Source organism: Eschrichtius robustus, chromosome 13 (genome assembly GCF_028021215.1).
Source record: "Eschrichtius robustus isolate mEscRob2 chromosome 13, mEscRob2.pri, whole genome shotgun sequence".
Classification (NCBI taxonomy): domain Eukaryota; kingdom Metazoa; phylum Chordata; class Mammalia; order Artiodactyla; family Eschrichtiidae; genus Eschrichtius; species Eschrichtius robustus.
Genome location: NC_090836.1, coordinates 46,120,678 through 46,192,766, shown reverse-complemented (window position 1 = coordinate 46,192,766; position 72,089 = coordinate 46,120,678). Strand labels below are relative to the sequence as shown.

The 72,089-nt window shown below is 39.5% G+C and overlaps 1 protein-coding gene across 1 annotated transcript; it reads left to right on the top strand.

Moving 5' to 3' along the window:
- Positions 1-17,461: 17,461 nt before the first annotated feature.
- Positions 17,462-49,292, top strand: TESPA1 (thymocyte expressed, positive selection associated 1). Its single transcript, XM_068561262.1, has 10 exons — positions 17,462-17,624; positions 18,547-18,589; positions 25,158-25,207; positions 25,970-26,023; positions 26,769-26,805; positions 27,079-27,177; positions 31,738-31,946; positions 33,518-34,299; positions 35,431-35,524; positions 49,075-49,292. Exons 1-10 carry the CDS (start codon positions 17,462-17,464, stop codon positions 49,278-49,280), a joined length of 1,737 nt encoding a protein of 578 aa, XP_068417363.1. The 3' UTR covers positions 49,281-49,292.
- Positions 49,293-72,089: the final 22,797 nt, after the last annotated feature.

Sequence of the window (72,089 nt, the reverse complement as noted above, 5' to 3'; positions counted from 1 at the left end):
TGTTTTCCCCCCTCAGCCCCCCATATCCTCTCCTCCCTCCTCAGAAGAAGGAGGGACGAGCTATAATTAGAAAAATCTTCTGACTGAAAGTCAAAAAGGTTAGTTTTGTCACTAGCTGTGTGAGCAATATCTTCCTCTATAAAATAAGACAAATGGCATCTGCTCCTTATTGCCCACCATGCTGGGAGGAAAATGCATGTTAAGAATCTGGTTGTATCAGTTACTGAGACAATGACAAGTGTTGCTCTTAGTATGGCCATCACAATGAGTGGAGCAGAAGTGACACAGGTTTCATAATCAGACAGACCAGGGATGAAATCCTGGCCTTCTACTGAGACTGCTGGAACTCATTTTCTTCATCTGTACATTAGGAATAATAATGCCTGCCTTGAAGGGTGGCTGTGAGATTTAAGTGAGTAGATGCATAGTGAAACATCTAGAAGAGAGGTAGGGGGATAGTGAGAGCTTAAGAAATGTTTGTCCTCTCCCAGATTCTAATGGCCCCCAAATCCAGCCCAGAGCTGTAGGCTCCTGCAGTTACCACTGTGCTGGTTGTGCCTTGCACAGGGCTGTCTGCCCAAGCGAGCAAATACAACCAAGGTGGGTGCTCTGAGATCAGGCAGCATTGACCTGGAAGAAGGGTATTTTTTCCCCCTGTAATCTATCAAGGTTGTCATGTGCTAGACTCAAGGTTAAAAGGTTTCTTGAAGCAGGTTAGGACTCCAATACCAGAGTTCTAGGCAGAAGAAGGACAACGTACAGGAGTTAAAGATAGTAAAATCACTCTCTCTCTCTCACACACGCACATACGCACACACCACACACAACGCGTAATGCACAGACACAGCTCCCAGAATATTTCTAAACATGGTTCTAATTATATCCTACCCTACTCCATATATTTTTGATATATTTTTGACTCTCCACCTTAAGAAAATATAATACTAAAACTAGTAAGTGAAAGTTGAAAGTTTGATAAGGAATAGGATGTTTACATACTTTCAAAATATTTAAAAGCACTTATTAATTAAATAGGAAAATTATAACTTTACAATAAAAGACAAAACAAAAGGAGAATACTGCCTCGTGTTACCAATAATGGGAAAATTTATGCCATGTGCTTCCTGATGTGATGCACTGAGAAGGATGTTACGTCACTTACATCATCCTGACCCATGAAAGTTGTCTAACCCAAAGTTAATCACAAGCAACTGCAAAAAAACCAACTTGGGGGACGCTCTACAGGACAGAAGGACTATACTCTTCCCAAATGTCAAGGTCATGAGAGAGAAATGGAAGTTGAAGAGCAGTTCCAGACAAAAGGAGATGAAAGAGACGTGAAATCTATGTGCCGTGTGTGATTCTGCACATTATGGGGGAAGAAATGAAATTTGAATAAGATCTGTATTAGATAATAGTATTGTATCACTGTCAGATTTCCTGATTTTGATCATTGTACTAGACGTGTAAAAATCAGTAGCTTTGTTTTTAGGTAAAGGGTAAAGGGGCATAACATCTGCAAAGTATTCTCACAGGGTTCAGAAAAAAAAAGAGACTGTGTGATAAAGAAAAATATTAACCGTTGCCAGTCAGGGTGACAGATGTCCTGGAGTTCTCTTTATTCTTCTTACTCTTCCATAAGTTCGAAATTATTACAAAAGAAAAATTTACAAAATAAAACAAAGTTCAAACCCTGAACCATGACATCCAAGGATTTCTTAGATCTAGCCTCAAACTGTCTTAACAATTTTATGTTCCTCTCGTTCTTTGTCATACAACTCACCTTGCGCTACTTGAGTTTTCCCAAACATAACCTGTATTTTCCACCTTGGTACTTAATGCTCACTCAGATCTGCCAGCATAACCTTCATTTTTTTCCTCAACCTTTTGAAATCCTATTGAACTTTGACCTAAATAAAAATCTACCCAGTCTGAAGAAGAAACCCTCATTTACCCACTTTAGCCCCTAAATCCAGCCGATCTCCTGGGTTAATTCATCCTTTTGGGTTAGGTCAACCTTCTGAGCTGTGGGCTAGCTGCTGAACCTAGTAAGTAACAACCGGAACTCAGAGAATTGGTATAGGCTGCCACCTGGTGGTCTTTAGGGAAAAAATTATTTGAAGAATTCATCTGTGAGTACAGAGGTTTGCGGGATGGGAAACGTCAGGACACACAGATTCTGCTTAAAGTCTCATTTAATTCATCTGTGGGTTATCAAATCCACTCTACAGAAGTGGATTTTGAAGACTAGAGTTAATATACATTCATTGTTTTTCCCAGAGTATTTACTCAACAAATGGTAACTAGTATTATTAGAAACGGAAACTATTATACTGGAAAGAACCTTAAAGACCATTTATTTGTATCTGATCATTTTGTAGTGAAGAATCCTGAAATCCAGGAGAGATGCAGAGCAAAGCCTAAAGGACAGGCTTTTGGACTCCTCACTCTTTTACCAAATGTAGGTCAAAAGAAACAAGTTCATCCTGAGTGCAGCAAAAATGGTAGTATGTGATTGTAGAACACTTTGGTTTAAATCTCATTCTCACCCACCGTCTCATTTACTCCTACCTTCTAAGGTGGGCCCGGCCAGCTGCTAGGTCCGGGCTGGTAAGGGCAGGAGGGGCTCCAGAGGAGGGAACTGCTTCTCCAGGGAAGGAGGAGGGCAGTTGTGACAGGAGCAGGTGCCTGCGAAAGATGAGATGTTTCCTCCAAGAGGTCGGTTCGAGCAACTCGTCTTTCAAAACTGGGGTGGTTACGCTCCAGTTTTACTTTCTCTTGTGTGTGAATCACTTCCTTTCAGATTTTCTCTCTGTGCTTCTCCCTGGTTCGGCTTCTCTTCTTTCTTCTCCTCACTTCTTCCTCTTTGTTTCTCTCTAACCCTAACAAAGAGAACTCTCCTTGGAGCCGAGACTCCTGCCCAGACCAAGCGCTGGGGTGGATGCTACACGATCTCCCTCTCTGCAGCTCTCCCTCTGATCAGAGGCTGACGGTTATCCCACTTCCTCTGATTAACTGACACAACGCGGATGAAGCATTTTGACATCTTTCCAGCAATCCTGGTGTGTTGTTCTACCCCCGTCACTGGTGCTGCCCCACACCCTCCCGTGCCTGCCTGCCCACTCCGCCCACCGGGTCTCTGGTCCACTGTGTCTGGGGAGAGCAGTCTCGCTTTGGGGGAATGGACTCAGGGCTTCAGAGCTTCCCTTCCGTAGAGATGAGCGAAGGACGTAGGCTTAGAAAAGAGCCCCCCGCTTCCTCCAATCTGTTTAACTCCTGCCCCGTCCTCACCGGAACCCAAGTTCTTGTGTTCTGCCTCTAAACCCTAACCCCACACTCAAACCCTACATTTTTTCCCTTATACTAAATCTACAGCAGCCTCCAAATTCTACCTGCTGTTGTGACTTTTCATGCCTATCCTTTTAAGGTTTTAGAGTGCTGGACCTAAAGACCCCAGCTTAAAATGTTTCCCAAATCCGTGAGGTCACTAGCCTGCTGGCATTTGCTCCATAGTTTCTCGAAGGTTCAACCCACCTTAAATGCTCTTTCACCCAAACATTTTGATTGCATTTCAGTCATCCCCCTCGTTCGTTTCCTACCACCAGTTTTACCATTGCTGTGAGTGTTGACTTTGTACCAGGTTCCTGGTAGAGAGAGGAACCCTCCTAGAAGCCCTCTTTTCTTCTAGGTAGGGAGACCAAGCTGAAAATTATTCCACATTTCTCATTCCTTAAGTCCACAGGGCTGTCCTAGCCCCCAAAGTCCTCTGACTCCCATCCTGTGAAATCCCCAGATCCCTCGTCCTCCACTGCACTTACACTCACATCCTGTGGACCCCAGGCTCTGTCCTCCTCAAAGGGGTTGTAAAACACTGAGCTGACTACGTGAATCACACTTGAGACCCCAGTGCAATTAAACAACGTGCTTCTAAATTAAACAGCCTTGATCAGATGAAAGCTAGGACATAGGCTTACCAGATAGTCAAACAATCTGTGTTCAGATCATCTGAGTATGATAAAGACAGGAACATCATTATTTAATCTAGAGAAGGCAGAACTGAAATGGCTGTAGTGGAGGACAACTTCCCCATAAGTAATTTTCTTGGGATGCTTCTCCAAAAAAAACAAAACAAAACAAAAAGACTAAGACATTTGGGAAATAGAAACTCCTAAGAGAGTCAAAATTCATATCAGCTTATTAAAAGCTTCGAGAAGTTGTGCCTTAAAGACTCAGGTTTTTCTTTTGTTAACCCTGTATTTTCCCAAATAATTTGATCACACAAGAGAGTAAGCCCTCTAGGAGATAGCATTTCATATTGTCTCTCTTTGTATCCCCCTGGATCTAGCTTATCTCTGGAACTTAGAAGGTACCCAATTAAATACAATTTAAATAGAATTGTCATTTCAGATCGCTACAGGAATACCTTCTGCAGAGGCCTGTGACATATCTTTAGTTCTGCTGGACTTACAACTAGGGAAGAGATAGCAAAAAACAGAATTAAGAACTTTCCTGCAATTAAGTTGAGTGATTCAGGGGAACGGGTGCGATAGAAAAGTTAGCAAGTCGCATTTCTTGGAATCCTGTACTCACAGAGCACAGAAGCAGAGAAAAGGACAAGATGATCTCAGAGGACATCTTCTGGTGTGGAGAAAGTTCAGAAAACTTTCAACCTCTTGACGAGTTGAACCCTCACCTTCTCCCCTAGGGTTCCATCCACGCCCTCGCCCCACTTTTGAGCCTTTGGCACAGGAAGGAGACAAACTCACTCAAACTCCCACATTGGTAATTTGAAGAGACAGACTCAGTAGAAAATGACTGTTTGCAAACCCGAGGGTGTGGAGAAGAGAAAGCTGAGAACTGAAATGGAAGCATGTCGCTTGCATCTGGGCCTGGGCAGGGGGGCCCAGCTGCTCGGCCCAGAGCAGCGGCTGTGAGCAGCAGCTTCTCCATCCTGGGACGGCCTCGCTGGGCAGCTGTCCTGGCTCTGCCCCAGGTCTGGCTGGGCAGCCTGCCAACTAGCTCTCAATTCTATAGCTTCAGAACTCATGCCCAGCCCCAGCTCATCTGTTTGATGACACCTCAGTACTCAGAAACTGTTCTTACTTGTCAGTGTTATCAGGTTACATGTCTGGAGGATAACATCATTCAAAAGCAATTTTTACTTAGCTTTGCAAAGGCCAACAGGTTGTTTTTCTTTTTCCCTAACGCATTCTCTCTTATCTTCCTAGTGGTTTCTTACCAAAGATCCGTCACTTAATATTTTCGTTTCCCGTAATAAACCACACGTGGGTACATCAAAGAAGAGAAAAACAGTGTATGTACGTATTATAGGTTTCTAGAACCAAGAGAATCTTAGAAAATATTCCTCTGTTTGTCAGAAGAGGAAACTGATAGCCAGGGAAATTAAGTAATTGTCATATAGCTAGTGTTAAAGCCAGATGGCTTTTTTACTCCCAGTTCAGTGTTTTTACTAAATATCATAAAGCACTGAGGGAGGCCACCCTAAAATGACAAGCTGGCCATGTGATAAAGTGTTGAACTGAAGAATTGCATGGGCAGCAGAGAGCTAACTCAACATCTCAGATGGCTTAAGGGTTTTTATTTTTAACCAGGGAAAAAAAATGAACAAAATCTCCTAAAAACCTCCTGAAATCCTGAACTGCATCTAGCAGAAAAAGGACAATTGGTCAAGGTTTCAGGAAGCCTGTGGAATATACGATCAGAGAACTTGACAGTGTCAACTGAGGCCCTTAACGTTATTAAAGGACAGAGGAAGAGTAGCTGAGAGAGAAATACTCTACAGCTGAGGAAGAAGACAAACATAGAAGAATATTCTGGCCTTCTTTGTCCTCCTGGGAATCATATAGCCTTCATCCTAATCTTCCAGCAACAGCTTATAAAGAAGCAAACATTTCTTTAACAAACAAAGTCTCTAGAAATTTCCTTGTGAAATGGCTTCTTTAATCAGTAAGGTCACTTTGATGGATACGGGGATATAGCATTTCAATTTATAGATAAATTGAAAACGTTGTATTAAAGAGCCTTAAGAAAATAGCCGCAATTTGTTGAGCATTTGCCGTGAGTTAAGCCCTGGACTAAATACTCTACATTCCTTTTTTCCTAGAGCTTTGCAACCAGTCCTTTAAGAAGATTATGGCCGGGACAGTCATTCCTGTTGCTGACCAGTCCTGTGCCTTCAGAGACGTTCAGCATCTTTGGTCCTCAGGCACTAAATACCAGCAGCAGCTTCCTATCACTCTAAAAATTAAAATGCGCTATAGAGGTGGTACTTTCCCTGTCCCCAGCATGTTGAAAATAACTGTTAAGGAAATTAATGAATTTCAGAAACTTAAGGTTAAAAATAATTTTAAGAGTTCCATTAGTTAGTTTTTGTAGTTAATTTGTACAGAAAAAAATAATGTTAAAGAGACCAAGGGAGTGCTAGCATTGGCTTTTTTCCTTGTTGATTTTGAGTTAATTCTCAGAAAAGCACATGTTTAGCACCTGCTATGTACTGGGAAAATATGTTAGACATTTTTATCCCTACATATAAATGAATGTATTGTGTGTGTCTCTGTGTATTAGAGAGAGACATCAAGAATTATTATTTTAATACTACTTATCTTTGAAGAAAATAATGTTTAGAGAACCTAATTTGCTGAGCAGAAATTTTATTTAGGCTTCTTTCCACGATACTATAACTATATTGTGAATATCCAATGAAGTTGTCCTACTGGCAATTGGAAATGGAATTTGGGAACATGGTAAAAAGAGATCCAGCTGTAGTTATAGCCATAAATTTGGGGGGGAAAAAAGAATGAATATGCGAAAGTCAGTCACAGTTAGCACATCAGAGGTGTGTCTTGTACAATAAATATTATGATAAATATTTATAAGTAAATGACACAGGAAAGGAAACAGAATTAGGACCAGGAAAGAAAGATAGGAAATAACTTGAATGGTGCAACATCAAAGAAGAAAAAGTATTAGGAAATATTGGAGAGATAAGGAGAGGTATCGTCAAGGATGCTGAATGCTGGTCCGAGGTGAAAGTGATAGAGGAATGGGAAAAAAATTCTAGAGTCTAGTAAGTCTTCTTGGAACTGAAAGCCAATAAATTGAAGACATCTCCAGGGTGTGACAGATTTTGGAAAATCTTTGGAAAGCAATCATTTATTTAAAAAAAGAAATACTTTGAACTGGTTTGAGCATGAAAACAAAACATTAAGAAGTCAACACAGAGAAACAGTTGCTTACAATGGTGCAGTATTTGAAAACAAGCTTCTGGGGAATTTACCAGAGTGTGAAAGAGTTACCAAAACAGATCCACTCTGGCTTAGAGCCCTCTCAAGTGTGTGATGGGGCTGTAAGCATCTTCTCTGAGATAAATGTGAGATAATTTTTGGGAGACAGCCTTACCATTTTTAGACACCTCTCCTCCTGGAGACAGACGCTTTATGTGAGGCAGTGGGGTTATCTGAGGCAGGTATATGGTTAGAAGACTTTCCTATACACACATCCTTAAACGAGCTGTGCCTTCCCCTTAACAGGAAAAGATCTCCTGTTGTCTTGCAAAGACCACGGCAGCTCTGTGATGGGATGGGCTCCCTAGTGGTGAGCTCTGGGGACCGCAGATATTTTGTTCTACAGTCAGTCTGCCGAGCTAAAGAGCAGAGGATGTGGCCAGGGTAGGAGGAGGGGACTGTACATATGTGAGCGTATGTGTGTGTGTGTTTTCTCATTTCCGCTTCCCCTTTCAAGCTGGCAACAGCATTTTAATGAAGACAAAGATACAATATGCAATATGATACCTTCTCCCTGTCCTCACCTCCATCCCACCCGGGAAGGGCTGTGCCCAGCTCTGAGAACTGCTTTGCCTCAAACTCAGCTCTTTACCAGCGAACAGGTGAGTACAACTTCCACCTCAATTTTAAGACTGTACTGATTTAGGATGGTGCCAGGAGATAGGAGGAAACAAGTCAGAGAAAACTCAGGCTGCGAAGAAAATGGAAATGTCAGGAGAAAAGCTCCCACATCCCTGACTTCAACCTTAAAAAATACATCACTGCGCCTCTTGGAACAAGGTCTCTTTATTTTTTTTTTCCTTCCTATTATCAGAGAGGTACTCTTGCTAGGGTCACAGAGCATGGGTTCCTTTGACGGCCTGAATTAATATTTAGGAATTTTTCATCCTTCTCACCTGAGAAGTTCCTCTCTGTGTCTTGCTGTCCTCACTTTTGCTTCATTTCAGTCTGATTCTAACTTGGGAAAGCTCTCAAGGAGAAAAGTTTCTTAGCTTCATCTGGGTCCCATTCTAGCATCCATAACTCTGACTCTCAGGGATACCTAGCCAGAATTAATTTTGCTTTTTGTGGGTATGACCACTTTCTTCAAAAGCTGTAGAAGAAAGTTGCTGAGGAGATAACTATAGCAACATATACTAGGGTGAAAGGGGAGGGAGAATTTATACAACTGGACGACACCGGGCCAAATTTACTGGAAGGCTCAACATCAATAACCACCTGTCAGGTTTGGTGTTCAAGCCGTACATCTCAGAGATGGATCGATGAATATATTGACCACTTAATGACCTGTGTAATCCAGAGGAGGGATGGGGTCTGCTCCTCCAACACACCTGGTCTCAGTGGTAGCCAGGCTGAGCATGTCACCACCTGCATGAGTTTGGGGGAAGGTAGAGGAGTGGAAAGATCCTCTACGCTGGGGTTTTCCCATGCCCTGCTTGCTACTGAACCCACCATTGGGTGGAGGAGCAGAGTTGCGTCCCCAGTGTAGAACAAGGACAAGATGAAAGAGCCCCCCAGAATTGATAAGACCCCAAGTGTTTGGAAGAGATCATCAGTGACTCTGTCTACCACAAATAGCCCTAAATAGAGAGGCAAGGGAACTTTCTAGACAGTACACAGCAGTGCCCAGGATAGGAGGTTGGAGGTTGCAGACTTTCGACTTGTGTGTCCAATCTTCAGTTATTAGGCTTGAGTGATTAGAGCTAAAGATCTGGTCTAATTTTCCTGTAACTTGGAACATTATTAGGAATAAGGTAAGACAGGTTTATTATCTACCTCTACTGAGAATATCAGAGATAACAAGCTAAAGCTATCACAAGAGAGATAGAAAGAGATCTTAGAAATGATTTTTTCTTCACGTGCACCCCAAGGAGTTTAGAAACTCTTTACACCCATACTAAAGACACTTTCTCATAACTCCTTTGCTCTACTGAAATTTAGATGGAGTCCTGTGATTAAGCATAATGTAGTAGCCGTGGAGACCCAATACCATCATTTGGTTAATGATTCATATTCTGTTAGAAAATGGAGAGGAAGTTTTGTCCCAGACCAGGTCATGATTCACATAGTAAGAGGAAATGATCAGACATCTATCTCCACTTGATAACTGCCAACTGTTCTGTTTACAGCCTAAAGGACAAGACAAAGGTGGGTATTCCAGTACCCACAGTACTGTGTGCCTGGCCCACACACGGGCCTACTGCAAAAAGGCTTAAACACAGATTTTGAGAAGAAGAAAAGAGGGTGTAGATATTGTGAAAGAAAAAGAGGGAAGAATAAACATGAGTATCTGAGGGACAGAGCTTCATTACCAAGGAAATGAGACTGAAGAATTAAAGATAGGAATTCACAGAACTAACTCAATGATCGAGAAGTCTGCTTATTCTCACTCCTGTTTCTAGACTGAACTACCTGTAAACCAGTCCAGGCAAACTGATATCTCTTATTCTTGATGCCTTGATGATAGCCCATCCAGATGAAAGGATCTAGTGTCTCCCAACACGGACAGCACGTGATCCCTTTTTTCCAAACGTACAACTTTAATATTTCCTGTAGGAGTTTACAAGGCTCCCATAAAACTCTTCCACATCGTGGAGGTAGAAGTAAGTAAGAAAGAGGAGAGAAAAAGAGGCTGTAGATGGTCTTTTTTCGGGATTTATTCAGCTAAACTTATTTGTGGGAGGGAGGGGATGAAAAGAGAGAGGAAACGAGTTACAAAAGTGAATGGGCATTTTTCTTGGTATTATTTATCAAATAGCATCCCTCTTTTCTCCTCAAATCAATTGAACTGCTGCCTTAGACCACAAGAAGTCTCAGGATGCAAAAATGCTGCACTCAGGGTAATTTTTGTTCTGATGGTCTTCCAAATGGCAGTGACATGGGAGAGGGTTAGAGATGAGCAAGGGTCACAGATGAGCATTGCCTATCATCTGTGAAGGAGTGTGAGAGCCTGTTGCAGGGGTTGGGGGTATGGAGAATGGGGGTTAGTCAACCTGGCTTGAGGTGGCGTTTGTCCTCGTTGAAAACCGAGAAACTGGCTGTCCTGGGATTTCCCACAACCCCTTGCAAGGGTGGTGATGTCTATCTTGGCTGTGACTGCAGAAAAGATGCATAAGTTGCGGAAGGTCTTACAGGCCTCATCATGGAAACTCCGTTTCCTTTTTCTCTCCTCCCACGCTTGTTTTCACTCTCAGTCCCAATTCACAGGCAGTGCTGGGGTATAGGCACAGTACAGCCAGAAGAGAAGAGAGGTCTGTCTGATACACGTCCCGGGAGGAGGCCCAGCGTGCTCAAGAGAAACCTAAGGTTGGGTCTTGGAAACCAAGAGTGAGGAGGAAGGCTGTGTGATATAAAGGAAGAAAGCACACACCTGGGACTCAGAACTTGTGTGTGTCCTGTTGATAACAGTTAACATTCTATGTGACTTCAGATAAGCCTCTCTCTCTCTTTCTGCCTCTGTCTCTCTCTCTGTGTCAGTTTCCTTCACTGCAAAATGAGCGATCAGGATTAGATGATCTCTCTGATCGCTTTGGGCGTTAAGTAAGAACAGAGGACCTATTTACTGCTTATTTTTTATCTCTTCTTAACAGCGTCATCCTTCTTTCACCATGTGGATTTGATGCACACTTCTGTACCCTGCTGCCCACTCCTTCTCCTTCCTTCTTTCCTTATTCCTGAAAATGTTCCAACTTTAGTGAATGGCTTAGACTGAGGGGAAATTAATAACAATAATAACTATATTTATTAAGCACCTCCTTTATACATCAGGGACTTAGTATGCATTATCTGATTTTTGATTTTTAAACCCCAATAACCCAACAAGTTTTGTACACTATGTTTTACGTTATGTACACTATGTTTATTTGAAGAAACTCAGGTTTAGAGGGGATAAGGAATTTCACTGAGGACACATATGCAGTAAGTAGACAGAACTGTGATTTCAGACAAGCTTTACTCCGATTGCACAGCCCCACACTCTTTCTCCAGTTTTCCTCCTCAAGAGTTGGCCATCCTTCCTAGACCCCTTCAAAATATCCCCACGGTAAGACATCTGTAACTAGAGCTGATATTTGGCAGGTACAGATTGGTAGGCCCATATGGTTGCTAAGATATTAAAATATGTTCATATCAGATTATGATAAATATTCATCATTCCAAGACTGCTGAGTGCCCATCACTAACCCAGCTACCCCAGCTCTTCCCATAAGACTCCCCAGATGGCACCAAAAACTCAGTGCCAAGCTAGCCACGCACTTGTAGGACCCAGTCACAGCACCGTGACTGGTGTCACCTCTGAGTTGCCTGTGCTACTCCATAACCATTGCTAAACGTTCTGAATGCCACAACAGTCTAAAAGTAACGTGAAATTCCAGGCAGACTCTCTCCTCTTACCTAGAACCTAGCTGGGCCCTGGCTGCTAAAGCACTCTAAGCCTGAGGAAGGCAAAACTGCTTCATAACCATCTAGTTGGAGTCAAGAAGGAAAACTACACTAATAACCAAACAAAGCAACTCTTCCTTTACTAAGATTGTCACAAAGTCAAGCATAAATTACTTTTGGTTTACCTGCCTCTTCTATACTAGACTATAAAATGGAGAGTTCATCTAGCATGTGAAATAGAGAATCTGCTAACATAGTTTCTCCTTCTTTTATCCTAAATTACCTTTATCACTGACACCTGCATGGTGATCTTAGCTTATTCTCTTACTCTATTATTAGTGGAAAGATGATACAACTAGGGTCAGACTAATCTGAGCTTAAATCTCAGCACCACAAGATCCTAAATATATGACCTTGGACTAGTCACATATCTCTCTGAGCTTCAGATAACAATAATTGGCTCCAAGGAGATTGTTGGGATTAAGTGAAGTAGTTTGTGGGACAGTTTTATGGATAAATATAAGGAACTCTATACATCTCAGTTATTATGAGTACCTATTGCTTTGACTTGCCCATGTTTATATAAAGTGAATCTCTGACTACATTCCTTAGAAAAAAGACTGGAAGTAAGTTATGTTCTCGGTGTAGTATAATAATCACATACCCATAAAGGTTTTCTCTGCTACTAAAGTTACTGCTTCTGCTGATGATTTTAGTTGGAAGATATTCCTTTCAAAGCTCTGAAACAACTCCCTAGTCTTTTTTTTTAAAATAAATTTATTTTATTTACTTATTTTTGGCTGCATTGGGTCTTTGTTGCTGTGTGCGGGCTTTCTCTAGTTGCGGCGAGCGGGGGCTACTCTTCTTTACGGTGTGCGGGCTTCTCATTGCGGTGGCTTCTCTTGTTGCGGAGCGCGGGCTCTAGGCGCTCGGGCTTCAGTAGTTGTGGCTCGCAGGCTCAGTAGTTGTGGCGCACGGGTTTAGTTGCTCCGCGGCATGTGGGATCTTCCCCGACCAGGGATCAAACGCGTGTACCTTGCATTGGCAGGCGGATTCTTAACCACCACACCACCAGGGAAGCCCCCAGCTCCCTAGTCTTAAACCATTAATGGTGATTCCTCTTGTCTAACTTCAATCATGGCTGCTGCAATTTCTGCTTTGAACTATAACATCCTCAGAAAAAGAATTCTCTCCTACTGTACTTGGTTGTAGTCAGATTCCAGAACACTCAACAGATTGTGGAGAAATATTTTGGGAGTAAATCCCTAGAAAAATGTAGGAAAGAAGAAAAGACAAAGGGCTGAAAATGATAGCAGAGGGGGAAAGGAGGCTTTGGGGTGGTTCAGGCAAGTAGAAACAGAACCAGCGTGGCATTCATGTTGTTGTTTTTTTGGGGGTAGGGGGGTGGTTAGTGGGAATGTCAGAGAAAATATATCAGCAGGCATCAGACTTTCATCCCCACAGAAGATAGACTAAATGTAATATTATAATCTAAACCAGCATCAAGAAAAATGGTACTCAAGATTCCAGAAGGAACTTTTGACCAGGGAATAAAAACTTACAATGAAAAATTCTGGAAAATATTTTTTTTAGGATAAGAGAAGTTGATAGTTTCAGCTTATAAGTTCAGTCGGATTTGTGTGGCCCTATGTTCTATCAACAAAGGGGTGTCGTGACTATGCCCCAAGCCTTTTTCCTTTTCATTAGAAGGCATCCAAAATATATACATTAGGATTTGAGACCATGTGGAAAGTCGGGAGCCCCTGGCCTATGATACACACTAGAGGGGGATAATATTTCAGCAGCAGTGTGACTCTTGGTCCTCTGCAGGTACAGTATCTACTGAGACCCTTCTGTTGCAATGTACCATGCACTGGCTTGAGGTAGGATTTAGGGGACGGGTTACAAGCAATGGCGGATAACGGCCAGAAAGGTAGCCACTTAACGTCTTGCTGACTGTGGTCTAGGCGCATGTGCTGGGTGCTAGTTGTGGGCAAGAGAAAGGAGATGACTTGAGGAGCCCTTCAAAGTGTAGATAGAATGTGTTTGGGTAGAGAGGAAGGTGGCTGAAACTGGGTAAGCTAAAGCAAAGAAGCAGAAAAGTCCAAGAAGTGCTGGGGGTCCTTGAGCTCTCCTGACTGAATCACACTCCTTTGGGCTCCTTCTCAGCCTCCCTCATCCAGGCTCACCACTTTCCTGGGTCACTGAAGGTTTTAAGTCCAAGAACCTCGTAAGTCAGTGTTAATTTGAAAGGGAATTTGTTAAATGGCAAGTAACTCCAGAGGCCACTGGACCGTTTCCTAATTCTTACAGGAAAAACTACACAAATGCATCTTTTGTACAGGTATTATTCCTACAAATACTTCAGACTCAATTGGAATAAATTCATAAACGTTGGTATTAGAGGCGAACTTTTACAACATTGAGTCCCACCAATTCATTTTCTAGAGGATGAAGTCAATGCCCAAATAGAAAACCTAATTGACTTGCCAGAAGTCAGTTAATTGGACAGAAAGTCTAGAAGAACGCCCAAGACTCCTGACTCCCATCAGCGCTCTTTTCACTGCACCAGACTCCATTGTACATCCAGGTGTGTGTGTGTGTGTGTGTGTGTGTGTGTTTAAATTAATTAATTAATTTATTTATTTTTGGCTGTGTTGGGTCTTTGTTTCTGTGCGAGGGCTTTCTCTAGTTGCGGCGAGCGGGGGCCCACTCTTCATCGCGGTGCGCGGGCCTCTCACTATCGCGGCCTCTCTTGTTGCGGAGCACAGGCTCCAGACGCGCAGGCTCAGTAGTTGTGGCTCACGGGCCCAGTTGCTCCGTGGCATGTGGGATCTTCCCAGACCAGGGCTCGAACCCGTGTCCCCTGCATTGGCAGGCAGATTCTCAACCACTGTGCCACCAGGGAAGCCCCCAGGTGTGTGTTTTTGTATGACTTGTTTGGAGGAAATATCTCCATGCCCTCTCTCTATCACCAGGGCCCCCCATGCTTTCAAAGGTGCCATCTTGACAGCTGTGTGCGTCCATCCTTCAGTTCTTTCTAACACTCTCACTGCCGATGTGCTCGTCTGATAACCATGTGCCACTTCCTCCAGATTTCCACAAAGAATACCCAGTTTCTCATCTCCAAGCAGCACAGCTTCCCTCTGTTACCACTAACCAGACAATTCTATTTCTCCCGGCCTCCAAATACTGCTGTGCTTATAGTGTTCCCACATAATGCCCTGTGAACAGCTCTCTATAACCCACGTGTGGCAGAGATTGGGGAAAATCAGTTAGGTTCTGTTTTAGGCATCAGGGACATAGCAGTGAACAACCCAGACAAAAATCTCTGTCCTTGTGGAGCTTCTATTTTAACAGAAGAATAAACAATAAATTGGATTAACAAATAAAACATAAAGTATGTTAGTGATAAGAACAACAAAGAAGAAAATTAAGCAGGGAAGGAGCTCAGTGGAAGTGACTATCATTTGGAGGCTGTGGAAGCCAGGCCTGGCTTCACAGAGAAATTGGTTAAGAGTTGGACTTTCAGGTTAAGTGTGCCAAAGGCTGAGAGGGAAGAAGAGGGAGGGGAAAAACATGGGGAAAGCTTAGGGTTGAACGGGGGATAAGCATTTTCAGGGGGCAGAGGGGAAATGAGCCTGTATGAGTCTGACGTATTTTCAAAGATGTAGGAGGAGTGTGGGATAGATTCGCATCACAGAGGATGCTGAAACCAAAGTAGAGGCCTCCATCACTCATCTCAGTTAGTGAGATTCTGACACTGTGCTAGGCTATAACATCCTCATTGAGAAACTGAGCCCAGAGAAAGGGGTTGAATTTGCCAAGGCTATACCATTAGTAAGTGGCAGAATAAAGTGTGGGAGTTAAAGGTTCCTTCCTTCTTTCCTTCTTTTTCTCCTTCCTCCCCTCCTTCCTTTCTTCCTTCCTTCCCTTCTTTCTGCCTTCTTCCCTCCCTCCCTTCTTCCCTCCTTCCCTTCCTTCCTTCCTTCCTTCCTTCCTGAATTCCTTTTAAATTCCCCTGATCACCAAATTAGTTCTTCTTATGACCTGAAGATTTCTTGTGATTTAGGTGAGATTCATTTGCTCTGGAAATTAAAGACAATAGGCAAGTCAGCCTTTGATATTTTCTTCCCCGGACTGACTGACACCAACCTATTAAATATTTTGGATGGAGGTGCAGGACTAGGTAAATGCACACTAACAAGGCTTTTTAGACTCTTTCCCTAAATTCTTTATAGCGGCAGTTTCGTCCTCATTTTATCACCTCATAACAGCTCTGGCCGAAGGACAACAAATTCTCTCTTCTACCCCTCTTTGTGGCTTCACTATACACCACAGACTTCATTCAGTTTAATTTCCCCTCAAAGGCACAGGCAGTGGAGAAAGGGCCGGGTGTCCAGGGTAAATAAAGTTTCATAGTGCCAACTGCTGTCTCTCTTTGGGGGAGAGACATGCCTTAGGCTGGACCTGAAGTAAAAGAATTTAGATCAGACAGCAGTAATTACGTACTATTTTTCTCTGGATATGTTTTGTCTGTAATAAGCAGAAACATCCAAAACAATTTTATTGCCCTAGGAATGCATTTTATGTTCAGGACTTTCTTTTCAAAAATAGGTATTTTAGTGCCTAAATCGTTGAATGCTTCACTGATGATTTTGTTTTTAAGTGTTTGAGAAGCAGAAGTCTCCGGAAACTGGCACTCTTCTTATTTATTTCCCCCTTTTATTTTTCCTTACTCCAGCAGTTAAAGGTGTAGCCATGAGGATGAAGCGTTTATGGCAGCTCCAGTGACAAGGGCTGGCCCCGCCTCCACTTGTTCACTGTGGGGATTGTGAGTGCAGCTGGTGGGGAAGAGGCAGGAGGACAGAGTATAAGCCTGTACAATGACTGTACATTAGCCTCAAGTCTTTTTAAGCTCTATTTGGACAATCGAATGATTCATCCTCTCTGTCTTCCTCTTTGAATAAGTGGCTCGTGCCATCAGAATGTATCTCTTGGAAGAATACAGAGGTGTTGATTAGGCAGTGTTAAATGAAATATTAGCACACTGATGAACTGGACAATTAACTCAGAGCCATGGAGAAGCCCAAGCTGACAAATTAGAAAGTGATGATCCTGAAAGTGGTAACTGCTAATTGCTTTGGGCAATGTCTCCTTGTTTTTATTATGGGATTCTCCCCACCCTCATCCCTACCGCTCCCAGAGAAATCCTATGCTAAATAGGAAACAAAACAAAACAAGCCCAGAATGTCTGTAGTTCGACTGACATCCCGGTTGTGAGACCTTAGAAAATCCGTTTAACCTTTGAGATCTGAGACTTAATATATCTTTATGAGGATCAAATAAAGTGAAATTTGCACATTGCAAATTTAAAGATATTTAAATTACAATGGAAGATTCTGGGAGACAAATTTCTTAAGAACTAAAGAAAATGTTTTCTAATACAGCATTTCACCTATCATGAGAAGTAGCAGCTCTTCAAGTCAGAAGCGCTTTCTCAGTGTCCCTTAAATCATATGATATTTCGAGTTTCCAAACTTGGAAGAAGGGATTGCTCAGAGCATCCCTTTTGTTGGAAGATGGAGGAAGAACCAGACATCTCCTGCCTCCTCCGGAACGGGCAGAGGGTTACGCTCCTTTCTGCAGAGCTGGGAAGATGTGGGGACAGCCCTGGGGGTGGTGATTACTGACCAGAGGATGACAGAGCATCACTGTGTTCCAACTCTCAGGACAGCACCCCTGTGGCGGGAGGCCCTGAAGTCTGAACCAGCGCCATGGAGGGCTCTGTGCTGAGCCCCACGTCCTGGGAGAGGCGACGGGCCTGGCTCCGACAGAGCCGCCACTGGCAGACCCAGGTCCTGGAAGAGGAGGCCGCCGCAGCCCTGCAGGGTGTCCCAGATCCCGAGCCTTCTGGCCTGGATGATGTTTTCCAGGAAGGTAAGAGGCCATTAGACATCAAACAGACTTGCACGTTGTCTTGTGATATGGAAAACGTGCCACATGCCCAGGTCTGCAGTGCGGGCAGCGGGTTCTGGGTTTAGGTTAGGCCCCCCCCCCCCATGAGGCTTATTTTGACTGGGTTAAATGAGTTTAAGGGAAGATGAGTAACGTAATATGAAGCATGAATTATGTGAGAAGGAAACAGCGTACGATTGGGAAAAAGGAAGAGGCGCACTTTTGCCTCGTCCTGAGCAGCTATCTGTGAGGATCCGAGGCCAGGGTTCTCTATGAATGTTTGGAGTGTTTCTGTGTTGTCTGTGTAACAAGGTTACACGCAATCTGGGTGCCTGGACTCTGGCTGCAACTCAGCTGTGTGACGTGACCTTTGGCAAGTCACTCACCGCTCTATGACATGCTTGTCTAATTGAAGTATTAGTACCTGAAATAGTAATAGTACCTTTTCCACATGCCTCTCAGAGCTTCTTTTAGGTTCCAGTGACACTACAGACATAAGAATAAAAAGTAAAAAATAAAATAAAAAATAAATCTTAAGTAAGTGAACCTACCCTCGCTTATTTGGTAGGAAACAAAAAGCGCAAACGCAAAATTGTGCTTTTTTTTTTTCTTTCTGTTTTTTTCTTTTCCTTTTTTTTTTTAAAGAGAAGGATCTATTCCTGTTCCCAAACCTTGGGGTATTTTCCAAGTTTCTGGGAGAAAGGGGGCACAGAGGCAGAGAGAGAAGAAATATCCACTATTTTTATACACCGGTATATTCCTCTTTTATCTTAAAAGTTTTATGGGAAGAAAAAGGAGTCATGAGGTGGCTAATATAATGATAAGTTTGTGGAATGGGATGCATTTCAGGGGGAAGTCTGATTTCCTTCAGTTTCCACGGTGATCTGATGTCTGGCTTTTCTAGGGAATCCAATCAACAAGATTGAAGACTGGCTGCAGGATTGTGGGTAAGTGCTGGCGAGGCAGCTGGACTGAGCGTGGTTGGTGGTCGGATGTGCTAACAGGCTCCGGCTCTTGAGAACTCGGAGAGCAGGGACATGAATTTTAATTGGGCATAATGATTAGAAGTGAGGTTGAAATAAGGGAGAGGGGATTGTAAAAATTTGGGGTGAGTGTGGGGATTGAGGCTATGAATCAAGTGCGTCTCTGGGCTGAGACTAAGTTAGGGTGAGGATCTGGAAGTACAGGCTGGACCTGGTCTAAAACGAAGAAGGATGGAAATGGGTAGCCATAGGGAAGAGCTGGGCTAAATTCCAGATTCCTGCTCCACTGCTTTTCCCTTCAGACTGGAGTTTTACACTGTGTAACAAAAGAGGAGTTAGAAACCTAATTGTTCTTATGGTCAGAGTACTTCTTCATTATGAATCATTATGTTGTTTATTTCTACTGCAGAACACAGGAAGAGGGGCTAAGGGTTTACCCCAGTCATTCAAAGCAGTGACGAATTGGAGCAGGTACTTCAAGGCAAAATGTAGTATCTCTTTCCTGAGAAACACTTTAAAATTGGAAACCCTACACCCCCTCTGCCTGTACCATTTTAGGTTCAGTCTACCCAGACACAGAGGGAAAGCTTCTGTGACCTATTTAAGTGTGATCATTTGTGTGATAATGAATTCTCAGAACTTACCACTCCCGCCTACTCTTTATTTCCTCTTCAGAAATGTTTCAAGCTTTAGATAGCCTTTCATCTAAACTTGTTTATTAACATATGAATAAACCCATCCTGGCTTATTTGGTAGGAAATAAATAGCACTGCAGAATCCAAGGTTGTTTATTTTAACTCTGCCCTGGGAGGTAAGGCCAGGAAGAATTTATTTTGTGTTTTTGTTGTTTACAAAACATGTTGTCTTTATTGTCATAATCTGGTTCGGAATTTCAAAGTCAATTAAGGGTAACCAAAATATAGGGAAGTAAATGGATGGTGGTAATGTTTGCAGGTTTGGGTGTGTGAGAACTGTCCCAGGATTTAAAATGCTTCTCCAGATACGTACAGGAGAACCAGTGGGCTCAGTTACTGTCTTTATCCCATTAACTATTCTTCAGTCTTATCAATTCAAGTCAATAATTATTATTAACCGTGCGTTTGCTGACTGTCTGATTGTCTAAATGGCCTAGAGGGGTGCCAAGTAGTTTAAAATATGCTCCTTGACCGCAAACATACTACATTCTAGTTGAAAAGAATAAATTCCCAGAAATACAAGATTGTAAATTCCAGAAATCACCTTTCCCTACCTATATTCTACCAAGATAAACCCTGAACCAAAATTTATGATGAAAAAGTAGTCTGGTGAGTGAAAAGGCTCCAAGATTTGAGCCTAATTCTTGTGCTAACCATCTGTATAACCAGCTGTAAGCAGACAACTGAAATTCTATCTCAGACTCGTCTTCTGTAAAGTGGAGAGCTAGAATAATAAAGTTGCAAAAGATTCTTGTGAGATTTAAATGATATATGTGTACAAGTGCTTTATACTCTGTAGTAATATGTGAGTGGTGTCAGGGAGGAAAGAATGTTCCTCTACCCTTCTTTCTAGGTTCTTCTTTAATTCTTTAATCTGAGAATTAAATTGACATGAGACAGATTAACAGGAGAAAATCAAACAAAAGTTTAATAACATGTATACATGGGAGACATCCCGGAGAACTGAGTAACTCACCAAAATGGTGAAACACTCACCTTAAATACCATCCTCAGCTAAAGACAAAAGATGATATTGGGGATAGTGGTTTGGGACTTCAAAGGGGAGGAAGGCAATTCACATGGAGATGAAAAAGCAAACGTTTGGTAAACAAGAATTTACTGGACTGTGTAAAGACAACGGGATACCGAGCAGACTCTGATTTCCAACACACCTAGTTCATATTCTCTAGTGAGATCTCTATTCCTGTTACCATCCCTCTATCCAAATTCTTTAGGCAGCTAAGGGAGGAGGTCAAAGTTTCTTCCTGAGTCTTTTGAGCCTTGGTTGTTTTCAGCTTGAAATAATCCACATGCCAAAGAGACATTTCAGGGTGGCAAATTTTGCTCCCCTACATGAAGTTTATAAAGGTGAGCTTTATGCTACTTTAAAATTTCACAAAATAAGTCCATCTATCTATTTACCTGGCATCTATCTGTATCCTTTTATTTATCAGAAAAGTGTGTCCAGATATGATACATATCAACTTTAGGACAGTGATTACCTCTAGGAAGGAAGAAAGTTAGGAAGGAAGGGGAGTAAAACTTCTCCTGAAAATATCTAACTATCTGAGGGCCAGTTCTGTCAGTTTTCCCAGAGCACAAAAGTGCCTTCTCCTGATCTTTGCCCTGAAATCCCTTCAAGGTGTATTGTAGGTCAGCGATTGCAGTGGCTAATGACTTGATTCTTGTAGAACTGGATGGTGGGCAACATTCTTCATTTTGCAATCCCCTCCCTTTCAGTCTTAATTTCGACCAAGCTTTGAGAGGCACTTCATGACCAGTTTGTCCCATGGCACTAGGAATGCTTATTCCCAGGTCAGGTGAGGATTTCTTTGATAGGCCACTCAATATGCTATTACTGGACTAGGCCTTGTTAACAGTAGCCAAAAGCCTCTGGACCACCTGTCTTGCTGGTCTGTTATGGTCCAGGAAATTGTTTCCTCTTGCTGTTCTTCCTATATCTAGACTTACGCTATCATTGATCTTATAGAACTACATATTTGATCAATCATTTCAAGTCACCTAATCATCATTAATCTGATCTGAGGCTCAGTCACACATACGGTAATGCAAGAAAAAATAATCTTGTAAAATAAAATTACAAGTAATATAGCTAGTAACATTAATAGGTCATAAGTAAGTATTGAAGCTAAGAACTTCTATTAGGTGCTGCCCTGTATCTCCCCAGGTCATCTGACCAGTCTGTTCTGCACCAGTCACTATCTTTAAGGGAAATGACATATTGGAATTGTACATAAAGTTCACCAAAGATGTCTGCACATACAAGGCGAGAGGTGGGTCATCACAACCCCATACATAGGACTGAGAAAGAAATATTATCATCTAGGGCATTACATGGCTGGTGCCAGAAGAAGAAAAATTGATCTCTACGGTTGAGCAGATATTTCTGCCATTGCAGAGGTCTGGTTAATGCATAATGCAGGTGTACAATGCACACCAGAGGGGAGGAAGGAGGCCAAAATGGGCAGGAAAAAAAATTTGTTTAAATTTTTGTCTTGCCTGAAAATGAATTTTTATTTCATCAGTCTCTGCAGGCAGAATCTATGGAAATTGCTGGAAGAAGCTAAAAATAGCCACATGCTTCTTCTCACAGTCCAATCCTCCTCCCTACTCTTTGTTTATGAATTGGGTATACAGGAAGAGCAGTAGCTTAGCTCTTCTATGTCAGACTTGAAATGATGCTAAGGAACCTTTCAGTGCAAATGTGGAGAGAAGCAGCTATGGATCTAGTCTCTAGTTATTGATTTTATGTTCTAAGCAATAACTCATGAAAGGCCTGGGACTTGGATGAGGGACATGAAATTTCAGACCATCATGCTCAGAGGAGCTGAGCATGGATCAACAGATCCAGGCCTATGTCCGTACTTCTGTGGTGTATTCCACGTACACATAGAAAAGCATACCATCACAAGGGTCAGCCTGAGCTGGTCCTCATATAGAGACTATGGACATGCCTGCTAGGGCGCAGCTAGAAAATAGAAATGAAGGATGCACACCCAACAAATATTGTGTTACTAAATTTTGCTTTGGGCAAATAAGGAATTTTATCAGTGGTATTTTTTAATGTAAATTTTATTGAAGTATAGCATACATATCAGTAGCATTTTTCTTTTTAATATAAATTGTAGTGCAACTCAATGGATGTAAATTTCAGCTATGCTAGATGAATAAATTCTAGCGACCTGCTGTACAACATAGTGCCTATAGCTAACAATATGGTATTGTGCACTTCAAAATTTGTTAAGAGGGTAAATCTCATATTAAGTGTTCTTACCTCAAAAAAAAAAAAAAAATCAAAGGGAAACAAGGATACTCTGGGAGTTGTTGGATGTGTCTGTTAGTTCGATTGGTGATGGATGGTATCACAAGTGTTTACATACGTCCAAACTCATCAAGTTGCACACATTAAATATGTGCAGTTCCTTGTTTGTCAATTATACCTAAATAAAGCTGTATATAAATATACATATAAATGTATACATATAAATATACATATGTATACATATAAATATACATATAAATATAAAATAATAGCAATATAAATTGTGTTGAAGTATAAAGTATTTACTGAAAAATAAACGAGTCTTAAATATATGGTTCAATGAATTTTCTCAAAGGGAATATAGTGATGAAATCTGAAATAGAACATCACCAGCACTCCAGAAGCTCCTTCTGTCCCCTTCTGTTCACTGCCCTGCTTCCAAGGGTAACCAATACCCTGACTTGTAGCATCAAAGATAAATTTTGTACTTTTTAAACTTTATATAAATAGAATCATACAATATGCACTGTTTTATGTGTCTTTTTTTTGTTCGGCATTATGTTTGTGATGTTCATCCATGTGTTTGCATGCAGCAGTAGCTCATTCGTTTCCATTGTTGTGTAGCATTGTCTATTGATCATGCAATTTATCCATTTTACAATAACTAGAGATTTGGGGGTCTGCTGATTCTGAGTTATTGTAAACATTATTTCTTTTGGTGAACGTATACAGGCATTTCCATTGATTGCATACCTAGAAGTGTAACAGTAGTGTGTTTTATTGTAGTTATAGTAATTGTAGGCTTTAGTAGTTGCATTACTGTGTAGCTACAGCACAAGCATTAAATGCAACAGTAGATCTCAGCATTCTAGTAGTTGACTATATTGTTATCATAGTGTTTTTTAATAGTAATAGGAAATATTAATTTATACTAATATTTGTAATGTTATATATACTAACACGTTTGTAGTATTATATATCTTTATGTAATTATATATTAGGAAGAGAAGTATGTATTTGTAGTTCTAGTTGTGTTTATTAGAGTTACCCATTCTTAATTACCTTGAGTATCATTCCACATTTTATAGCATATATTGATGTACAGTTTTTCTCATGAGGACATGTAAAAATCCAGATTTTAGACAATATTGTTGACTTTTTCACTATTGAAAGGAAAGTACCAGCAAAAGATGTCTATATATGTAGGGATTTATTTTGTAAAATTAAACACAGCTCGTTCTACAGATGTTGAGTCTGTAAGCCCATTTTCATTATTAAACATTTCGTGAACTGATACTCCAATAGCCTGAGAGGTGCCTGGATCTCTGGAGACTGATAAAGGAGAAGGCTCGTTTAAGACCAGCTCCAATGGATGCGCTGCAGTCAGTTTCCCTGTTAACTCACTTGAACAACTCTTCTCTGTTCCAGCCTCCATTTGAGATGACATTCAAAGCATCATGCGCAACTTCCATTTTTAAAACTTTCAGGAAAGCCAACTATAAAACTCACAACACGTCAGTGTTTGAAGTGAACTTAGATAATGATAATATCTAGGCATCTAAATCCCCTTACTTAATATTTGGGAACATAGCAGCAGCCAGGAGCTAGGACTGGAATCCAGGTGCTCTGGTCCCTGTTCAAAGCTTTTTCACAGACAACTTCAATCACCCGTTTGAGACAGCGAATTTCTTCCTCATTTAAGTTGTTTCTCACTACCATGTATGCTGAATTCCGATTGTTCTTCCGGGGGAGACAGTAAATGTTTGATAAGCCCATATCGCAAAAAGTAGAAATGTAATCTCTAACCAAGATGCGGTTCCTGCTGCTTCCTGAAAGACGTGATATTCAGCAAGAACGGGGCTCAGAGAAAAGGAAGGAGGTGTAGGTAGATAAGGTGACCTCCTAAAAGTTGTTTCTTAGTTTCAATATTTGTATTTGTGATGGAAAGTTTATGGCACCCAGACCCCTGCTTCTGTAAATATATTTCTTCAGTTTTGCTTCCGTATCTTTCCTATTTCCTAGCTACTGAAGAATCATTGCTAAACTGACTTGGGACACTGTTATCAGCACAATGGCAGCACAGCCTAAAATACAGCACCATGGCAGTTTATGAAGTTTTATGTATATACATATATATGTGTGTGTATCATACTGATAATTTCCTTGGGATGTAAAATTATTTTATGTAAGAAATTGTGGTGTGTGTCTGTGTGTTGGCAAGATCTCTAACAACTCTCAAATCCATTATCTAACAAATCTCAAATCCATTATTCCTGCTTTAACTAATTCTATTTATTATTAATTAGGATGAAAATGAATAAATGTGATGAACAAAAAATAAATAAATAAATAAATAAAATAAAATACAGCACCTTCTGACTACCTCTATGGATTTGTCAGTCAAATCATCACTCTCCATTTTCTTCAACATAAAAGCAATTTAAATACTACTGACTCTCATTGAAAAATTACGTGAACTTGTGGGAAATATTTGAAGAAAAGCCCTTTCGAAAATGTAGTGATTTAAACCTATGAGATTCTTTTTGGTTTTTAGATACTTTGAAGAAGGGTTTTTTGAGGAAGCCGGACAGCCGATCCACAACGGTAAGTAGAGGCTCTGTTCTTTCTCCTCTTGTTCCTCTACCTTAGACAGCGACACGGCTGTGTGTGTGTGTGTACATGCACATGTGTATGCGTGCGTAAGATGCTATCTTTTCATTGCCTACAGAACGCCCATTAGTGGTCATACGACAGTCCAGGAGGCCCAGAAGATAGAGTAAGTGTTGGGTCAGAGCCCACAGGCTGACTAGTCCACAAAGGTTATCTTCTGTTAGTGGCTGCTCAGCTAACAACCACTGCTCTGGAAAACGAGCTTTATAAAATATGTGTGTCGATGTAGAGAACAAACGTATGGACACCAAGGGGGAAAAGTGATGGGGGGGTGGTGGTGGGATGAACTGGGAGATTGGGATTTACATATATACACTAATATGTATAAAATGGATAACTCATAAGAACCTGCTGTATAAAAAAATAAAATAAAATTCAAAATAAAATAAAATATGTGTGTCTATGTATGTATGTCTGTGTGTGAGTGCATACCCCCATGTGCCAATTCTTTGGCAGAGGATTGTGTACATGACTATGTGATATAGGGGGCAGGTTAATTATAGGTGAGTTTTTACACGATTTTTTAAATCAAAATATGAATGTGATTTCTGAGGTAGTATATGTATGACTGGGGTAGTTTTTCAAACATGTGGATGTATGATGTAATTGTTTGGTTGTAGATGTGTATACAAATGTGTGATTGTGTGTGTGAGTCCAAGGCTGATTTTCTGCAGCCTTTGCCTTATTATTTGACAGGGTGCCCCAGCCATGGAACCAGCTTTGAAGATGACTTGACCCTCGGAGCAGAAGGTAAGTGGCACAGCTCTCTGAGGTTCGGATTGAGGAAGAGGCTATCCACTGGATGAATTAAGGATAGAATGGAAGGGGAGAACTGCAGAAAGAAGCAGCCCATCCCTGGGGTCTTATCTACAGGGAAAGAGCAATCTCATATGATCTAATGGAAAAATCAGAAAGTGTCACATGCCCAGAAGTACTTCCTCATCAGCCTATCAAGACATCTACTGGTCCATCATTGGAGCTTTCCTTCAGCCCCTGAATATATAAAATCACCATAAAAGTGGCTGCCCAGACATCTTTGAGATGGTTTTCTGTATAGGAAGCCCCAGGCAGCCTGAGTACTGGGTGTAAGAAAGAGACTCCATTGGAGGAAAATAAGGGCTGGGATAAAGGATGGAGGTACCGCAACCTACCAGTGTCTTCTGGTACCCGTAGAGACTCAAGTGGTGAGGCAGGAACACTAGCCTGGGGGCCTGAATGACTCTGTCCTCCTCAGGACAGAGAAACTCTTGTCTGGGCACCAGGCATGGTTCAGAAGTTCAGAGGCTTGGGGCCAGTTTTTCTCTGCTATATTTGTCCAGGTCTGTGTTTGATAATCTTCAGATACTTATATAAAGAACAGAGTTCATGGGATTCAGGGGCCTATAGTAGTGGCAGAGGGGAACAGAGGGGGCTGAGTTTTAAGCTCGGAGGGGCAGCTTAGGTGATTTGCATTTTCCCTTCTAACTTTTTCTTTGCCTTTCTGTTCCTTGTCCAGCCACACTGTTGGCCGCCAACAGCAAACTCTTCTCCAGGTAAGTGTTCGGTTGAGCCAGGCTGAACGATGTCTCCTTCAGGGCCTACTGAACTGGGGTGAGTGTCAGAGTCCAAGAAATTAAAAACAAAGAGCTGAAGATTCACAATAGAGTGTGAGATTTCCAACTAGGAATGAGACCATAGATTGAGTTTTTACAGTAGATGGTTCAAAGGTACCCAGCAGGGAGTGACAGTGCCCAGTAGGGCATGTCTAGGAACCAGGGTGCAGACTGCTTAGAAGATTAGTATGACTTCAACGTTGATCCCTGCAGGAGTTTCCTGGAGACAGCCCGGCCTGGGCAGCTACTGGATCTTGGCTGCAGTTTGGCTTCCAGCAGCATGACTGGTGGGACCAACAAGACTAGTTCAAGGTAGGTGCCAAGTTTGGCAGGGGTGTAAGGGCGGGGAATATGAGAGGTAGAGGAGAATGGAACTAAGAACCATTGCCAGTTTTTTTCTGGGATATACTGCTAGAGCTTTTATGCAGTCACAGACTTGACAAGCATAACAATATTTGCTTCAAGAATAGTAGGGATGCAGAGGAATCCACTGCTCAGAGCTGGATGCTGTGTGTAAAATACAGGTGTCTCCTCCCCTGCACCTTGTACCCCAGGAGGTGTAGTATTGGTACCATCACAGTTCCTGGACTTATAAGTACTCAGTAAACAATCTATAAATGTATTAATTGATTAATTGAGGCAATAAAATACTGATTCATTCAGATAATTGTGTACCCCCAAATGCAGGCCAGGCAATGACTGTCTGGAATTTGAAGATGAAGCAGACAAAGAGTTTGCCCCAAGGAGCCCACCAAGCCTACAGGGTGAACAAAATACACAAATAACTTTAAAACAAGATGGAAAGTGATGAAAACTAGTGTGCTATAATAAAAATTGTTTGGAATTTGGAGTCAAAGTTTGAATTTGAGACCTTATTAGCTATTAACTATCTTTAGTGATTTGTCTTTACTGAACCTTAGCCCTGGCAACACCCCAGTTCAGTTAACACAGAATCTCTGGAGATGAGACTCAAATATCTGCATTAAAAATTTTTTTCGAAGTATATTTGATTTACAATGCTTCAGGTGTACAGCAAAGTGATTCAGATATATATATCTATATATATCTATATATATCTATATATAGATATATATAGATATATATAGATATATAGATATATAGATATATGTTCTTTTTCAGATTCTTTCCCATTATAGGTTATTGCAAGATATTGAGTATAGTTCTCTGTGCTGTATAGTAGGTCCTTATTGTTTACTGTTTTATATATAGTAGTGTATATGTGTTCATCGCAAACTCCTAATTTATCTTTCCCCATCCTCTGCTATCGCCTTTGGTAACCTTAAGTTTGTTTTCTATGTCTGTGAGTCTATTTCTGTTTTGTAAATAAGTTCATTGGAATCATTTTTTTAGATTCCACATATAAGTGATATCATATGATACTTATCTGTCTCTGTCTGACTTACTTCACTTAGTATGATAATTTCTAGATTTATCCATGTTGCTGCAAATGGCATTAGTTCATTCTTTTTTATGGCTGAGTAATATTCCATTGTATATATATACCACATCTTCTTTATCCATTCATCTGTTGATGGACATTTAAGTTGCTTCCGTGTCTTGGCTGTTGTAAATAGTGCTGCTATGAACAATGGGGTGAATGTATCTTTCGAATTAGAGTTTTCATCTTTTCTGGGTATGTGTCCAGGAGTAGGATTGCTGGATCATATGGTAACTCTGTTTTTAGTTTTTTTGAGGAATCTCCATACTGTTCTGCATAGTGACTGCCCAATTTACATTCCCACCAACAGTGTAGGAGGGTTCCCTTTTTTCCACACCCTCTCCAGCATTTATTATTTGTAGACTTTTTTTTTTAAATTTATTTTTGGCTGTGTTGGGTCTTCGTTGCTGCACGTGGGCTTTCTCTAGTTGCGGTGAGTGGGGCTACTCTTCATTGCAGTGTGCAGGCTTCTCATTGCAGTGGCTTCTCTTGTTGTGGAGCACAGGCTCTAGGTGCATGGGCTTCAGTAGTTGCAGCATGCGGGCTCAGTAGTTGTGGCTTATGGGCTCTAGAGTGCAGGCTCGGTAGTTTTGGCGCACGGGCTTAGTTGCTCCACGGCATGTGGGATCTTCCCCTACCAGGGATCAAACGCATGTACCCTGCATTGGCAGGCGGATTCTTAACCACTGCGCCACCAGGGAAGCCCTGTAGACTTTTTGATGATGGCCATTCTGACTGGTGTGAGGTGATACCTCATTGTAGTTTTGATTTTCAATTCTCTAATAATTAGCAATGTTGAGCATCTTTTCATGTGCCTACTGGCCATCTGTATGTTTTCTTTGGGAAAATGTCTATTGAGGTCTTCTGCCCATTTTCTAATTACGTTCTCTGTTTTTTGATATTGAGATGTATGAGCTATTTATACATTTTGGATATCAACCCATTATCAGTCATATCATTTGAAAATATTTTCTCCCATTTAGTAAGTTGTCTTTTCATTCTATCAGTAATTTCCTTTGCTGTGCAAAAGGCTTTAAGTTTAATTAAGTGCCATTTGTCCATTTTAGCTTTTGTTTCCTTTGCCTTACGAGAGAGATCAAAAAAAATATTGCTACAATTTATGTCAAAGAGTATTCTGCTTGTGTTTTCTTCTAGGAGTTTTATGACTTCTGTTCTTATGGAAGAGTGTTTACCCATTTTGAGTTTATTTTTTTATACAGGGTGAGAAAATTTTCTAATTCTTTTACATGTAGCTATCCAATTTCCCAGCACCACTTATTAAAGAGACAGTCTTTTCCCCATTGTATACTCTTGCTTCCTTTATCATGCACTATAAGTGCATAGTTTTTTCCTGGGCTCTCTATTCTGTTCCATTGATCTATATATCTGTTTTTGTGCCAGTACCAAACTGTTCTGATGACTATAGCTTTATAACCAGGTCTGAAGTGGACACAAGTCACCTCTTCCCCCCGGGGTGTGCTGGCAGCTATCACCTTAGTGGAAGCTGTGGCTGGAGATGGAGGGGCTAGAGCCAGAGTCTGGTGTGAGCCAGGGCTTATCCTGTGCTCAGTGGCTCACAGCACCCTATCCGGGGCAAGATTGTGTCCTAAGTTGTTGGAGCAGAATTCCTGAGGGTCAGGTCTGAGCTGGTTCCATTCCCTCTGAGTGTGTGCTCTCCTGCATCCCAGCATTGATACCTTCGCCCCAGAGGGGAGCAGGGCTGGAGCAAGAAGGGCCGGGGCAGGTGCCCATTGCAAGCAAGGGCCCATCGGGGAGCGGTCCTGGCACATGAGTCAGAGTTCCAGATCGCTCTCCATCTGCCTCTGCTGGGAGCACCAGTAATGGCTGCCATCGCCCCATTCAGATGTAGCGCCAGGTCCAAGCCAGCCCCATCGCCCACAACTACACACTCTTCTCAGTAATGGCAGCCTTCACCCTAGTGGAGAGCTGCACCATGGAGCAAGAGGAACTAGAGTGGGTGCCCCGTGTGGGTCGCAGGAAGCTGGCCAGAGACAAGGCACTTTCAATCTGCTTCCTCCTCCTTGTCTCAGGGAGTCACGAACGAGTGCGCTCTCTTCGCGAGCAGAGTCTAGGGTTCCTGCAGCCCTCCTGTTAGTCCCACTGGTTGTCAAGCCAACTAATGGGACTCCTCTGCCCAGCATCAGACCCTAGGGCTGGGGTGCCCAATTTGTGGTTTGAACTGCCCACTCCCCAGGGAGGATCTCAGAGCCCATGTAATCCCCCTCTTCCTCTGTGTCCCCTTGCAGGGATGCAGGTCCTGCTGACTGTTTCTCTTCTCTTCCTACCCAATTCCATGTAGATCTTGCTTTACAGCCTTGGCTGTGTAAGAGTGTATCAGTCTCCAATGTGTTTTCAGCGAGAATTGCTCCTCATGGAGATGTATTTTTGATCTGTTCGTTGGGGTGGGTGAACTCAGCATCTTCCTTCTCTGCCACCTTGATCTCCCCCCTCCTCGGTGATCTAGTCTTATGCCCACAATTCAGATAAGGAAACTTAGGATCATGAAGATAAAATTGGCAGTTAGGAGGAATGCATGAAAATAGATCCAGGGATTCCAATTATCCAGCTATTACTTGAATAAGATGGTCTCGATTTGGATCAAAAAGCCCAGCATCCTTTCTGAAGAGAGTAACAGTGATTAGTCAAAGCCTCAAATAATTCACAGCTCCCCTACCCACATTGTTGTTTGGAACACATAGTTGGTGAGCTCTAGTGTCACCCAGCTTGGTGCTACCAAGCTTTGGATGTAGACATATGTTGGTGCCATACCGAGAGAGAGACACAGACAGAGACAGAGAGACAGACAGAGACAGAGAGAAAGTGTTTGGTCTGTAATGCAGGACTTCTGTCCTGAAATTGTGCTGTAAAGGGGCCTACTTCTCAAAAGCAGGTTTGAGCATACCTGTATAGATAAAATTTTATTCTCAGGGTGAGAATAAAATGAGTTTTATGTTCCTTACACACTCATTGCCTGGTTGTTCCCCACAGCCACTGGCACAAGCTGGGTAGCAAGTTACAAAGCGCTTGGCAAAAGCCAGCTGTATCATAGTATGTGCAAGTGGGAACTGACAGGTTAATAACACAACCGCAAGGTTTCTTTGCATCTAGACTGCTTTTGATTTTTCAGATCCCTCTCATAGCAAATTTTCATTCATCTGTTATCACTGTAGTCATGACAGAATCTCGTTCAATTTTTAAACCAGGACGAGATTGTAATTCCCATGTTTCAGACAGAGAGTTTAGATTCAGAGAAGTGAAAGCTTTTCTCAGTCACAGTGGTAGATGGAGAAATGGCCAGAAAGGTATCTCAGTCTCCTGACACTTTTATTAGATACTCTGGATTACCCTGTGTCTCAAAGCTTTGCTTGTTTACCCAAACCCCCTCTTTGCAGCATCTCAGAGATTCTGGACAAGGTGCAAGAAGATGCAGAAGATGTCCTTTTCAGTCTGGGCTTTGGCCAGGAGGACCACAAAGACACTTCTCGAATTCCTGCCCGATTTTTCACCACCCCCTCTCAGGCCAAAGGCATTGATTTCCAGCTCTTCCTGAAGTCCCAGATGCGGAGGATTGAGATGGAAGACCCATGCCTCATGCTGGCCAGTGAGTGTTACCACAGATATATGCTCAACTTCTCTCCCAGCCTCCAGTCATTCACAACAGGGATCAGTGGCTCTAAATCCTACTTTCTCTTGGTCAGCTTCACTCGACCTTTGTCTCTTGTGTCTCTTTCTTCCTATGCTGTCTTCAGTGAAGATAGAGAACTTTGACTTCTGCTTCTCTCTCTTGAAGAAATTGTCTTCAAGAGACCTCATATCACTATTACTTTCTTTAGATCTTCTCTCTTTTAGCTGAATCAAATAGGAACAATGTCTTTAAATCTTGTCCCCATTTTCTATTTCTCAGTTGGAATTATTGAATGTTCCCCATTTATAGCCACTACATTAAAATCATTTCCATTTAGGGCAGTGGTTCTGTTAATTATGTTAAATTGTGAAGGAGTTAATAAAACATTCATATTCATAGGCTTTTCTTCCAGAGAAGGAAGGGCTCAGGAATATTTATTTTAAGTAAGCACGCCGATGATTCTTATGTATAATCCTTAGACCACACCTAGGGAAACAATGATTTAAGTTGTCCCAATTCCATACTAAGGAAAGATATATAGGGCTTCTCTACCTGGATGAGGGATAAAAAACTCTATTTTATTCTATATGTTACAATATATTTCAAATTATATTCTTTTACAGCCCCCCGACATAGTGTTTCTGATAGTGCTGTTTCAGGTTCTTTGTAACAGATTCAACTTAAAAACTTGGTAAAACTGCGCTTCTGAGCTCCACCTGCTGGAACAAGGATTTTGAGTTGGAGTATTTGCACAAGCACTTTAGATGATTCTTATGCACACTAAAGATTGAGGATGATTTATTGAATTTATTTTATGTGCCAAGTACATAATTGGTTGTTAAATTCTGGAAGAACAGCAGCTAGGCAAGAGAAACATGATTCTTGCCTTTAGGACACTTACAGTTTAATGGATATATGGTTTATCACAGTGCTTTTCCAACATGGGTGTATGTATGAATTACTGAAGGATATTGTTAAAATGTGTGGGATACAGTCTGAGAGTCTGTATTTACAATAAATTCCCAAGTAATGCCAATTCTACTGGAACTACTGGCCACACTTTGAGAAGCAAAGTCTAGCAGAAATGGTATAGTCCATCTAAATTTCTCTACCCCTGTCCATTGCCTAGTAATTGCTATCCCTCAAATTTGCTGCTATCAAAGAAGACTTCTATAACCCTAAAGGTTTCTTACTAAGAAAATAATGTTAGTTTTGCCCTTTTTAGTCATGTTTGTCATCTAAGGCAAACACAGTGATAGAGACCATTGTATACTGACAGCAGAAAGGATATGCTAAATCAAGATACAGAAAAGTTTTTCATCCTGTATAGAATTAATTTTTGGACTATTTGGGATAGGGAGTCAAAAAGTCAAGAAGGTCAAGAAAGAGAATCCTGGGTGTCAGAAATCTAAATGGGAGAAACGCTGGTAGAGAAAATGGCACCTTCTTTCTGAATTTTGGGTTTTAGGAAGGCTATTGAAGGGAAAGATTCAAGAAGTAATTTGCTGATGGCCCCTAGACTCACCATCTTCAACCCTTGCACTCAGGCAGGTTTAAGCAAGTGCAAACACTGGCCGTCACCGCCGATGCCTTCTTCTGTCTCTACTCCTACGTATCTAAGACCCCTGTCCAAAAGTTCACACCATCCCACATGTTCTGGAATTGCAACCCAACTGATGTGCCATCCGTCAAGATTCTGGCCCCAGAACCTGAACCTCACTCACCCAGAGAGCGCCTCCGGAAAGCCATCTCCAAAATGTGCCTGTACACTTGCCCACGAGATAGGCTATCACCACCCGACCACACCCCCAAAAGGAACAGTTTAGACCAGGTGGTGTGGGAAGTGATGGACAGAGTGCGAGGAGAGAAGTTGGTCCTCCAGCAAGACCCTGGGTTTGGGCCAGTCCCACAGGGAGATCCTGTGCCCTCCATCAGGGGTACAAAGCTGCCCACTTCTTCCTGTCCATGTGCCCTCTGCTTTAAAGAGGAAACACAGCAGGGGATGTCCACATTGCAAGAACCATCAGAAACTCTGGATTCTAACCCCTGTTGCACACATTCTCTGCCCAGAGCAGATCTACAGTGGAGCACAGACCCTGCACAGGTAAAGAGACAGCTGTGGGGTCTACAAGCCACCAGTAAGGAAGCCCATTTAGCCAAGGATGAGACCTTCTGGAAAAGAAAGAGCAGAGCAAGAAAGAGTCTGTTTCAGAAGAAGGTTAAATCACTGGACCTGTCCATTATCCAACAGCAATGGAAACAGGGCCAAGAGAGAACAGAACTGCACCGATCTCTAACCCAGCAGCTGCAGGACACTTTGGACTTGGAGGTGAGTGGGTTGAAAGTGAGGGAGAGGCTGGCAGAGAAAGGCTCTGGATTCCTGCCCTTGGGTAAAAGAAATCCAGGCTCCTTTTCCTCGCCAGATATATCAATTCTTGAATTACATTCAGAAACCTTTGGGAATGGGTTAATATACAAGGAGGGAGAAAAAGAAATGAGCCTGGTTTCTTAAGAGTGCCCAGGTTTCTAGCACTATTTTTCTAATTCCTTATCTAATCTGATCTTCACTGAAGTTTCTCATCAAGCACACGTGCCCCTGTCATTTGTGGGATCCACACAAGAGTACAGATAGAGGTTGCACACTAGGCTAAACACGATTAAATAAAATCTTCTCTTCTACCTTTACAAGTATGTAACCACAAAGTCCTAGAAGTTCAGGTTCAAATCTAGAATTCTCACTCTTAGGACTTCAGTGCTAGAACATGGCAGGGTTCTGCCATGTGGGCAGAGCCCCTCCCTATCCTGTCCCCTTCTCTTCCCATGGCCAGATCTGCCCTGCACCATAAGGGATTTTGCACATACATATGTGAACACCCCAGTCTGCATATACAAATGCCACAAACCCCCTACCCACACATATAACCACCATTAGTCATCACTCAGGCCTGGGAGTGCATACACTAGGAGAAATGCTGGTCTTTGAGAGAAAAGACACCAGGCAAAGCCAATGCATTTCCCTGAAACAGGCTTGGGGCCATTTGAATAGCATTTGGGGGGATTCTGGGTATCCAGAGCATGGTCTAGAAGGGGTAGTACAAGATCAAAGTGGACACATCCTCTAGGTCCACCAACTCTTCATCCCATGAGCTCTCTAAAACTCGGAATTCTTCTTGCCTGGGTCTATAGACAGTACTGCCATCAAGTGCTAGAGTCTCGAGGAAAAGCCCTCAAATCCTTGACACAAAGAGAAGCCATGATGATTTGTAGTGTCATTTGCATGTATGTCACCTCTCATTGAATGTAGAGCTGTTCCTGCCTTCCTCACTACCAGGCTCCTACCACAAGAGAAGAGGCCAAGTCTCTCAAGTACATTCAGCCTCTTTCCCTTACAGCTATCTGCCATTCTGCACTTTTCTCCAACACTGGCACTGACTGAGTTCTGCCGGGGTCTTGGTTACAGGTGCAAAGCAACAGTGAGGAGGAGGAGAGCCACTGGCCCAGCAGATCCAGAAACCACCACCTCTACCAGATTTTTGCTGGCAAAGACTCAGGAAGTAAGTGAAGTGGATCTCTCTCTCTCTCTCTCTCTCTCTGTCTCTCGTGTGTGTGTGTGTGTGTGTGTGTGTGTGTGTGTGTGTGTGTTTCTCAAACCTCGCTGCACATTGTAAGCACACGGGAAGATTTTTAAAAATACTCACAGTGAAGTGTCCCACATCCTGCTTTCTGATTTAATTGGTATGGCGTGGAGCCCAGGGACTGATTTTTTGGCTTTTAAGCTCCTAGGGTAATTCTATTATGGCTGGATAAATACTTTGCTAGATCAGTGGTTCTCAAACTTTAGCATCAAAATCACCTGGAGAGCTTGTGACACTACGGATGGCTGGGTCCCAACTCCCAGAGTTTCTGATTGAATAGATCTGGACAGGGCCTAGGAATTTGCATTTCTAACAAATTCTCAAGTGATGTCAATGCTGTTGGTCTGGTGATCACAGTCTGAGAACTGTTGTTCGGGGGGAAAATTCTGTATAACCTTAATATTCAAAATGTAGTCTGCAGATCAGTAGTATTAGCATCATTTGGGATTTTGTTAGAAATGTGGAATCCCAGCCCTTCCCCACTCCCGACCTAATGGATCAAATTTTATTAAGATCCTTAGGTGATTTACTTGCACAATGAAGTTTGAGAAGCATTGTAGTTTGCAACAGGTGAAGACCAACCGGATGAAGACCAACCATGGAGATTTATACCCCAGCACCTGCTTTTAGCTACTTTCTAATCAGCCCAAATCATGGGACTTAGGCAAGAGTCCTCAATGCATCTCACATCTATTTAGGCTCTGAGTTCATTTAGGCTCTGAGTTCCATTCTGCAGCTAGGGTCTGATGTACATAGCTCTCCTTCCCTCCTCAAAGAAGGACAGTGAATCTCATGTAGGTAGTTATTGCAGCTAAAATGTCTTTCCTCTAGATATGAGTTTCGAGTATTAACTCTTTCAGAGCTTTCCTTTATTTTTTGAAAATTTTGGCTAAAGATTTATTATTTAAACTAAGCAGAAATTAATCTCCTGCTATTTCAACTGCCTATCCACTAGGACCACAGAGAATATGGCATCAGAGATAATGATTTTTCCAAGATAGGAAGAATTGAAATATTTCTTGAACTAAGTAAATGAATCATCTTGCTTAGGGTTCCCTCCATTTTGAACGTCTCAGTACTATTTACTGCACTTCCTAGTCCAATAGCTTTTTGTTTAACACCAAAATTTCATTGTTACTGGTCCAGAATCACAAAGGTCTTTATGATTCTAACTCCTTTAATTCAAATTATCTGTGGTTTTAGGGTCCTAATCACTCTACTTTCTCTCTTACCCATAACTTTCATCTCCAGATATATAGCTTGTATGTATCAGTCACTCACAAAAGAGGTAAATATCAGAAGACAGCAATCTACTATATGTAGTTGAAAAAATTTAAGATACAGAGTCAAATGACCTACCTCCTACTAGCTCAATAATCTTGCCAAAATCACTTAACTTTGTTTGTTCCTATGAAACCTCACAGAGAGTTTGTGAAGGTAATGTACCATGCTGGAATAACTGTTATGATGTTGCTGTTACTGCTGCTGCTGATTTTAGAAAAGGTAATCATGGGCAAAATATTTAGATCAGTGAATCCCAATCTTACAAGCTTTTTAAAAAATTGCTATTTCCTGGACTCCACCTAATAGAATTAAATACACATCTCTTAGGTTTGGACTTGGGCATTATTGTTTATTCTTCTTCAAAAGTTTCCTAGTGTTAGCAGTTACCTATTTTTGCATAACAAACCACCCAAAATGTAGTGACTTAAAGGAAAACTTAGTTATTATTTCTTGCTATTTCGTGGGTTTACTGGGGGGATTCTTCTGCTTGGTTCATCTGGGTTCACTTATGCAGCTGCTTTTGGCTAGTTGACTGGGCTGGCCTAGAAGGTCTAAATGGGCTCACCCTATTGGTGCTAGCCTTGGTGCTGAATCTCGCTGCTGACTGTCAGCCAGGCAGGCACTCTCTCCATGTGGTGAGTCATTCTTCAGTAGTCTAACTTGTCTTTCTTACGTGGATGTTCAGCAAAAACTGAAGTTGCAATGGCTCTTTTTAAGGATATGTTTTAAGTTGTACAATGCCCCCTCTACCGCATGTTATTGCTCAAATCAAAGCACAAAGCCAACCTAGATTCAAAAGGAAGGAAAACAGACTTTACTTTTTTAATAGGAGTGGCAAAGTCACACTGTGAAAAGGCAATGTGGAATGGGAGGGTTGCTGTGGGCATCTTTATAAACAGTCTATCACAGACAGTGATTCTGGCACCCCATGAGGGTTAAGAAAGACTAGTTTAATTAAAGGGCTTTATCCTCACATATTAAAGATGCCCTGAGGCTAAGCTCTCATTCTAAAGCTCATTGAAACTCAGCCACAGCATACGAAATTTGAAAAGGAAATTAACTGCTAAACTTATCAAATTCAAATAGAAAATGTGGAGTATATGCACCACAGCTAGGTTTCCCTGCCAAAAATTTTAATTTATTCTAAAATAGCAAAACAAAGCTTTGCTCAAGTGTTAGTTGTCCAGCAGATGTCAGCCTTGCACAAGAAAATGCCAGGATGTCCAGCAAAGCAGGCTGTGCAGGATCTATATGATTATACCTTTCTAGACAATTCATGCAATACCCAAAACATCAGTTCCTCTCACAAACGTCCCATCTTTGACTAAAGGTCAGTATACAGAAAGATTGGAATTGAGTTGCCAGGGAGGAAGTTTCTAGGAGTTAAACATTTCAAATAAGTAACTAGATGTAACTGGACTCCATTTTCTGCTAGGGTGATGGGATTTCATTACAGCAGGAGTTACTGTGGTTAGAGATGCTGTATTTCACTTATTCTAAGATGTACATTTTTCTGCACTTGAATATCTCTGAAATAGAATGGGTCTAACAACTGGCAGTGTCAACCAATATACTTGTGTGTGTGTGGGTGTATGTATATATATAAAATACATACACTTGTCTTCTTAATGGAATACAAAAATAATTATGTCTTACAAACAATGATCTATCAGATTCAATGAAACACAGTAACTTTAGAAATTCAATGCACTTAGCCTCTCAGGTAAATGAGGAGGTGATTTTATAGATCTTCCTTTTATGATTCCCCTAGAAAAATGAGAGATCTCTTCTTCACTGACACAGACTTCAGCTGAGGCAGGGGGTCACAGTGGTTCCCAAATCATTCCAATGCTCTATGAGTTTCTTTAATAATCTTCTCACAAAGCTATAAGCTATCTCTCTCAATCCACTCCTCTATCATCCTTTAAGAGATCACAAGGAGTGGGAAGTAGCTATGAAAACAGCTCAGTACTGCCAAGATTAAAGACTGCATAAGAAACATGGGTAGGGAAATTCACTCACCACTATGAAAGGCAGAACTAGGTGGGACAGTTCCTCAGATCTACTGCCCCTTCCAGGATCTGTAATTATCTCCCAGGATCTCTGTATCTAGTCCCAGGTGTTAATCTACTACTTGTTATCAAGCATAGGAGAGGTGCAAGCATGGATAGAAAGTGGTAGCAGCACCCAGCCAGCAGCTGTGTCTAGTTGTGTGGTCCTCATATTTCACAAAGACACTCACTTGAAGAGGCAAATAGGGGTTGGAACCCAGCTCTACTGAGCTTACCTTCCATAATCTCAAGGGTCTTCTTCTTCTAAGAGGGAGTTTCTTTTTTTCCCCTAATTTATCTATATAAGATGAACGCCTTTCTGTAATTAGCACAAGGGCACATTTTCTGTTAAAAGAGGATCTTGTTCCCAGCTATCAGCTTTCATCCCTCCCACTCCATCTTTTAGTCTCTTCCAGAGAAGTCTTAATCTTCCTCCAAGTTCCTGGCAAAGAATGACACTCATCCCTCATAATTTGCACCTTGCTCAAGAATTTCAACTTCACAGCCCTTTTATTGGTGCCCTGTTGCTGAAATTTAAATCATTTGACCTTTACCACATTTATGAGAAGCAGGGCTAAGGAGAAGAATATTTTTATTTTTATTTTGTTGTTGTTGTTGTTTCTTTTACCAGATCTGAGGTAGCACAGCATAATATATATCCTGTTTGTGAAGTGATCATATCTAGAGGTGAGAGGTTTCATTTTATTGTCAGCACTGCTAGCAGCAAGTGGGAGAAGAGTCAGGAAGGATTAGGTGGGGAGGCTGGTGCAGAGCATAGGATAAAGAAGAAAACTAGTCTGAGATAATCCCAAATGGTGGGTAACTCAACACACTATCTGTTTGTACTTGGTGGAAATTCTGTGAGCCAGCTAGCTACAGACTTGCTCTTTGATGAAAGATTTTGCCATATGATAATATTAATAATAACAAATATATATAGTGCTTATTACATGTCACACACTATCCTTAGCACTTTGTGGGAATTAAATCATTTAATCCTGTGATATAAGTTGTTTTATTGTTCCCCATTTTATATGTGATGACCCTGGGCACAGTTATTTTTATACCAAAATAAATTCTCAAGAGGAACTATCAGATAGGAAGTGTAGGGAGAGACAAGAAAAGGGAGAGGAAAGAGAGAGAGGATTATGAGAATGTGATAATTATTTTTCTGCCTCATTTACAATTCTTACCAAGGTTGTTTTGTGTCTGTGGGGAAAATATAATTAAAAACAAAACCTTCTGCCGCCCCAGAATCCCTCTCCAGAAAGGTATAAGAGAAAGAAAAAAGTTTTGTTTTTGAATAAGCGTTAAACCAGAATATGATGTTCATCACAGGCAAAAGATGTGCTAAAGAGATTGCAGAGACAGAAAGGAATCTTACTCTCTTATATATCCAAGAAGATACAACCCATTACATACATGTTGTCAAAATAAACAATAACTAGTCCTCGAGTAAGAGGACTTGACAGCACCATTTTTCACACATAGCTCATCCTAGATTCACCTGGTAACTGAGGTGGCCAACCATATTAGCTAATTGTCTTTAGCCAAAGGAATAATAAATACCTCTCATGTTTTTATGGCAATTCGTGGTTTTGCATTTGGAGCCAGGCATCTAAGTTAGACTGGAGACTGGGAGATGGGGGCTCTATGATCCTTGATACATTTCAAAGCAATGGCTTCCATATCCTTGAGAGAGACATTTCTGGTTTGTAAAGATGTCAAGGGGCTTATTTAGCCTTTAAAAAATGTTTGCATACATTTCAAAGAAACAAAGAATTTACAAGTTTCCTAAAGAAACATGTTTTAACCTGCCAGCTGAGTGACCTGCCCCTGCTCACTACTCCCCCATGGCCCTACAAAAGTGGCCAGGTGAGCACAGCCCACACAGGGAATGCTCCTTGAGTCAACCTAGTTCTGATGGCCAATAGGATTGCCTTTCTGGGCTCCACAGGTCTGAAACAATTAGAGAGATAGTTCTTGGTAGGCTACCACCCCCAGGGCACTGCACAGACAGCAGACTGAAACAACCCCCAGTCTTCCCATGCAAAAGGCCTATTTACTTGTCCTGGAGCGTCAGCCTGAGAAGTAGGGTTCAAGTTAACCACACATCTAGATGCTACAGAAGTGTTCTCAGGGAACATTAGCCAGTACTCTCACTTGACTTCACTACAACTCACCAGTACCTCCAAGAAAGGTGCTTATACACTCAATTGCGACACTCTCAAAGGGACACCTCCAGGTTCTTGGTCTTGATGCCAGCAGAGTCTACAATTTCAGTCCCACAGGACCGTATATATTTGCATATCTTAAAAGCTGCTGCCTGAAGGTCTAACTTTCAATCAGCCCAAAACTGAGATCCCTCCTCTAGGACACTCACAGGTCATGGCACATTCTCAACAACTGGGACCTACCAAGAATAAATCAGGCTGCTTAGACAAACACAAATGTTTGAGAGACAACCAGCTAGGGAAAGGTTAAATGATAAGGTTCATCTCCTACACAAGGCCATTCCTTCAAGACTGGGAGACATAGCTATTTCACATAGAAACAACACAAGAGAGTCAAGCAAAAATGAGGAGTCAAAGGAATATGTTTCAAATGAAAGAACAAGATAAAAACCCAGGGAAAAGAAACAAAAAAACCTCAATGAAACGGAGACAAGTAATTTACCTGAATAGAGCATTCAAACTAATGGTCATTAAAGTGCTCACCAAACACAGGAGAAGAATGGATAAACACAGTGAGAACTTTAAACAAAGTTATAGATAATAAAAGAAAGTAGAAAACAAACATCACAGGTTTGAAGAATACAATAACTGAACTGAAATGTACACTAGCAGTGTTCAACAGCATACTAGATGAAGCAGAAGAAAGAATCAGTGATCCGGAAGACATGGCAGTGGAACTCACCCAACAGAGCAGCAAAAAGAAAAAAGAAATTTAAAAAGTGAAGATAGCTTAAAGGACCTATGAGGCAACATCAAGAGGAATAACATTTGAATTGTAGGGGTACCAGAAGGAGAAGAGAGAAAGAAAGGGGCAGAAAACGTATTTGAAGAAATAATGGCTGAAAATGTCCCTAACTTGGTGACAGAAACAGACATCTAGATCCAAGAAGCCCAGAGTGTTCCACACAAGATGAACCCAAAGAGAGCCACACCAAGATTATAATTAAGATGTCAAAAGTTAAAGATAAAGAGAGAATCTTAAAAATAGCAAGAGAAAAAGAACTTGTTATGCAGACGCTAACCCCCATAAGACTATCAGCCAATTTCTCAGCAAAAACTGCAGTCTGGGAGTGGCATGATATATTCAAAGTGCTGAAAGAAATAAACTTCCAACCAATTAATACTCTACCCAGCAAGGTAATCATTTAGAATTGAAAAAAAGATAAAGAACTTTCCAGACAAACAAAAGCTAAAGGAGTTCATCACCACTAAACCAGTCTTGCAGTAAATGTTAAAGAACCTTCATTAAACTGAAAAAAGGGGGCACTAATTACTAACAGGAGAACATATGAAAGTGAAAATCTCACTGGTAAAGGTAAATATATATTAAAGGTAATTTATAACTTATAAATCCAGTATGATGGCTAAAATACAAAAGCAGTAAAAATAACTAGAACTAAAATAATTAGGTAAGAGGTACACAAAATAAAAAGATGTAAAATGTGACATCAAAAACACAAAATGTGAAACAACAAGGTCCTACTATATAGCAGAGGGAACTATATCCAATCTCCTGGGACAAACCATAATGGAAAAGAATATTTTTAAAGGATGTATAATGTGTAAAACTGAGTCACTTTGCTGTACAGCAGAGATTTGTACAACATTGCAAATCCACTATACTTCAATTAAAAAAACAAAAATAAATAAAAATAAAAACCACAAAATTTGGATGGGGGGTTAAAATATAGAGTTCTAGAACGCATTCAAACTTAACTTGCTATCAATTTAAATACATCAAAACTCTCAACAAAGTGGGCATAGAGGGAACATGACTCAGCATAATAAAGGTAATATATGACAAGGCCACAGCCAGCATCATACTCAGTGGCGAAAAGCTGAAAGCTTTTCCTTTAAGATGAGGAGCAAGGAAAGGATGACCACACTCACCACTTTTATTCAACATAGTACTGTAATTCCTAGCCAGAGCAATTAGTCAAGAAAAAGAAATAAAAGGCATCCAAATTGGAAAGAAAGAAGTAAAATTGTCACTATTTGCAGATGACAAATATATGGAAAACCCTAAAGCCTCCTCCAAAAAACTGTGAGAACTAATAAACAAATTCAGTAAAGGTGCAGGATACAAAATTGATATACAAAAATCTGTTGCATTTTTAAACACTAACAATGAGCTATCAGAAAGAGAAATTAAGAAAACAATCCCATTTATAACTGCATCAAAAAGTAAATTAAAATACCTAGAATAAATTTAACCTAGGAGGTGAAAGACCTCTACACTGAAAACTATAAGACATTAATGAAAGAATTGAAGAAGACACAAATAAATGGAAAGATATTTTGTGCTCATGGAGTAGAGAATTAATATTATTAAAACTTCCATACTACCCAAAGCAATATACAGATTCAGTACAATCTCTTTCAAAATACCAAGGGTATTTTTCACATAAATCAAATACACAATCATAAAATTTATATGGAATCACAAAAGATCCTGAACAGCCAAAACAATCTTGAGAAAGAAAAACAAAGCTGGAGGCATCACACTCCCCGATTTCAAACTATACTACAAAACTATAGTAATAAAAACAATATGGCATTGGCATAAAAACAGACACATAGATTGATGCAACAGATAAGAGAGACCAGAAGTAAACCCACCCATATATGGTTAACCAATTTACAACAAAGGAGGCAAGAAGATACAGTGAAGAAAGGAGAGTCTCTTCAATAAATTATGTTGAGAAAACTAGACAACCACATACAAAAGTATGAAACTGGACCACTATCTTACACCATACATAAAAATTAACTCAAAATGGATTAAAGACTTCAATGTAAAACCAGAAACCATAAAAATCCTAGGAAAAAAAAGCATAGGCAGTAAGCTCCTTAACACTGATCTTAGCAATATTTTTTTTTTTGGCTCTGACTCCAGAAACAATGGAAACAAAGCAAAAATAAACACATAGGACTATATCAAACTAAAAATCTTCTGCACAGTGAAGGAAACCATCAACAAAATAAAAAGGCAACCAACTGAATGGGAGAAGATATTTTCAAATCATATACCCAGTAAGTGGTTAATATCCAAAGTATGTAGGAACTCATATAACTCAATTAATAAGAAAAACAAACAATCTATTTAAAAAATAGGCAGGATCTGAATAGAAGTTTTTCCAAGGAAGACATACAGATCAGGTCAATAGGTACATGAAAAGATGCTCAACATCACTAATGCAAGTCAAAACCACAATGTGATCTCACCTCACACCTGTCAAAATGGTAAAAAAGACAACAAATATCAAGTGTTGGCAAGGATGTGGAAAAAAGAGAACCCTCATGAACTGCTGATAGGAGTGTAAATTGGTGCAGCTGCTATGGAACACAGTATGGCGGTTCCTCAAAACATTAAAATTAGAACTACCAATAATTGCTTTTCTGAGCGTTTATCCAAATAAAATGAAAACACTAATTTGAAAAGATATATGCACCCTTGTGTTCATTGCAGCACTATTTACAATAGCCAAGATATGGAAACAACCTGTGTCCATCAATGGATAAATGGATAAAGAAGAGGTGGTATGTGTATACAATGGAATACTACTCAGCCATTAAAAAAAAAAGAAATCTTACCATTTTCAACAACATACATGGACCTCAAGAGTATAAAGACGCAGACCTACTAGAGAATGGACTTAAGGACACGGGGAGGGGGAAGGGTAAGTTGGGACAAAGTGAGAGAGTGGTAGTGTATATATGGACATATAAACACTACCAAATGTAAAATAGATAGCTAGTGGGAAGCAGTTGCATAGCACAGGGAGATCAGCTCGGTGCTTTGTGACCAGCTAGAAGGGTGGGATAGGGAGGGTGGGAGGAAGGGAGATGCAAGAGGGAAGAGATATGGGGATATATGTATATGTATAACTGATTCACTTTGTTATAAAGCAGAAACTAACACACCATTGTAAAGCAATTATACTCCAATAAAAATAAAAAGAGTATTATGCTAAAGGAAATCAGTGTGACAGAGAAGACAAATACCATATGATTGCACTTCTATGTGGAATCTAAAACCAAAACAAACAAACAAAACAAAACTCATTATACAGAGAACAGATGGGGGTTGCCAGAGGGGTAAAGTGTTGGAGGGTAAGTGAAATGGGTTACGGGGATCAAGAGGTACAAACTTTCAGTTATAAAATAAATAAGCTATGGGGACATAGTATACAGCCTGGATACAGTAGTCAATAATACTGTATTGCAAATTTGAAAGTTGCTAAGAAAGTAAATCTTAAGAGTTCTCATCACCCCCCCCCCCACACACACACAAAAGAACCATGCTTTAAGAAAAGGGGGGTGGAGGCAAAGCCTATTTCTCAACAAGGAAATTTAACTTCTTATTTTGAATCTGTATTTGCCATTACACTTCTTTGCGTCTTTGTTTCTCTTCCTTTGCTTTCCCTTTGTCTGTACTGCCTCATTCTTCTTTGGAACTGTGGAAGGCAGAAGAGTAATTTCTATATGCATAACATAATGTTCATTTTCTGAGTTATACATTTCAAATATTCCAATGGATTACCGAGGCTGTATCCAAGGCAGTCACGCCACATGGCTTCATGTGTCAACATTCACATAGACTGTGGTGTAAGCATTGCTCCTGGAGATGTGCAGAGCAGAGGCCCTGGCTCCATCCACACCACCTCACCTAGCCCTTCATGTGAATGGCCTTTAGTGATTATATAACCTTTTTGGAGATATTATCTCACATAAACCTTATAATCACATAGAGAGCAAAAACCATTTTATGCTTGACAAGGCTCAGAGCAGGAAAATTACTTAGCAAGATTATGTAATTAGTTAGTTAATATCAGAATCAGAGCTAGAACTTAGGTCTCCTGACTCCAAACCAGTGCTGTTTTCATCAGTGCACACTGCCCAGAGTGTGCAGGAGCTCGGACTGTAGCCGTGAATCAGAGCAAGCCTCACTACCTGTACTTGAATCTGACCTTCATTAACTTGTGCCCTAACCCTTTGAGCTAAGCACCAATAACCTCACTACCTTTGTCAACACTGAATTTTGCTTGCCTTCTTATAAACTCACTGGCAAGATGAGTGTTATGCAGGTTAAGCAGGAACACTCACAGGCCGCTTGGAGCTCATAGTTTAGTGAAAGACATGATAGGAAAATCCACAATTACTTTGATTTAATTTCATCAAATGCCATAGGGACATAGAAAAATGAACTTCCCAGAGGATGACATGTCCAGGTGAATCTGGAAGATGAGTAAAGGTTGAACACGGGAAAGTTACGGGGGGAGGTAGAAGAAGAACCAAGACATTGATATCCTGGGCAGAGAGAAAACATGTTCAAAGGCAAAGAGGAATGGAATGTCATAATACTGTATCTTCAGAAGCTACACCTGCCTAGTGGTCGAAAGGGAATATGTGGGAGAAGATCAAAATTAAGAATAGGAAAGATAAATAGAAATCAGATTATGAAACAAAGTCTTCTGTGTTATTTTCAGTGTTTTGATTTAGTCTAGGAAGATAGGAAACTACTTAAAAATTTATGAAGGAAGTGACATGATTAGATTTATCTTTTAGAAAGATCATTCTAGCAGAGGTATGGGAGATGGATTAAATAGGGAGCCAGTGGAGTAAGGAAAATCATCTAAGGGTCTACCACAAAAGATAGAGGAGAAATGTAATGACCAGAAATAAGACAAGAGTGCTGGGAATAGAGAGGAAGAAGAGTGAGATTTTGAGATATTTAATATGTACAATGGCTAAGCCTGAGACCAACCATATTTGTGTTTGTGGGAGAGGGAAGGGATGAGAAAAATAAAGGAACACAGAGAAATATGCAGGTTTCATCTTAGGTAACTAAGTGAATATTAATGCCCTTTTACTAAGAACAAAATACCATAGAAGCAACAAGTTGGAAGGCAAATATTTTAAAGTATAAGTTTAAAAAGGCAAAATACTGCTTCAAGAAGGAAGGTGTAGTGTTCAGTAACATATGTCATAAAATATCCACTAGGAAAGACAATGCAACTATACCTTTGGATTTTCCACTAGAAAATGATTAGGAAACTTGATAACAGTATTTTTATTTGTGTGACAGGGCTTTACAATATTAATGTGAAAAATGAATAGGGAATTATGCAAACAAAGTAGGTAAAGGGGTCAAGAGACTCTAAGGAGTGTTTTGTTTTGTTTTCTAGGATGTGGAAGTTTTAAGCATGTATATTTGCTGAAGGAAAAGAATCAATAGGGTGGAGAAGGCCATGGTTCAGGAGGGAAGGGAAATGAGGATGTGAGGTCAGCGGAGAGCTGGAATGAGTTGAGATCCAAAGCACTTTTGGAGGGTTTAGCCAGGAACTGAGGTACAGATCTTTGAGTTTAGAGGAAAGGAAAAAGGACAGATGTGAATACAGTTACATTGGTTGTCTGGAGAAGAGGTCAAGAAATATATGCTTACTGGTTTCTCTCTTTTTCCTGTTGGGTCATCATTAAAAGCATGAGGCAGGAAATCTGAGGAGGATCATAAAGATTTGAGATCACCACTATGGAGAAAGGACAAGAATAATATTTATTAATAGAAATATGTATTAATAGTCAAATTGGTGAATAACATCAAGGCTCAGCTCAAGGTGCAGAACATGGATTGGCAATAGTTTTGTCATTTCCTCCAGCAGTGCTCAGCAGTCTATACAAAAGAATAAGAATAAAAGCATAGGTATACTTTTATAAGTCTAAACATTAAGAAGTGAACTTTTTCAGGAATCTCATTTCGTGGTGAGAAGAGCAGAAAGCCTAAGTCACATGACTCTTTGATGCCATTGCTGCTGCTGCTAATAACTTTAAATATTACTTATAGTAGTGAGAAACATTTCCCCAGGTAGGGTATAAAAGTTTCTACCAATCCAGTACACAAAGTTGTCTCAAAGATGCATGATGTGACAAACAACCCAATCAAAAAATGAGCTGAAGACCTAAACAGACATTTCTCCAAAGAAGACATACAAGTGGCCAACAGGTGCATGAAAAGATGTTCAACATCACTAATTATCAGAGAAATGCAAATCAAAACTACAATGAGGTATCACCTCACACCAGTCGGAATGACCATCATTAAAAAATCCACAAACAATAAATGCTGGAGAGGGTGTGGAGAAAAGGGAACCCTCCTACACTGTTGGTGGGAATGTAAATTGGTGCAGGCACTATGGAGAACAGTATGGAGGTTCTTTTAAAAACTAAAAATAGTGTTACCATATGATCCAGCAATCCCACTCCTGGGCATATATACAGAGAAAACTCTAATTCAAAAAGATACATGCACACCAATGTTCATAGCAGCACTATTTACAATTGCCAAGACATGAAAGCAACCTAAATGTCCACAGACAGATGAATGGATAAAGAAGATATGGTATATATACACAATGAAATATTACTCGGCCATAAAAAAGAATGAAATAATGCAATTTGCAGCAACATGGATGGACCTAGAGATTATCGTACTAAGTGAAGTAAGTCAGACAGAGAAAGACAAATATATGATATCACTTATATGTGGAATCTAAAAAATGATACAAATGAAATTATTTACAAAATAGAAACAAACTCACAGACATAGAAAGCGAACTTATGGTTACCAAAGGGGATAGTGGGAGAGGGGGAGAGATAAATTAGGAGTTTGGGATTAACAGATACACACTACTATGTATAAAACAGATAAACAACAAGGTCTTACTGTATGGCACAGGGAATTGTATTCAATATCTTGTAATAACCTATAATGAAAAAGAATATTTGTATGTGTAACTGAATCACTTTGCTGTGCACCTGAAACTAACACAACATTGTAAATCAACTATACTTCAATTTTTTAAAAAATGCATGATGTGTTTCTTTTAAATTCCCATTGCAGCCTTTCACCACCACCACAGCACATGCTCTGACAGCAGCGGCTTCATAGAAGAGCCTAACTCCCACCTCCTCTTGCAGGAGGCTGTATGGCCTCCAATATCCAGCTCCTGCTCCCTGGCCCTACAAACTCCTGACCTCAGTAGGAGAAAAGCAGCATGGTACACCGGACAGAAGACCAGAGTAAGAGACTTGGAATCTCCATCCTGATGCTATCATGAACAGCATGCATAGAGACAGACCTTAGGCAGTCACTTCATTTCTCTTTGGTTTTTCTACTCTGTGGGTATTAGAATACATGATCTACATGGTAGGGACAGTGGTAACCTGGACAAATACTTAATTTTCTCTCAAGCTTTGACACTGCCTAAGACAGTTAGAAGATTTAAGGATGATCAAATTTCAGGAACAAGGGTTGCTACTGGAATACCCTCAAAGGGCTCAAGCTAAATGAGGAAGCACAAATCCCACTTTCAGACCCTGAAACCTTGGTGCTCCCAATTAAATTCCAGGAAGTCTTCCACCATACCGGTGTCTTGTTTTTCTTCTTGAGGCCTCATCCAAGGAGATCCACTTGGAGCCTCCCCACTAAAACCATTTTCTCCCTGTATCCTAAATTTTGGATCTTTATAGGAAAAGAGATGAGTGGGATTCAGAGTCCCTCCTCTTGGCCATTGCAAAAAATTCACAGTATTTTCTGCTGGCAGAAAACAATACAAATAAAAATATGTTTTTAAACCTTGGCATTTTTTAAAAAGAATAAGCAGTTGTGGTTTGTGTCAGAAGGAAAATGTTTTGTCAATAAACAGAGCTTGAACACTGACAGGACTCTACCAGGCCATATGTGGTATAGAGCATTTTAGATACATTCCTTCTCGAAGAAAATTTTAGTAGGGTGGGAGAGGTCACATGCGCGCGCACGCTTACAGTAATGTATTACTTGGTTGCCTAATACACTGCAAGATAGTGTATGGTAGACAATTAGAATATTGCCTACCATACCAGTAAACAAAGGATGTCACAGTCATCAGCGACTGCAGCCCTTCAACGTGAGTCGGTGAGCCCTGAGGAAACTCAGGATGTGAAAACACAGGATACTGGCCCCAGATAGCCGAGGTGCATATCAAAGGAATGATTTCAGTGAGCCCGTACTCCTGCATCTTCTCATACATAGAAAAACGCTAAATTCCTTAACTTGACATATCTGATTTTCTTTAATTAACAGTAATCTTTTGATGTTCCCGACTACCTGCCCTTTGTTACAAAACTCCTGTGTATCCTAGCTCCCCTCCCTTGCCTCCTCAGAGCGGTACTCTCAGGGTTATTGAGATTCTGCCTCCCAGGCTTGAAGTCCTAAAAATTCCCACCAAATAAAACCTAACTCTCAGGGCTTCCCTGGTGGCGCAGTGGTTAAGAATCTGCCTGCCAATGCAGGAGACATGGGTTTGAGCCCTGGTCCCGGAAGATTCCCACATGCCGCAGAGCAACTAAGCCCGTGCGCCACAACTACTGAGGCTGTGTGCCACACCTACTGAAGCCCACATGCCTAGAGCCCGTGCTCCACCACAAGAGAAGCCACCGCAATGAGAAGCCCGTGCACTGCAACAAAGAGTAGCCCCCACTCACTGCAACTAAAGAAAAGCCCAGGCACAGCAACGAAGACCCAATGCAGCCAAAAGTAAATAAACAAATTTATTTAAAAAATAATAATAACTCTCAACTTTTAGGTTGTGAATAATTTTTCAGTCGACAATAGCAAAGATCAGGAGAGAGGGATGAGAGAGAAAGGATAACCATGAGTGTTAGAGAAAAAAAAAATCATACCAGATATTATGAGCAAACAGAACTCTATTTTATTTTGATACTATTGCCAGTCATAGAGCATAGGCCAGTCTGGTTGCCTAGCTAGGTGGAAACAAAGGGCTGGAGAGTTTTTAAGAGCTGTAGTGGCAGGCATCTTAGACCATCTCTGTTTGCTAATTGTCCTTACCCAAAGGAAAAGTAAACTTTCTCGTATCCTCTTGACAGGAGATAGTTTTGCGACTTGGAATTAGCCCTCCTCCCCCCACCCCTAAGTTAGGCTCCTACCCTCCCACAGAAACTGGGGAAACTTATCCATTCTTTTCTAGATTCTTTTGCCATATAGGCCATTACAGAGTATTGACTAGAGTTCCCTGTGCTCTACAGTAGGTCCTTATTAGTTATCTGTTTTACATACAGTAGTGTGTATATGTCAATCCCAATCTCCCAATTTATCCCTCCCCATCCTTTCCCCCCCACTGGTAAGCATAAGTTTGTTTTCTACATCTGTGACTCTATTTCTGTTTTGTAAATAAGTTCATTTGTATCATTTTTTAAGATTCTACATATAAGCAATACCATATGATATTTGTCTTTCTCTGTCTGACTTATTTCACTCAGTATGACAATATCTAGCTCCATCCATGTTGCTGCAAATGGCATTATTTCGTTCTTTTTTATGACTGAGTAATATTCCATTTGTGTGTGTCTGTGTGTGTGTGTGTGTGTGTGTATACACACACACAATGGAATATATATGTATGCCACATCTTCTTTATCCATCCTTCTGTTGATGGACATTTAGGTTGCTTCCATGTCCTGGCTGTTGTAAATAGTGCTGCAATGAACACTGGGGTGCATGTATCTTTTCGAATTATGGTTTTCTACAGATATATGCCCAGGAGTGGGACTCCCAGATCATATGATAGCTCTATTTTTAGTTTTTTAAGGAACCTCCATACTGTTCTTCATAGTGGCTTTACCAATTTACATTCCCACCAACAGTGTAGGAGGGTTTCCTTTTCTCCACACCCTCTCCAACATTTATTGTTTGTAGATTTTTTGATGATGGCCATTCTGACTGGTGTGAGGTGATACCTCATTGTGGTTTTGATTTGCATTTCTCTAATAATTAGCAGTGATGAGCATCTTTTCATGTGCCTATTGGCCATCTATATGTCTTCTTTGGAGAAATGTCTACTTAGATCTTCTGCCCATTTTTTGATTGGGTTGTTTGTTTTTTGATATTGAGCTGCGTGAGTTGTTGGTATATTTTGGAGATTAATCCCTAACACCCTTTCAATGCTGATTTCTCTCTGCCACAACTACTCCCACCTCACCCCCATTGCCCTCACTGCCATCCTGGGTCACCTAGGAAACCCGGTGAAAGGAGAGGAGCCAATCTGGGATGTAGGACACCCACAAGAAACAGGCTGCTCATACTTGCAGCCCCACAAGGCAAAGTGACAAGTGTCCATATACAAATTGCAGTTTCTAAGTGAATTCTAAGTATAGGCTGGGAAAGACAGGGTCATTACAGGGAGCTGGTTCAAAGGAAAGTAATGTGGGTGGAAAAGGCTTTAGGAGATGGCTTTGCCGAACTACATGAAGGCCTCTGGAGGCTACTGGGTGGAAGAGTGGGGAGAGGGACCATTGGAATGGGGATGGAGGGACCAGAGGTACTTAGCTCGTTTGGAGAGGGTATAAGCTTTCATAGTTGCCAAAATCTGAGGATTGGGTGGGTATTTCAAGTTATCCCTTCCCAGGTATCTGACTCTACTTAGATTCACAGCTCCAGAGTGCAATGAGGATATAAACCCTACTTGGGGCCCCAAACATGAAAGCCTATACCCTCATCATTCACTAGCCAGCTGTATGATTTAGGCATGGTGTTTAACCTCCCTAAGTTCTCAACTGTAAAGTAAAGATACTGAGAACTGTCCTGTCTAGTATACTGGATTGGAATAAGCAAAGTAATGGTATAAAAGTGCTTTTAGCACAGCAATGTTTATTCTAGGAAGGATTCTAATGAGACAGAAAGCCCTGACTCACAGCATCAGAATGTCAGTAAAGTGAGGGGTAGGATTAGAATCTAGACACTCACTAACTGTGTTACTTTATTCATGGCTATTGCAATATGGAGAGAGGCCAGAACTAAGCCTGAACTCAACTCTGCTGAAGCAGGAGTGATAGTTTTTAAGGGTGAGAGTGAGCTAATGGAAAAACACCAAAGGACCTTAGGAGGTGGCCATAGGCTATCTGTATTTGCTAACTAGCTTTATCCAAAGGAAAAATCTCTCTCATATCTTTGTGACAGGAGATAGTTTTTCAACTTAGGGCTAGGCACCCTATGATATTAGGCTCCTACCCTCCCACAGAAACTGGGAGATAAAGGTGCTAATTCTCTTTTGATGATTACATTCCAAAGAGATGGCTCCCAGGTCCTTGTAAAAGACAGTTCTGAGTTGCAGAACTGGCAAGAGTGTTTTTCTTTTTTTTTACTTTTTATTATTTTTATTTATTTATTTTTAAAACATCTTTATTGGAGTATAATTGCTTTACAATGGTGTGTTGGTTTCTGCTTTATAACAAAGTGAATCAGTTTTACATATACATATGTCCCCATATCTCTTCCCTCTTGCGTCTCCCTCCCTCCCACCTTTTTTACTTTTTAAAATTGAAGTATAGTTGATTTACAATGCTGTGTTAGTTTCAGGTGTACAGCATAATGGTTCAGTTATATATATATATATACATTCTTTATATATATTTCAGATTCTTTTCCATTATAGGTTATTACAAAATATAGAATGTAGTTCCCTGTGCTATACAGTAGGTCTTTGTTGGTTATCTATTTTATATATAGTAGTGTGTATAGGTTAATCCCAAGCTCCTAATTTATCCCTCACCCCCTTTCCCCTTTTGTAACCATAAGTTTGTTTTCCACATCTGTGAGTCTGTTTCTGTTTTATAAATAAGTTCATTTGTATCATTTTTTAGATTCCACATATAAGTGATATAATATTTGTCTTTCTCTGTCTAATTACTTCACCTAGTATGATAGTCTCTAGATCCATCCATGTTGCTGCAAATGGCATTATTTCATTCCTTTTTATGGCTATTATTCCACTGTATATATATATATATATATATATATATATATATATATATATATATATATATATATATACACACACCACATCTTCTTTATCCATTCGTCTGTCCATGGACATTTAGGTTTCTTTCATGTCTTGGCTATCGTAAATATAGTGCTGATATGAACACTGGGGAGCATGTTTCTTTTTGAATTAGAGTTTTCATCTTTTCCAGATATATGCCCAGGAGTGGGATTGCTGGATCATATGGCAACTTTATTTTTAGTTTTTTAAGGAACCTCCATACTGTTTTCCACAGTGGCTGCACCAATTTCATTCCCACCAACAGTGTAGGAGGGTTCCCTATTCTCTACACCCTCTCCAGCATTTATTGTTTGTAAACTTTTTGATGATGACCATTTTGACCAGTGTGAGGTGATACCTCATTGTAGTTTTGATTTGCATTTCTCTAATAATTAGTGATGTTGAGCATCTTTTCATGTCCCCCTTGGCCATCTCTATGTCTTCTTTGGAGAAATGTCTATTTAGGTCTTCTGCCCATTTTTTGACTGGGTTGTTTTTTTTTTTTAATATTGGGCTGCATGAGCTGTTTGTATATTTTGGAGATGAATCCTTTGTCGGTCGCATCATTTGCAAATATTTTCTCCCAGTCTGTAGGTTGTCTTTTTGCTTTGCTTATGGTTTCCTTTGCTGTGCAAAAACATAAGTTTGATTAGGTCCCATTTGTTTATTTTTGCTTTTTTTTTCTTTTGCCTTGGGAGACTGACCTAAGAAAACATTGCTACAATTTATGTCAGAGAATGTTTTGCCTATGTTCTCTTCTAGGAATTTTATGGTGTCATGTCTTATATTTAAGTCTTTAAGCCTACAATGGCAAGTTTTCTAAAAAAAATGCTCTAAGAAAATGGAGGTCAGGAGCCTAGAATCAAGAAGAAGCCTGCCTAAAGCTCAGTTAGGTTGAAGGGAACATTAAGGCCATCTTGTTCAATACTAATTATAATAATATTTACTCCATAAGCTTGCTGTGAGCATCAAATGAGTTATTTTCTGGAAGAGCAGAGCAGAGTGCCTGGCACTTATTAATCATGAGCAAAGGGTTTGAAATTACTAATATTATAAATGATATCTGAGATTTCTTCCATTTCTGAGGTTTGTTAATTCTTTAGGACATAATGACTTTAATACAGAAAAACAATATTTTCTCATAAAACAGCTGTAAGTCTCAATTTCCTGGGCATCAGTTTGTATTCTTAGGCAGTTTTCCAAGGTGAACATTTAATCTCCAGTCACTTTCCTGCCCTTGCTCAGCACACATTTGCTGCCTATTCTAACACATTCACAGCCCCTAAGGTCTCAAGACTTCACAGTTTTTATAAACCAAACCAAATTAGTGATGTGACTCTTCTAGGGGTGGAGAGGGCTGATGTTTGGTGCTTATTAATATCTAATGCAAAATGACTATTATATTATCTGCTGGTTGGCATGATCATTTTCCCTGTACCCACCTCTTTGTTAGTGTGAGGATGGGAATTAATAGCATGAGGGTATCTAAGGAAGACCTCTGCTTCATCCATCCTTCCTCAGTCCTGTCTCTATGGGGAAATGTTTCCATAAAGGTCTATAATAAGGCATCCGAGCTTGGACAGCAAATGGCTCAAGACAATTCTTTTTTTTTTTTTTTTTCATGATGTAGCAAGTATGTATTTATAATTATTTATGTTTTCACTTTATTTTTTTTTCACACACACACACTGTATTTTATTTTTACAAGAGATAAATGGACTGATACCAAGCATTGTAAATGGATGACCACAACAAAAGCAACAATGATTGCAATTACCAAACACGAAACACACTCATACTATGTCATAATATTGACATTCAGTCCAGTAATCCTCCACTGTAACAGCTCCTTTACTTTGCAGTGAAAATTGATTTGTATATTCTTTGACAATTCTAATGACACTGTTTTGTAAAGATTTTCTATCCTAAGAAAATTTCTTTCTCAGATGTTTAGTGCATGATAAAGTTACCATTCTTTAATACAACTTTCTCCTTCTGTACATTCCTATGGCTATACTTGGTCACCAGTAAACAATCATATGCAAGCAGATGATTTCTATGCATGAAAGCAAACAGTAAATCATATATATATATATAAAAGCATTATATTATTTCTTTTCATAAGTTGCAATTTAAGGCACAACTAGTCTCTTTTTATATCCTATACCACTTCCCAAATGTACCTGTTAATTCAACTTTTATACTGTAATCAAAATCAAGGTTACTGTATTTATAGCATTTTAAGAAAAATGCGTTGTTCAGCATTTTTCCCTGTGGCCTCTCATTAGTGAGTCAGGATGCAATAACCTTCAGTAGGGTGCCTTCTGATCTTGGTGCATGCAGAAGAAATAGAGGAATGAAGACAGGACTGAGAGTAAGAAATGTTAGCTTGTGCATTGTCATGGCTCTAAACCTGCCTCCTGACCCTGGACAAGTCTCTTTCTCTCTCTCAGCCTCAGAGTCCTCATCAACTCCCTATTACAGCTGTCGAAGCCCCTTTAATCCATATCCCCCTTTCCTGCCATAATTTTTCTCTACAGAACTTACACTACTTCACATTCTATGTTTACTTACATGTTTATTGCCTCTTTTTCCTTAATAGAATGTGCAGGAAGACACTTATCTGTTTTGTTCACTAATGTCCTTGGGGCTAGAAGACCACCTGATGCATAAGCGTCACTCTGTTTCTTAAATAAACGAACAAATGAGGAATGAGGAGACCAGATTAGATGATCTCAAATCTTAACCATTGAATCTTTGATTTAGTCATGAGGTATTTCACCATTTGGTTTCGTTCCACCTTGTTGCATCCTCTTCCTCCCAAATGAACTGTAATAAAATACTTCCACCATCTCATGAACTTAACAATAGCAACAAAGATTTAGGTTAGATGCAAAGCCTTCCTCATACATTCAAATAAATTCTATGTTAGCTCTTACACCAGAAATGGCTCCCAATTTGTTCCTTATATAAAATTTATCTCCCAATATATATTAAAACAGGCACTGGGACCTTCTCTTTATCTGTACACCCAAAGGAAGAAAGTAAGAAATTTGAAAGTAGGGCTTTAGTGGCTATGTAAAGAAACAGTAGGAGGAAAGTCTGGGAATTGTTCCCTCCCCTTGAGGATCTTAATACTTCAGAAGGAAGAAAGAATATTGCTCTACCAGGCAAAAAGTGATCCTGCCTAGATGCAGAGAGATGGGTGAGTGAATTTTCTAAGTTGTCTGTTGCCAAAAGTGCCTTAAAAATAGATTGGACTATTTCAACCTGTCCAGTGGGCATTAGGATGATTTAGCTGAAGAGAGAGCAGATTGAGTGAGAACTGAGTCATTGCTTACATGTGTAAGCCACATTATTACCTGCAGAGAATGGGGAACAATTGTTCTTCCCTGCTGAAGAATGGGAGGAGAGAAATGAGCTAAGATTTCAGCAGAATGAAGTTAAGACTAAACCCAAGGGGGCACTAACTGTCAGTAATAACCATAAGGCAACATAGCAATGATGACTGAGCAAGATGTTGCAGTGCATTTCTGCTTTGGAACTCCTTGAAAACAAAAGCAAACAAAAATTCTTTAAAGAGTTCAAAGGGCTGTGAACTCAGAAAAACTTCAAGAATTCATGGCAATTGGGAAATGTCCCTTAAAAATCACATATGCTTGTAGGCAGGGAGAAGTATTGGAAGTGGAAAGGGATAATTAATCCCAGATGACCAATTTTCCAGGTCTTACCCAAGAAAGAAAATTGGTTCCCTTGGTCCCTCAATGTGGCTATATCCCTTTTAGAATGCCTATGAAGGAGCTGAAATATGAGAGTTTTATGGTGCATATGAGAAGCATTGGTTGTTTAAATGTCAAAGGGGACATATTCAAGAGCCAGGGGTCTTCTACTGAGACAAGAACTCTGTGTTTGCAGGTGTTGGCAATTAAGAGGGAAGATGGTGACAAGTAGGAAAGAGAAAGCTCAGCTAAGTCTCATTTGAACACATGCTCACGCCTCTGTGGTCACACCCACATTCATCCAGAACCTGAAGACATAAATGATCATCAGTTTCATTGCTAATTTTTACTATTGCTACACATAACAATAATTAACTATTGCTCCTAATACAAAAACATTTTCAAGACAAATACCTCTATCACATGCCAGTCACTAGTCTACAGGCTGATGAGTACTTTTTTAAATGCCTTATGTTTGTGCAACTTTGTTCTAATAGAAATGACTTTGTGTCAAAAATCTCAAATGGTCTAAGGTAATAATGGACATGTATTGTCTCATGTGCCCGAGAATTTAGAGATAGAGCTGTCTTCAGTTGAGGCTTGAGTTTATAGCACAAATAATGGGACCAAGCAGTTTATTCTTTCCATTTCTTGCCTCTGCTTCTTTGATAATTGTTCTATTTTCAATTAGTTTTGCCTTTCATAATCCAAAAATGGCTGCCATTCAATCCTGGACTAAATGCTTCCTCAAGTACATGTCACATGAAGAATAAATCTCTTCCCCCTATTTCAATACAAAAGTTTTTGGCTTCAGTCTGATCGGTTCAACTTAGGTCACTTGCCACTCAACAACTAGGACAACCTAGAAGAAATGGACAAATTCTTAGAAATGTACAATCTCCCAAGACTGAACCAGGAATAAATAGAAAATTTGAAAAGACCAATTACCTGTAATGAAATCAAAGAAGTAATTTAAAAACTTCCAACAAACAAAAATCCAAGACAAGATGGCTTCACAGGTAAATTCTACCAAACATTTAGAAGAGAGTGAACACCTATATCCTTCTCAAACCATTCCAAAAAATTAGGAATAAATCTAACCAAGGAAGTGAAAGACATACACTCTGAAAACTGAAAGACACTGAAGAAGAATATTGAAGATGAAAGAAGTAAATAGAAAGATAGCCCATATTCATGGATTGGAGGAATTAATATTGTTAAAACGTCCCATCTGTCTATCCAAGGCAACTATGTAATGCAATCTCTATCAAAATACCCATGACATTTTTCACAGAATTAAAACAAATAATTCTAAAATTTATATGGAACCAGAAAAGACCCCAAATAGCCAAAGAAATCTTAAGAAAAAAGAACAAAGCTGAAGTTATCACACTCCCTGACTTCAGACTATACTACAAAGCTATAGTCACCAAAACAGTATGGTGCTAGCACTAAAACAGACACATAGATCAATGAAACAAAATAGAGATCCCAGAAATAAATCCACACACATACGGTCAATTAATCTACAACAATGGAGGCAAGAATATACAGTGGAGTAAAGACAGTCTCTTCAATAAATTGTGCTGGGAAAGCTGGACAACTACATATAAAAGACTGAAATCAGAACATTTTCTTACACCATATACAAAAATAAACTCAAAACAGATGAAAAACCTAAATATAAGATCTTAATCATAAAACTTCTAGAAGAAAACATAGGTAGTACACCTTTTGGCATAGGTATAGGCAGTATTATTTTGGATCTGTCTTCCCATGCAAGGGAAAGAAGAACAAAAATAAACAAATGGGACTTAATTGAACTTAAAGCTTTTGCACAATGAAGATAACCATCAACAAAACAAAAAGGCAACTTACTGAATGGGAGAAGATAATTGCCAATGATATGTCTGATAAGGGGTTAATATCCAAAATATATAGAGAACTCATACAACTCAATATCTAAAAAACAAACAACTCAATTAAAAATGGGCAGAGGACCTGAATAGGCATTTTTCCAAAGAAGACATACTGATGGCCAAAAGGCACATGAAAATATGCTCAACATCACTATCAGGGAAATGCAAATCAAAACCACAATGAGATATCACCTCACACCTGTCAGAATGGCTATTGTCAAGAAACAAGAAATAACAGGTGTTGGTGAGGACGTGTAGAAAAGAAATCATAGTACACTGTTGGTGGGAATGTAACTTGGTACAACCACTATGGAAAACAGTATGGAGGTTCCTCAAAAACTTAAAAATAGAACTATCATATGACCCAGCAGTTCCCCTCCTGGGTATACATCTGAGGAAAATGAAAATGCTAATTTTAAAATACAGATACACCACAATATTCATTGCAGCATGATTTACAATAACCAAGATATGGAAGGAACCTAAGTGTTCATCAACAGATGAATGGGTAAAGAAAATGTGATATATATATATGCAGTGGAATATTACTCAGCCATAAAAAGAATGAAATTTTGTCATTTGCAATGCATGGATGGACCTGGAGGGGGACAGAGAAAGACAAATACTGTATGTTTTCACTTACATGTGCAATCTAAAAAATAAAATAAAAAATATAACAAAACAGAAAAAGACTCACAGAAACAGAGAAGAAACTAGTGGTTACCATTAGGGACAGAAGTAAGGGGAGGGGTAAAATAGATGAAGGACATTAAAAGGTACAAACTACTAAGTAAAAAATAAATAAGATATAAGGATACAATGTACAGCATAAGAAATATAGCCAATATTTAATAATAACTTATATGGAGTGTAATCTATAAAAATATTGAATCATTATGTTGTGTAACTGAAACTAATATAACATTGTAAATCAATAATACTTCAATTAAAAAAATTCAAAACCCAGTCATGTTTAAAAAGAAAAAAGAAAAATCTCAGTAAACCAGGAATAGAAGAAAATTTTTTCGATCTGATATATAGCATCTACAAAATACTACAACTAATTGTATATGTAATGGAGAAGAATTGAAATCCTTCCCCTAAAATCAGGAATTAGATTTAGTAAGTATTTCTGTTCTTATCACTTCTATTTAATATCATTCTGGATGTCCTAGCCAGTGCAATAGGCAAGAAAAAAAGTTACAGAAATGTAAAAAGCTCAGAAACAATGAAGTAAACTGAGTTTACATGCAGATGACACAGTTGTATTCATGTATATAACTACATATACACACACACACACACACACACACACACACAAGTCTGCTAGAAACAATAAGTAAATTAAGGAAGGTCATAAGATAGAAAGTCAATATGTAAAAATCAAATGTATTCCACATGTTACCAATGATCAATTGAATAATGAAAATTTTAAAAACAATATTTAAAACAGCATCAAAATATTTAATTGTTTATGAATAAGTTTACTGAAAAATACTTGGCTTCTATAGTGAAAGCTACAAAACTTTGATGAAAGACATCAAATAACCCTAAATAAATGTATGTATATTATATTTATGTCTTAGAAGAAACAATAATGTTAAATATCAATTTATCTATAACTTCATTTCAATCCTAATCAACATTTCAGCAGGCTATTTTGTTAAAGTTGACAAATAGATCCCAAAATGTATGTGACAAAATAAAAAGCATCAGGTAACCAAAACAATCTTGAAAAAGAACAAAGTTTGAAGAATCACACCCCTGACTTCCAAACTTATACAGCTATATTAATCAAATCATGTTGATACTGACATAAATAGAAAAACACATCAATGAAGAAGAATAGAGAGTCTAAAAATAAACTGACATAAGTACAGATAATTGGTTTTGACAAAAATGCTGACTATTCAATAAAGTAAAGTCTTTCAACAAATTATGCTGAATAAACACAGAAGTGCCTATATGAGAACAAAAACATGATTCATACCTCATACCATACACAATAATCAAAGATTTAATCATAAATGTTAAAAATATAAATCATCTAGAAGAAAACCAAAAAGTGCATTTTTCTAAACTTAGGAAATGTGAACATTTCTTAGAAAAAAAAAACACTAATAGGAAAAAGAAAATCAAAAAACTGGATTTCATCAAAAAAGATTGTTTCCTTAATCACTTCTGAGCATTAAGTAGTAGTTCCTTAATCACTTCTGAGCATTAAGTAGTAGTTCAAGTAGTGTGTTTCAGACACTGAAAAAGTATAAATCATCATTGTAAAAGATTCCTCAGGACTTGCATTGTTTATGTACAATTCCAATACCTTTGCTTACTGCCCATGTACAGGGGAAAGTTTCTTATTGAAATTTGTCCACTTTGTCATCTTGAAAATATTTATTTCATAGAGTTACTATGAAATTTAAATTACATTATATATGTGAATTCTATACCATGATGCCTGTCATATATTCAGAATCAATATATTTAGAAATTAATCTTACATGAAAGTTGAAGGAGAAGAAAAAAATGAACCAGGAATATGAACACTGTACCTTGACCCAAATGGATTTCCAAATTCCCAGAAATATCCTGAACAAAATTCAAAGCATTCAACCTCAAGGAAGCTCATTCTAAAGCTCTTTGCCATTTTTGAAAATTCTTTTTAAAAAAACAAAGAATTTCCTGATAAAAAACAAGCGTAAACAGGTACATGACCACATGGAGGCACGTACTTTGGTCTTTGCAGTGATATTTCTACTAAACATGAATTTTCCCTATTAAGTGCCAATATTTCAAGAGCTATACATGTAAAATTGGTAACAAGAAGCTGCAGACTCCTCATTCCTCTGATGTCTATCTGTTGATTTGTAAAATCAAAAGTAATTAGATAAAAATGAAAAGAAAATAGGGCTTTCCTCATGATTTCTCCTCCATGCCCCCAAAATATACTGTGAGAATAGAGAATTCAGGGAATCCAGGAGACCCATAAAGAAAGCATTTAGATGGGGTGGTCATACTGCGTATTTTGAGTAAATGAATAGCTGTAGTCGTGGTGGAAGTAGCAATGGTCCTGGTGGCAGCAGCTAAAGCTGAAATTAGAAGGAAACATTCCAAACAAGACATTTGACTCTTCCTCAGGGAACAAAATTTGTGCGACCCAAGCTTGGATGTGCATTTCTCATTCTGAATTCACCTCTGCAAATGTCATCAGTTCTGTCACACCTTTACCCTGGCTACCCACTCTCCTCTTGCCTCATCTTCCTAGCCCTGTCCTTGGTGAGGCAAAAAGAATTTAGGGTTTCCCTGCAAGAACAATGAGCCTGATAAAAGAGACAGGCAAATACTTTCTCTGGGGCAAGAGCACAAAAGACAAAATCCACATGTGTCTCTGTTCACAGGGGCCACTGCTCAGAAGCAACAAGGAAATCCCTGTGGACTGACATTCTGGTACCTTCCCACTGAATAACTTAGAATTGAACAGTTTCCATTGCAGCATGAGGAGAAGAAAAGAAAGAATGCTTCCTTTTTTCCGTAAAAACACCAAATGGCGGATGACGCCGGTGCTGCGGGAGGGCCCTGAGGCCCCGGGGGCCCTGGCATGGGAGGCCGCGGTGGCTTCCGCGGAGGCTTCGGCAGCGGCGTCCGGGGCCGGGGGCCGGGGTTGCGGTCGGGCCGGGCCGAGGCCGCGGAGCTCACGGAGGCAAGGCCGAGGACAAGGAGTGGCTCTCCGTCATCAAGCTGGGCCGCCTGGTCAAGGACATGAAGATCAAGTCCCTGGAGGAGATCTATCTCTTTTCTCTGCCCATCAAGGAATCTGAGATCACTGACATTTTCTTGGGGTCACAAACCCGGCCCCATCACCAGTGCACACTCTAATTTGTAGCTTTTAGTAAAGGAGCCAGGCCCTGAGAGGAAACCAGAAAAGAAACCAAAGCCTGAGGGGCGATCTTGAGAGAAGCATCAAGGACTTGGTCCAAAACCAGGCCCCTTGCAGCTCGTCATACACCACACAAAGTCTGGAATATTCTGCAGCAGTCCTGGATTGGGATGGGCAAGGACACATGAATGAGTTTCATAAAAACAAGAATTAACTAGACACAGACAAACAAGGGGATAAGATACTGAGCTTATAACAGAGAATAGATGTGATTAGAAGGCCTAGGGTGATATGAGGCCCAGCAGGATTTGGTGTTAGGATCAAAGGTCAGCTCTCATCCTGTTCTTCCAATCAGAGGAGCTGAGGAACACACGGGGCTGCGCAGTGACTGTCCAGCATTAGAAATCTGACTGTGTGTGCAAAGCATGGTGTGCAGACACAGCACGTTTCTACTAGTTACCAATACCTGTGACTTCTGTCATCAATTATCACAGCTCAGTCTCAAATATCACCTCCTCATGGAAGTCTCCAGTGGCTTCCAAATTAAGTAGCCCTCAACTTATAAGTAGATAACTTGATTCTATTTTCATACAATATTTATCACTCCCTGATATTTTCTTGTGTCATTGTTTCTTTGCTCTTGGCTTCTCTGGTTTTCTGTCTCTCTTCAAATAAATGACCTCTAAGAGAACAAAAAACTTAACGTTGTTCAACTCTATTTCACAAGACCTAGAAGAGTGCCAAGCACTGGGTAGGCTCTTGAGAAATGCGAGTTAACTAGATGAATAAATGAATGAGTGAATGAATATAATATAAATACAAATATTAAGCATAAGAGAAAGGAGGAGGACTTTGAGTATCAGAGAGGGAGTATACTGTGAAAAGTAAGGATTAAGCAGGACGTGGATGAGATCTTGCAAGGTTGAACCTCAGGCTATGATTGTGAGTTATGATGTAAAATAGACACAGAAGGGTTAGGAAGGCAGGAATCCCATGAACAGAACTATCTATGGAAGAATTCCAAGGGTGTTTAGGGACAAAGATTCATTATTGTCTCAAATCTCCTAGTCACAGAAATCTGTATATACAGGGTTACACAGAAAACAGAATGCACTTACACGTGAAGATAGGAGTTCCCCACACCAGTGAACCATAGTCATCACTCAGCTGTACCTGATAAACCTCACAATACTTCCTGTACTGAAAATTCGGGGAAGGTCTTTCACAACTTCCCTGTGTCCTGGTTCATTAATTTACTGTCAGAAAAGATCTCTCCTAAGTACAAATTCCCTCCACCATTGGCTTTTCCTAGTTAAGGAAAAAAACTTCTAATCCTTTCCCTAATTCTCATTCTCTTCCCAATCCAGGCTCATCCCACTCACTGCTTTATATCAATTCCCTGTAAATGCTCCATCTTGTTCCTATGAATTTTGAATGGCTGCTCCATGCTGGAAACCGAGAACAAACCACAAAATACCATTTTGTGAAGCTAAGCAATCAGAAGAATGTTATTCCTGTGTTATTACTTTACCTTTTTTTTTTCTCTGTCTCTCTGGGAATACCCCACTGTTTCTTCTTCCTTTATTATGGTTTGTTTTCTTTTTCTTTTTCTGAATATCTTTTCTGAATATCTTCCCATATCTTTCTACAAGTCTCTCTGTCTCTCTGGATGTCTTTGTCACACTCAGTTCATCTATAGCTCCCATCAGCCTTTACCCTCATCCAGACTTTGCTAACAAATTGCTTTTATTTTAGTTAGATAAATATTACAGGCTGTGCAACATTCTCAGGCTTCCCAAACTCCCTTCCTGAAAATCTGAAAATAATTACACACCAAGACGGTCCTCGCTGACACCTTGGGAAAACATCCTTCTGAACACTGTGTGAGGTTTACCCTGGAATACTTAGATGAGCATCCTTTATTCTCATCCTCAGCCCCCTCAACCTTCACACTTACTCTGTCAATCTTTGAGCATCACATTACCCTCCTGGACATCTGACAACACTTATTACAAGAGTGTCCTTCCTGACACCTGAGGGCACTATCATTGTGAATATGGGGCCAAGCAGACCTTGAAATACCTTCAATCCTCCTTCTTCCTGCTCACCTCCCTCTACCCTGACACTTACCTTAGTCTTCCATCATCACACTTGCTGGATATTTACTTTGCACACTGTCAAGTATTTATTCAAAAACCTGATCAAGTTACTTGGACATTCTAATAATTTTTATCTGGAATTACTCTTGAATTATTCAGCACTATTCTCAAAAAAAATGGTGAAAGATTTTGATAAGAGGAATGGATTCTAGGTTGAGAGTAATTCATAATGAAACTCAAGGACACATCTTTTCTTTATTTTCTTTTTTTTAATTTTTTTATTGAGGTATATTTGATTTACTATATTATATTACTTTCAGGTATACAGCAGTGATACAAAATTTTTATAGATTATATTCCATTTACAGTTATAAAATATTGGCTTTATTCTCCATGCTGTACAATATATCCTTGTAACTTATTTATTTTATAATTAGTAGTGTATACCTCTTAATCCCCTACTTCTATATTACCTCTCCCCACTTTCGTCTCTCAACTGGTAACCCATAGTTTGTTCTCTATATCTGCAAGACTGATTCTTTTTTGTGTAATCACTACTTTGTTTTATTTTTTAGATTCCACATATAACTGATAACATACAGTTTTTGTCTTTCTCTGTCTGACTTATTTCACTAAGCATAATACCCTACAGAACCATCTATGTTGTTGCAAATGGCAAAATTTCATTCTTTTTCTATGGCTGAGTCATATTCCATTGTACATACACCCCATATCTTCTTTATCCACTCATCTGTTGATAGACACTTAGGTTGCTTCCATATCTTGTCTGTTGTAAATAATGCTACTATAAACATTGGGGTGCTTATATCTTTCTGAATTAGTGTTTTAGTTTTCTTCAGATAGATATCCACGAGTGGAATTGCTGGGTCATATGTAGTTTTACTTCTCCATACTGTTCTCCATAGTGGCTGTACCAATTTCCATTCCCACCAACAGTGCACAAGAGTTCCCTTTTTTTCTCCACATCCTCACTAACACTTGTTATTTATTGTCATTTTGATAATAGCCATTCTGACGGAAGTGAGGTGATATCTCATTGTGGTTTTGATTTGCATTTCTCAGATGGTTACAGATTTAAGCATGTGTCTTTTCATGTATCTGTTGGCCATCTGTATTTCTTCCTTAAAAAAAAGTCCAAAACGTATGGACACCAAGGGGGGAAAACCACGGTGGGGTGGGGATGGTGGTGTGCTGAATTGGGTGATTGGGATTGACATGTATACACTGATGTGTATAAAATTGATGACTAATAAGAACCTGCAGTATAAACAAACAAACAAACAAACAAAACACAACTAATACTAAACTTTCTTTGGGTTATTTGTATGGAAATATGTTAATATAAATGTTTCAGACATTACATGAAATTTCTAAAAATCGTATATGTTCTGGTATAATGTTATAAGTCATAATTCTAGTTATTACTTTAAAATGTATATCTCAGAAATAACTAAATTTCCTTGTCAATTGCATTATTATGAACTTTCATCAAATCTTTAACCGTGGTCATTTTTAAGTCTTTTGTCATTTACAGACAGTTCTGGGTGTACTCTGATGCTTTTGCAAAAATGTTCCTATAAAAGGGTTTCATCTTCAAGGAATTCATGGAAAAGACTCTGACAAGTACAGATTTCTGGTAACTGACTATACTGCTGAACTGAATGAATAAGCATTTTCAGAACTCTAATGGAAAACTGATGAATTCATAAAAGTGCTAACAAAAGATCAAGATGAAAAAAAAATTAATTACATGGGACTGAGTGAACTGATGAGGATGATTATAATTTTTGTGACTTTCTGTTTGAATAATAATAAAAAAAAAATCCCACAAGGACTCAGAGGCAAAAAATATACAAATCAATTTTCACTGCAAAGTAAAGGAGCTGTTACAGTGGAGGATTACTGGACTGAATGTCAATATTATGACATAGTATGAGTGTGTTTCGTGTTTGGTAATTGCAATCATTGTTGCTTTTGTTGTGGTCATCCATTTACAATGCTTGGTGTCAGTTTATTTATCTCTTGTAAAAATAAAATACATTGTGTGTGTGTGAAAAAACAAAACAGAAAAGAGAATACAGCATTAGAGAAAGTACTCTAAAGAATTACAATGAAGGGGGGGAAAGCTAAATCCACATAATACCTAAGACTAAGATAATCTCTTCTAATCTTTTCCAACTTGCTCAGTGAGAAATGAGAAAGTTCAGCAGAACTTGATTACAAAAGATTCAGTAAGGAAAAAAAAAAAGCTAAAACCGTGCCATGCATTTGCATTCTATCTTAATTTTTTTCTTGCAGTAAGTTTAATATATTGTTAATTGAATCATAAACATACCATAATAAAGTTTTTAAATTGCTTTTTAAAAAAAAAAGTCCATTTAGGTCTTCTGCCGATTTTTTAATGGGATTGGTTTTTGATGTTGCGTTGTATGAGCTTTTTATATATTAGGGATATTAACCCCTTGATGGGCATTTCATTTGCAAATATTGTCTCGCATTCATTAAGTTGTCTGTGTTCTGTCCAAGGTTTACTTCAGTGCAAAAAAGCTTTTAAGTTTATATAGGTCCAATTTGTTTATTTTGTTTGTGTTTCCTTTGCCTTAGGAGATGAATTCAAAAAATAATTGCTACAATTTGTGTCAAAGAGTGTTCTGCCTGTTTTCTTCTAGGAGTTTTATGGTTTCTGGGCTTATGTTTAGGTCTTTAATCCATTTTGAGTTTACTTTTGTATAGGGTATGGGAAAATGTTCTAATTTCGTTTTTTTCCATGTAGCTGTCCAGTTTTCCCAGCACCACTGTCTTTTCTCCATTGTATATTCTTGCCTCCTTTGTTGAATGTTCATTGACCATAAGTGTGTGAGTTGATTTCTGCGCAATCTGTTCTGTTCCACTGATGTATGTGTCTGTTTGGGTATCAGTGCCATACTGTTTTGATAACTGTAGCTATGTGTTGATAGTATAGTCTGAAGTCAGGGAGCATGATCCCTCCAGATCTGTTCTTCCTTCTCAAGATTGTTTTAGCTATTCAGACTTTTTTGGATTTCCATACAAATTTTTAAATTATTTGTTCTAGTTCTGTCAGAAATGTCACGTGTATTTTCACAGGGATTGCATTGAATCTGTAGATTGCCTTAGGTATTATGGTCATTTTAACAGTATTAATTCTTCCATTTTATGATCATGCTATATCTTTCCATCTGTTTTTTTTTTTTTTAATGTTACATATTTTAATTTTTTTTTAAATTTATTTATTTTTGGCTGTGTTGGGTCTTCGTTTCTGTGCAAGGGCTTTCTCTAGTTGCGGCAAGTGGGGGCCCCTCTTCATCGCGGTGCGCGGGCCTCTCACTATCGCGGCCTCTCTTGTTGAGGAGCACAGGCTCCAGACGCGCAGGCTCAGTAGTTGTGGCTCACGGACCCAGTCGCTCCGCGGCATGTGGGATCTTCCCAGACCGGGGCTCGAACCCGTGTTCCCTGCATTGGCAGGCAGATTCTCAACCACTGCGCCACCAGGGAAGCCCTATCAAGTACCATTTGTTGAAGAGTTTTTATATTTCCTCATTGAATTGTTTGGCTAGCTTTTCAAAAATCCTTTGATCGTGTGTGTGTATCTTTGTAGTAAGTCAGGAGTGAGGTACAGTACGTGTTCCAGGTTTATAGTTCAAGATTGCTTTGCCACTTCTGAGTCCTTTGGCATTCCAAGTACATTTTTAAAATATCTTATCAATATTTTAGGGGGGAAAATTTGCTGGGATTTTGATTGGAATTACATTGAATTTACAGTTGAAATTGGGTAAAATTGACATCTTAACAATGGGTCATAGAACCTGAACATGATATCTCCATTTATTTATGTCTTCTTGATTTCTCTCAGCAATGTTTCATAGTTTTTAGATTAGAAGTCTGCACAACTTTTGTTAAACTTATACCAAATAATTCATCTATTTTGGTGCTATGGTGTGTGGTATTTTAAATTTGATTCTCAAATTATTCATTGCTAGTATGTAGGGAAAATTTAATTTTTATACTAATATTTTATCTGAGATCTTACTAAATCATTTTAATTTCAGTAGTTCTCCAGTAGTTTCCACAGAATTTTCTACATACACAATCATGTCATCTGCAAATAAAAATAAACCATACTCTAAGGCTTTTATTTGTTTTACTTCTCTCATTGCAGTGGCTAGGACCTCCATTCCAATATTAAATAGAAGTAGTGAGCTTAGATATCCTCAACTTGCTTCTGAGAGTAAGGAGAAAACATTCAGTATTTTGCCATTGAGTTTTGTGGGGGTTTTTTGCCATTGAGTTTTATACTGGGCTTTAGGTTTTTCAAAGATACTCATTATTATTTTAAGGGGTCTACTGAAAGTTTATCATAAATATTTGTTGTCTTGTAGCAAATTATATTCACTGCATGTATTGAATTAACTATATGATTTTTCCTCCACAATATGTTAATGTGGTGACTTGAATTGATTGAATTTTGTATTTAATATAACCACATAAAAAAGTGGTAAAGGATCAAAAAGAATAAAATACCTAGGAATAAACCTACCAAAGGAAGCAAAAGACGTGTAATCCAAAAATTATAAAACTGATGAAAGAAATTGAAGACAACAAAAACAGATGAAAAGATACAACATGTTTCTGGATTGGAAGGGTCAATATTGTTAAAATGACCATACTACCCAAGGCAATCTACAGACTCAGTGCAATCCCTATCAAATTACCAATGGCATTTTCCACAAAACTAGTACAAAAAAATTTTACAATTTGTATGGAAACACAAAAGACCCCGAATAGCCAAAGAAATCTTGAAAAGAAAAACAGAGCTGGAGAAATTAGGCTCCCTGACATCAGAATATACTACAAGGCTACAGTCATCAAAACAGTATGGTACTGGCACAAAAACAGACATATAGATCAATGGAACAGGATAAAGTGTCCAGAAATAAACCCATGCACTTTTGCTCAATTCATCTATGACAAAGGAACCAAGAATACACAATGGAGAAAAGACAGTCTCTTCAACAAGTGGTGCTGGAAAAACTGGAGAGTTACATGTAAAAGAATGAAATTAGATATACTGCTATTTTTGTTTATATTTTATTGTTTCTATTGTTTTCTATAATAAAATGTTTTTTAAAAAAAAGAATGAAATTAGAATATTTTCTAACACCATATACAAAAATAAAATCAAAATGGATTAAAGACCTACATGTAAGACCAGATACTATAAAACTCTTAGAGGAAAACATAGGCAGAACACTCTTTGACATAAATTGCAGCAATATGTTTTTGGATCTATCTCCGAGAGCAATGGAAATAAAAACAAAAATAAACAAATGTGACCTAATGAAACTTAAAAGCTTTTTCATAGCAAAGAAAACCATAAACAAAATGAAAAGACAACCCTCAGAATGGGAGAAAATATTTGCAAATGATGCTACAGACAAGGGATTAATTTCCAATACATACAAATGCTCATACAGCTTAATATAAAAAAATATATAAATGAATCAAAAAATGGGCACACCTAAATAGACATTTCTCCAAAGAAGACATACAGATGGCCGACAGGCACATGAAAAGATGCTCAATATTGCTAATTATTAGAGAAATGCAAATCAAAACTAAAATGAGGTATCACCTCACACCAGTCAGAATGGCCATCATTAAAAAGTTTACAAATAATAACTGGTGGAGAGGGTGTGGAGAAAAAGGAACCCTCCTACACTGTTGGGGGAACTGTAAATTTGTGCAGCCACTATGGAGAAGAGTATGGAGGTTCATTACAAAACTAAAACTAGAGCTACCATATGATCCTGCAATCACACTCCTGGGCATATATCTGGAGAAAACTCTAATTTGCACCTCTATGTTTATAGCAGCACTATTTACAATAGCTAAGACATGGAAGCAACCTAAATGTCCATCAACAGATAAATGGATGAAGAAGATGTGGTATATATACACAGTGGATATTAGCCATAAAAAACAATAAAATAATGCTATTTGTAGCAACATGGATGGACCTAGAGATAATCATACTAAGTGAAGTAAGTCAGACAAAGACAAATATCACATATCACTTACATGTGGAATCTAAAAAAATAGACTCACAGACATAGAAAACAAACGTATGTTTAACAAAAGGGCTAGTGTGGGGGAGGGGGAGAGGAGAGATAAATTAGGAATTTGGGATTAACATACACACCACCATATATAAAATAGATAACCAACAAGAACCTACTGTATAGCACAGGGAACTATATTCAACATCTTGTAATAACCTATAATGGAAAAGAATATGAAAAATAAGATATGTATATATCCTAAAGTTGGTATAAGATTAAAATTTAAAAAAAAATTTGTTTTTTTGGGCTGCGTTGGGTCTTCGTTGCT

Coding starts and splice junctions, on each gene's coding strand:
- TESPA1 (XM_068561262.1), top strand. CDS start 17,462: ATGGAGGGCTCTGTGCTGAGCCCCACGTCCTGGGAGAGGCGACGGGCC. Junction 26,024..26,768: donor CTTGACCCTCGGAGCAGAAG/GTAAGTGGCACA, acceptor TTCCTTGTCCAG/CCACACTGTTGGCCGCCAAC. Junction 27,178..31,737: donor ACCAACAAGACTAGTTCAAG/GTAGGTGCCAAG, acceptor CCCTCTTTGCAG/CATCTCAGAGATTCTGGACA.